This window comes from Panthera tigris, chromosome D2, assembly GCF_018350195.1.
Source record: "Panthera tigris isolate Pti1 chromosome D2, P.tigris_Pti1_mat1.1, whole genome shotgun sequence".
NCBI lineage: Eukaryota > Metazoa > Chordata > Mammalia > Carnivora > Felidae > Panthera > Panthera tigris.
The window spans coordinates 69,519,878-69,591,414 of NC_056670.1; the positions used below are offsets into that span (position 1 = coordinate 69,519,878).

The 71,537-nt window shown below is 47.2% G+C and overlaps 2 long non-coding RNA genes and 1 other non-coding gene across 4 annotated transcripts; 1 reads left to right on the forward strand and 2 right to left on the reverse strand.

Annotated features, from left to right (window-relative positions):
• Positions 1 to 18,229: 18,229 nt before the first annotated feature.
• LOC122231802 lies at positions 18,230 to 44,725 on the reverse strand. Its single transcript, XR_006209050.1, has 3 exons — positions 44,593 to 44,725; positions 19,410 to 19,554; positions 18,230 to 18,424 (listed from the first exon to the last, which is right to left on the reverse strand). It is a non-coding gene; the product is annotated as an uncharacterized LOC122231802 (long non-coding RNA).
• Positions 20,474 to 20,558, reverse strand: TRNAR-CCG. The gene has a single exon. It is a non-coding gene; the product is annotated as a tRNA-Arg (tRNA).
• LOC122231801 lies at positions 24,964 to 27,381 on the forward strand. 2 transcript variants are annotated; one of them, XR_006209048.1, is made up of 3 exons: positions 24,964 to 25,202; positions 25,440 to 25,527; positions 26,719 to 27,381. It is a non-coding gene; the product is annotated as an uncharacterized LOC122231801 (long non-coding RNA). The 2 variants fall into 2 exon arrangements; XR_006209049.1 differs by having other exon boundaries at positions 26,804 to 27,381.
• Positions 44,726 to 71,537: the final 26,812 nt, after the last annotated feature.

Genomic DNA, 71,537 nt, shown 5'->3' on the forward strand with positions numbered 1-71,537 from the left:
ACTTAACCGGGGAGCTACAGCTGGCATTGCGGGTATTACAATCCACGCGAGAGTCCTTAACGAGGAATATCTGATTATACGAGGAAACTAGAATCTGTTTGTTTTCTGTTCATTTAATTTGATATTTTAATGATGCTGCTAGTTATTTGAAATATTCTATTTCAATATACCCTTTATTTATTGTACTTGTACCCTGAGGCGCGCTGGCAAAGAGTGACATGTTTCAAAGTCTGCCCTCAAATAATAAATTTCCCTTGGAAACCAGAAGCAGAGAAGTTTTATATTGGGAATGCTTTAGAATATTTTTAAAAAAATCAGTCCAAATTGGATTCCAGAGATAAGTACAGGGAGACTTAAAAAAAAAAAAAAACCCAAAAAACAACTAACTCAATTCTTAGGTGGTTTTTTTTTTGAAATACAGAAACCAATTCAAAATAGAGTAAAGTTGTGGGTCAGAGAAATGGAGATGCTGAGCTTGAATTCTAGCTGTTGGGAAGTAGAAAAATTAACCAGTAGTATCTTTGAAGGCAGCAGCATTACTAGGTTTCTCCCTCTCCTTCCCATTTTCATTTCAAGGCAACTAGGACTATTTGTATATTTGTTTGCCTGTTTATATTTGTTTGCCCCCTGTGGGTTGCAAGCTCTCTAAGCTCAAGAACATCATCTGTTCATCCTGTCCTATATCCTTAGCACCCAGACAGGGTCCGGCACATGGTAGTTGCCCAGTAAATGTTTGCTCATTGTGGTAGGCTGAATAACGGGCCCCGAAATTAGGTCCAAGTCCTAATCCCCAGGATCTGTGGTTATGTTATGCTCCATGACCGCAAGGACTTGAAGTTCCAGATGGAATCACGTTTGCTAATCTGGCTGATGTTAAAGGAGATTATCCTGAGTTATCTGGGTGGACCCAATGTAATCAGAAATGCTGTTAAAAGTAGAAGAGGAAGGCAGAGAAGGTCCTCTCCTCCAACGTGGTCTGAGAAGAACTCAATCCTTCTTTGTTGGTTTTGAAGACGGAGGAAGAGGGTCAAGGCCAAGGACTGTGAGCAGCCTCTAGAAGCTGAAAAGGCAAGGAAATGGATTCTTCCCTAGAGCTTCCAGAGAATTCAGTGCTGCCAACATCTTGACTTTTAGCTCCATGAAACCCATGCTGAACTTCTTTTTAAAAATTGTTTTAATTAAAGTTTATTTATTTTTGAGAGAGAGAGAGAGAGACAGAGACAGGGTGTGAGCGGGGAAGGGGCAGACAGAGAGAGAGACAGAATCCAAAGCAGGCTCCAGGCTCCGAGCTGTTGGCACAGAGCCTGATGCGGGCCTCAAACCCATGAGATCATGACCTGAGCCGAAGTCGGACGCATAACTAACTGAGCTACTCAGTTGCCCCAGCCTGTGTTGAACTTCTAATCTCCAGAACTGTAAGATAATACATGTGTGTTGTTTTAAGCAATTAAGTTTGTGGTAAACTGTTACGACAGCAATGGCAATGAGCGCACCCAGTGAGTGAACCCCAGTCCCGTTTATCCACCTATATGTGATAAGGATTTATTGGAAGACCTACCATTCATCTCCAGGTTCTATGGCAGACGCTGTGATTATCAGCGCCTCTTCCCACCGCAGGGCCTTTGCTCATGCCATTCCCTCTGCCTGGAGCTCTTATTTCATCTCCTTAGTTAGCCGTCTCCCCCAGACTCAGGAAAGCCTTTCTTAAACCCTTTCAGTGCCTGAAACTTCTCCTTAGAAGCATTTATATCAATTATGGTATTTTAAAATGTATGCAGTGAAGTATGTTAAAACTTTTTTTCCTGTGAAGTCTAACAGATAACAGAAAACTACATTAAAAAGTGTGGCTTCATGGCTTATTATAAAGCAAGTAACATTGACACCACTCTTCAGCTCGAGAAATAGAATTTTGCCAATAGGCCCTGAAGCTGTCCAGAGGGTGCCCCCCTCCAAAAGTCGCCACTCTCCTGGCATTTATGTTCATCTCTACTTTGTTTTATGAGCTTCCTCCTTTGTTTTAATACCGGAGCGTGCATCCCCAGAACCTCCTTTTTGTCTCGTTTTGATATGTCTTTTAAGTTTTTGTTTATCAACAGCTTCGTCCTCTGTGTCTTTTTCCTCCTTGTCGTTTATTTGTGAACAAACTGAGTTCTGTGAGTTTCCCACAGTCTAGATTTTGCTGACTGCATCCCCTTGGTGCCGTTGAACATGTTCCTCTGTCCCCTGAATCTCCTGTAACTGAGAGTTGGCTTTTAAGGCTTGATTGGATTAAGGGTCAATTTTTTTCCCCCCAGGGTGAGGGGACCGGCAAGACTATATAAGAGGTGATATCTTCTTCCATCAGGAGGCATATAATGTCTGGTTGTCTCTGTCTTTTGTGTTGGTTCTTTGATGCTCAACATCTAGCTCTATTCATTTATTGCAAGGTTGGTGAAATGGTGACACTCTGTTTTTCTTTCTTCATTTACTAGTGAGAATATTTCTAAAATGGGAGACTTGCCTTCAACTTCTGTTTAGTTACTCCAAGGCACAGTTTGTATTGGAAAGGGAGGATAAATGCTGGATGCATTTGTCAGGTTTCAAATGAATAGCTAGGCTAACATTTTTGTAAGTAATTGCTTAATGTTTTTCTCTCCTCTAACATGTATCCCCAACCCTTATGAGGGCAAAGCCTGGACCATTTTTTGTTACCACGAACCCCCTGGGTCAAATATGGCCCCGTGATGTCATCGACACTTGTTAGGTATTCATTGAAAGGACAGATGAACGAATAGAATGACCTCTTTTCTTTTCTGCCTCTTCCATTTCACTGCCCCTGCAATTTGTCTTCAATCCTCCTTTAGCTGCATGTAGTTACACTGTGGGTCAAAATTACTTGGATCAAAAACATAAAATTAGCGAGGAAGTACCTGCAGAGGCATCAAAAGGGGCTGCAATACCGTGGCTCGAAACAAAAATATTAATTTAGGGCATTTAATGTGAATACCTTGTAAGAGAGCCAAATGGGTTTTTAAACAACGTCGACTTGATTTTTTTGCTTATCTTCTAAGTGATGTCCCCTTAGGGGGCTTTCTAATGAGGTCCCGAAGAAGACATAGCATTATTATGGCTGAGAATTAACTAAGTGTCTGCCTTTTGAATGGTTCAAAGTGATTCCATATTGAATATTAAATCTGTCCTTGAAAATACCCTGTGAGGGGCCCACCCTATGAGATATGGAGGGATGAGGATTATCATTCTCTATTTAAAATAGGCCCAGGGCCGTAAAAAGAGTCACCAGTGTCTCATGGCAGGGGTGGGGTTACAATTAGGGCTGGATTAGGTTCTAAGTAGCTGGTAGAGTTTGGACTGGACCGGACCTTAGGAAGCCTCTAGCAGCGCCATCTTTTAGGCATGTATTGTCACAATAATGCTGAATGACAAATAGTTAGGACCTTTAGCAGCACACAGTACCGAGCATTTACCGCTCTCACGTCTGGGCTCTGCAGCACTGCCGATCTTGGCTGGACTTACCACACGTCTAAGGGTTGGCTGGTAGTTGACTAGGGAGCCCACGGGGACTTGGCCTTGCTCCATGTGTCTCTCGTCCCCCAAGATGCTGGGTTAGAGAGCACAAGGAAACCCCAGAGCCTCCCAAGGCTCCACTTGGAGCTGGCGCGTTGTCACTTCTGGGGCATTCTACCGGTTAGGCGAGTCATAAGACTGGCCCAGATTCAGGGAGCGGGGACACGGACTCTGGTCTCTTTGGTGAAAGAAATTGCAAAGTCACTTGGCAAAGAAGACGGATTCGGGGTGATGGTGGTGAGGAATTGGGGCCCTTAGTGCAAACAGTCAACCTCCGTGCCATCTCCCCTAACAGAGGAGCATACCACATGTCACGGGAGGAACAGAGACGTGCCCAAGGTCACTCAGCAGAAAGCACACTACAGCCTAAGACTCGTGCCTCCCACTCTTGTGGCCTTTCCTTTGATCCCGTGGGCTCCAACTGAAAGCCACGAGATGTGATAGGAACCGGCATTCATTCGGCGGGCAATTCAGCAAGGAAGGAGTGTGCCGCACGTTAAGCATTTAGGGCTCGCTAAGGGCTGGAGCGAGTGCTGGGGCCACCTCCCGATCTCCAAGGCTGGGCCTCACTCAAGTTCGCCTTCATGCAGCATCTGGAGCCAACGGGATGACCCGATGCCCCGGGGGCAGATCTTCTGTGCCGAGCCATTGCTTCGCCCTGTGCCAAGTGAGAGCCCTTGCTCCCTGGCAAGACCAGGACCAGCGAAAACGGGACAAGAAGGGACAAGAAGGCTCCTCTTCGGTTCTTCCTCTTCCTACTCTTTTTCCTTCTGCTGTTCTGCTTCCTCTCCCACCCCCTGAGTTGTTCAAAACAACTCTTAAGACCGGCTGGGAGACTGGTCAGTCACTTGTACCTGAGTGTGAATTTTAGTCAAAGGATCACTTCACCCGTTTACTCAAAGGTTGGCTTCTGGGTGGTGGAATCCCAGGTTCCCCACCTGTCCTTCCTTGGCATCCTAGAAGTCATGCCTACAGGAGGCCGCTCACTCCCCTGAGACAGGAGACTGCCTCTGGCCTGTAGAATAGAATCCCAACATTTTCCTGCTTTGGATGGAAAGGTCACCTCAGCATCCCCAGGATGATACCCCTTCCCTTATCAGCCAACAGGTGGTTTCAGCAAAAATGGGTTTTTGTACCAGAGTTTCCCTCGGACTCAAGGGGAACATAACGCAGTCATTTTGGGGGTCTGTTTAGTCTCAAAGGGAAACAACTTACTAATTAGGCTAAGAGTCTTTACAAAAATATGTTTTCGATTCCACTGATGGTCAGTTACAAGCGATAACACTGTTAAATGTAGTGCCTAATAAATCTGGAAAAACTACCCAATAAATGTAAGTAATAACAATGATTAACAATAAATTAAATGCAGAGAACCAGGAATGTACCACATTATTTTTTAACTAGTTTGGGCCATCGGGTTCTGATTATTCAGTTTGTCCTGTGCACCTGGAGTTTATTAGCATGTAATACAAACTAAAGGGTCCCTCAGAGAGGCCACTGAAAGGACTTTAGTATAAAACAATATACAAGTTTAATAGTGCTAACTGACCTTGCTTTCTTTTACAAAAACATATCTTTGTAACTCGAGCCCCAAGGAAATGTAATGCTTTTTACCTAATCCTGATTGTTAATTTTCCTTTTATTTAATTTAGAAGGTTTCATTTGTTTCGTGAGATAGGAAGATACAATTTATAGTCAGTAATTCTTCCTGCTCTGGAAAGAAATTCAAAATGGCTAAATATTTCGTTCCCTCGTCCGTGTCTATAACAAGGAGAGGGAGAAACAGACAAGCGGTGTATTTGCTATTAATGGCAGCTGGTTAAAAACCCACATTTTAAAATAGCCAAATGAAACGGGGACATGTGTTTATAATCAAGGTGCATTTCACTAATTTTCCCTAAATCTTTAAATATTACTTCTTCTCAAATGCCAGAAAATTGGGCTCCTTCTCAGTTGAGGACAGGAAGGCAATGCCAGGCTCTCTGATGGAGGAACTTTTCTATAATTTCCCTGAATGTTTATCTTGCAGGTGCTGTCTAGAGGGACTGCTACATTTCAGTGACAGCATCTGCCAGTACTAGAAAGTCTCTGTTTGCAGATGTCTCTCCCCTTTTTGAAGGTTTTCTAAGATGTTCTCAACGTCTTCTAGAAGAAGGATGTGTTCAGTGCCCCTCTCTTGGGGGCTGCTCCGTTCTCCTATCCCACACCTTCGTCCCCCAACTGAAGGTGTTTGCAAGAAACAGAATCTTAACTAGGGTCAACTCCTATAAATGTCTGAAACTTGAGGTGCCCCCAGCAAACATGACGTCTGGCAAATAGTCCATAAAACTCTGCTTTAAAATAATTAAATGAAACGGTCGCCAGGGAGGGCAGGAATGGCATTGCCCAGGGGCATCAACAGAGCGTGACACTCTATTTTCTTTAGCCCTGCTAATCAGTATGGTGGCCTCAGACCTCCTGTACCCTTTCGGTGGAGCCTCAAATCCCACATCTCACTGGCTAACAGCCTTCATTTTTTAATCAAAACCATTTTTTGTTCAGAAGCTAGTCTTATTTCAGAAAGACTGAGTGAGTTCCACTTAGGTTTAGAAGAGGAATCTTTGCTCCAGAAGGAGGATGGCTTGACTTTCTAATCAGAAGGCTTGGGTCAAGCAAAAGGTGGATTGATTTCTCTACCTGGGCTCTGAAGGAGTAACCCAGCCCGGCTCCCTGCACTTGGCTGTGTGGGAATGGGGAGAAGGAGGGAGAGAGGGAAGAGAGATGGCATTTCTAGAGGCTGCAGGCAGGAATCTCCTTGGAAGAACGTGACTATTCTTCCAGGATGAAGAATATTCATATATAACTTCCAAGATGAAGTTATTCCGGGATGGAACTGAGAAGTGAGTACAGTCCCTCATGAACACTTCTATCCTCTATGACTTAACTGCTGTGTGACCTTGGCAAGTTCCTTAACCTCTCTGAGCTTTAGTTTCTTGTAAAGACTAAAGTTCTCGTAAAGACTAAGTGAGGTATTTAATGCAAAGCACTTAGCTCATAGCCTAGCAGATATAAGTGCTGAATAAATGGTAACTATTTCTTGTGGTTAGGGGGCTATTACATTATTGTCTAACCAGCACCTCTGGGGGGGGGGGGATCAAAGATAGGAGTCCAGATCAGGATTTCCACTACTTTTATAGTTTAATTTCTCTCTAAAAAATAAAAAAAATCAGAGAGCTTGCTTCCTAAATGGGATGGTGTTAAGGATTTCCGTACTTAGAGTCAAAATTTCTTCCTTGGGATTTGGGGGCTTGGGGTGGGGGCTGAGCCTCTCCATTTATGTCCTGAGGAAATCTTAGCAGTTGCTTGAATGCAATCTTCGGTTTTGTTGCTGTGCGATCCTCTCAAAGAGACACTGTAGAGGAGGGAAGGCTCTCCAGCCTTTCTAGCTTGCTTCTGGGAACAGCTGGAAAGATCTCTGTGGTCCTCCAAAGAAGACAAAAACAACACTCCCAGTCTCTCCCCCCGCTTGGTGTTTGGAGATGAAAGTCAGGTTCCTTACAAAAAGGAATGTTTATTAAAGAGAGACACTTTCCTTCACCAGATTTTGAGTGTGTGCGTGGGGGGGTGGGGGGGTGGGGTGGGTGGGGATTGCATGAATTCCTTTCGAAATTTGCTCAGTGTCCCAGGCAAAGAGGGCGTGCGCTTGCTCCTAAGACAGAGGACATTTTCGAGACTTGGCCGTTCCCCCCTGTTTTGTTAGTCACAGTACAGTTTCATGTTGTAACCATTTTTCATGCACCTTGCCGCCAAGAAAATAATTGTGGTGAGATGATTGGGTCTCGGTCCTTAAGTCAGGTAAGCCTCCGTGCCGTCAGTGATGTAGGGAAACGCACTCCGGGTTGAATTGTGAGCGACACTGGATGGGAACCTGGTCCTGGGCTTGTGCTGGAATTGTCCAGCTGTTCTTTTATCCTGCATCCAGAAAGCCGGTCACAAGTTTCCTCGGTTCATCTGCGCATTCCTGATGCTGCCTCTAACATTTTATTTCTAATTCCCCTGATGGCCGCAGTGAAAGTTCCCGGCAGAGATTGATTGCAGGGCATGACCCAAATTTGTAACTGGCCACAAAACGCTGTAAAACAAAGTTCACCGAATACCTTCCAGCTGATTGTAAGTGATTTTCAAAAAAAAAAAAAAAAAAAAAAAAAAGATCTGGATATGTTTTTCTCCTTCTTTTTTTTTTTTTTCTTTTTCCACATAAAATATCGGAAAAGAAGGACTTTTCGCCAAGCGCTGATTTCTGTAGCCTCATCTGTAAAGCATGCTACGTGACAAAACGGGCCGCGTGGACTTGCTCGCTGGGAACAGACCGTGAGGGCAGAGAGGAGGTGTGGTGGCAAGGGAGGTGAGGGACCTGGGTTCTAGGACACCTTGGAAGATTGCTTATTCTCCCTCGTGTGTGCAAAATGCGGGAGAGCATTTGCTAAGCCACATCTTTGCCAAACCCTGCAGCTCTTTCCTGAAAATGGCACAGGGGATGGCTTTTCCAGATTTGCAAAGTATCATGACGTTATTTGAAAGAAGCTTCTCAACCTCAAGCTTCTGCCCACACATCTGTCTCATACCTTTAACACCTGCTTACCCGCTACAAATGGGCAAGCATCAAAAATGCTTGCAACACTGAAGTGTGGCCTGGAAGAAAGGATTTACTTTCCCAGGGTGTCCTGAAGGCATGTCGTTTAGTCATATTATTGTCAGCGAAATCGCTCCTGGAACTAGCTCCTCCTACTTTCCTCACACCGTGGAATGGAATACATCAGAATGTATTTGCTCTAAGATTCAGGCACATCTGGGCTTGTGGAAGAGGCTGTGCACTGTTCCCCCCATGATCTGTTTTCTGAGGAATCCGGGAGCAGCCTGGTTACAATGTGTCCCAAGAAAGAGAGAGTGCGAGCCGGGAGCAAGGGCCGATGGGCCAGCTCTGGGGAAGGCATGGGAGTCTCATTTAGTCTTATCACTCCACTTCCAAAATCTTGTCCTGAAGTTCCCAGGCACACGGGCTCTGGAGAAGCTGGAGAAGGCACCAAACAGCCAAGGCCTTGGTGTCTTTGTGCTGAGGGTGTTAGCAACCTCAGGAGAATGAGTCATTGAACTCACCTCCATCAGGACAGTAGGTGCAGACTCGGGCTATTTTCAGTGGCACTGAGACCTTCAAGTCAGTTGCCATCAGGATCTACAATACCATCTCAGGACCCTGACCATCAGAAGCCACACTGATGATGTCCCTGCAGAGGAAATGAGCTGACCCACCATGATGTGGCCTGGGCTGGGGGCACAGAAATGCAGTTAGTTTATCCTGCGGGCAAGAGGGAGCCATTGAGAGCTTTGGAAGGAGGGACTCTTGGTCGAGATTGGTCTTCTGGATGATGTTCTGGCCCATTATGGACAGGTCAAATGGAGGGTGAGAGGAGGCTGGAGGCAGGGAGACAAATCGGGTTTTGTTGTTGTTTTGCTATAGTGTATTTTAGAGATTCATACTGAAGGCCCAAGCTAGGCTGAGGAGTAGAGGGGCCCATGTGAAAACTTGAGCAGACACCATGTCCCGCTGAAGGGATGTCTCATCTGATCTCCAAAGGGCATCTTTATACCAAGTGAGTCACAGGGCTCATGCTGTCAGAGTTTGGGGCAGTAATCCAGTGAGATAAACCAGAAGCGACTAGACAGTCATCAAGGAACTAAGCAAACTGCTCCAAACCCAGGCCTTTCCCCTGACCTATGTGCCAAACTGCCTGCCCTCCGGGACTTCTCCAGATTAGGAGTGAAAGATGGGGCAGAAATGGCCTGTGATGAAGGACCTTGGTGCGGTGTGGTCTCCTGGGAAATCACTGGGGCCTTCTTTGGGGTAGAAGGTGTCAGAACCGGTATGGCATCCAGGGATCTGGCTCCCATGTAAATGTTGTCTTCTTTTCAACTGGGTTCACCCACTAGACGGAGGTGAGCACAGGATCGACTTCATCTGAGCTGACTTTCCTGGAGCGAGGAGCTTAACACCCCAGTTGCGAGCACTGCTACAATCCCAGCTATCTCACTTCTCTTTATCTCTTACTTTTGGGACAAAAGATTATTTTTTAAAGGCAGGTAAGTATAAAAGTGAAGTTACATGGGCAAAAATGGAGGCCTAGAGTTTAGTAGAAAGAGCCCCAGGCAGGCAGGAAGCCAGGATCCTTGAATTCTTTCCTGGCCCTCGCACTGACTGGCCACACTGACTTGGGCCCCAGTTTGCTCCTCTGTACAATGGGAAGCTTCTACCTGGCGACCGAGAAGGCCTCTCCCAGTATGCACTCTCTTCAGTTTTAACTCCAAGACAGGCACTTTCCCTGCTCATGGTTACAGAGAAACGAATTGACCCTTTCAGGTCTTTTCAGCGAGAAAATATGCGTGGGGGTTAAGAGCCCAGGCGCTGGGTTTAGGACTTCACTGCGTAACAAACTGTGGCCTTGGGCAAGTTCCTTAGCCTTTCTGAGCTCCGTTGTCCTCTTCTGTGAAATAGGGGCCAGATGTGTACTTCGGGGTTTGAGGTCCTTCTCTGAGCACAGGGTGTGGCACACGTGGGGACCTCGAGCGATGATGGTGCCTGGCATTGGGGATGCTGGTGTGGAATGGGACCCTTTCAGTGTGGAGCGAGCTGTGCTGATGTCCGATCCCGGATCTGGAAGGAATCGGCAGTACCTCTGCCATCCCGCCCCAGCCCCGTGGAGTTGGCTCGTCTTCCGTGGAGTTGGCTCGTCATCATCTCTTTGTCCTCTGCAAGGGGAGGTTCACCAAGAACTGGACCGTAGGGCTCCCAAGCAAGAAAAATTAGATACCGTTTTGATGTTAATATTAAAGAACCAGGCCATGTGTACTGTATAAAATTGGAAATTACACATAAAAACAAAGAGATGAAGAAGTCACCCCCTGTGATAAGCCAAACAGTTCTTTCCTCTTCCCCAAAGATATCTACGTCCTGTTCCCCGGAAGCTGTGGGTGTGTTGCCTTCCACAGTAAGAGGGACTTGGCAATTACAGTTAAGTTTAAGATCTTGAGATGGGACGTTATCCTGGATCATCTGGTGGAGTAGATATCGTCACGAGGGTCACTTTAAGAGGGACGCAGAATGGCCAGAATCAGAGAGGGCACTGTGACAAGGAAGCAGAGGCTGGAGCGATGTGGGGCCAAGAACCAAGGAATGCGGGCCACCCTTCGAAGCTGGAAAAAGCAAGACGATGGATTCTTCCCCAGAACTTCCAGAAGGAGACTTTGATTTTAGCCCAGTAAGACTGTTTTCACACTATTTTTTTTCCTTAGAGTTTATTTATTTAGAGAGAGAGAGCATGAGTGGGGAGGGGCAGAGAGAGAGAAGGAGAGAAAGAATCCCAAGCAAGCTCTGCACTGTCAGAGTAGAGCCCGATGTGGGGCTCGAACTCACGAACTGTGAGATCATGACCTAAGGCAAAATCAGGAGTCGGACGTTTAACCCACCTAACCACCTGTCTTCACCCTCTGGCTTCTTGTTTTCACACACCTGTTTTCACACTTCTGACTTCCAGAACTATAATACATTTGTGTTGTTTTAAGCCACTAAGTTTGTGGTAATTTGTTATAGCAGTGACAGAAAACTAATACACACACACCCCCAAAGTCACCAGTGTAATTTAGTATATGTGTGCATATCCTTCCAGATCTTTATGCACGCACACACATGCACGCCTGCACACACACACACATACATTTTTATTTTTATTTTTAAAATTTTAACCAACATGAGATCATACTGCACATCCTCTTTTGTAACTTACTTTTTTGGTCAACTCTACCCTTCCACTTTAGTAAAATCTTATCTCTCCTAAAAGCCAGACCATATTTAATTTCCCCCAACTGGAGCCAGAATATCCATTACAGGTGCCTGTCCAAACTGCAGTATAAACCAGTACTCCACGTTGCATGCACTTGCGATGGCCTTCGGATCTCTTCTCTATGCCACCGACTTGGTGGAAAGGTCAGGCCAGAGGCTCTGGGACATGCCCTGCTGTCTCAGTTTGTCTGGTTGTTTCCTTGGAGTGGTGTTTCCGTTGCTGCTGTACCGCCCCTATTTCTGATAAGCTGGATCCACTATCTAAAACCTGATGGGCTCTTGGGGCGCCTGGGTGGCTCAGTCGGTTGAGCGTTCAACTTCGGCTCAGGTCATGATCTCACACTCGTTGAGTTCGAGCCCCGCGCCGGGCTCTGTGCTGACAGCTCAGAGCCCGGAGCCTGTTTCGGATTCCGTGTCTCTCTCTCTCTCTCTCTCTCTCTCTCTCTGCCCCTCCCCCATTCACACTCTCTCTCAAAAATAAATAAACATTAAAAAAAAAAAACCTGATGGGCTCAATTACACACTTTGGGCTAAGATACAACATAAATGATGCTACGTTTTTGATGTTACCTCACGTGATTTCCAGCCCATCTACCAACCCACGCACTGCTCTAGACCCTTTCTAGAACCAGAACCCCCAGGGCCGTGTGAGGTGGCAGAGGAATGAGTGATTCACTCTGATTTTGGGGACTAATTGTGTGTAAGCAACTCCACTCCCAGGAACTACTTAAATTCAAGGCAACTCATTTGCCAGCCTAATGGAGCAGAGCCCCAACTCAACTCCAAAGGAGGGCAAACCAGAGGAAACACAAACTTGCAGACCACATTCAAACTCATAAATTACTGGGAACAAACTTGAAGAAAACAAGCAGGTTCAATTTCAACAGACCTTTCCCAGCTAGGTGTACTAACATCTGACTGTTTAGACATCATTAAAATACATTGCACCCAATATGTTTACCCACCGTCATCTATATTACCCGGACAGGCCATTCATCAGCTTGTCAATTTAAATGGATTTCTATATATAAGTGATTGTAATGTGCAGAGGACTTTAAGGAGAAATTTGTTGTGCCCACATATTAAAAAAATGCAAACTGCCCAACAAAGCCTTGTTCAAGGGGACCGTCTCGGCAAATGAGGAACAACACTATTTTTTGCCTGAACTCTAATTCTATTTCAAACCATTATTATTATTACCAACAACAGTAATGAAAGCGTTATAAAGGATTTTTTAAATGTTTATTTATTTTTGAGAGAGAGAAAGGGAGCATGAGCAGGGAAGGGGCAGAGAGAGTCAGGGACAGAGGATCCAAAGCGGGCTCTGTGCCGACAGCAGTGAGCCCAATGCGGGGCTAGAACTCACAAACCGTAGGGTCGTGACCTGAGCCGAAGTTAGACACTCAACCGACTGAGCTTCCCAGGCACCCCAACGTTATAAAAGATTTGGAGACAAGACTTTTTTAGGTGACGATTCTGAAATTGGCATTAATCCGTTGGCCCACGGTTGAACTATTGCATCTTGCGTACGTGTGTGTGCACTTGTGTGTGTATGTTTTCCATGATGCTATCCAAACGTTTCTCTCACATAATTAAATGTATTGGTGACATCACAGGAACCAAGCAAACCTTTGGATTTATATCACTTTTAGGAGATTATAAACTCAAATTGGAGCTTTCTAAAGTCTTACCAAATCTTAGGCGGTCTCAGCAGGAGTATAGTATTTCGAGGGTCATTGTAATGCGTAATGAGAAACTCTGTGTGCCTTCTGCTTGCTAGCTCTCCCTCTTTCCTCAGCCCTAAAGCCTAAAATTTCAATGCGTTCTAGTGAGAAACTTACAGCATAAAAAAGCATGCTTTCGGCAGAAATCAGAAAATAATAATGCTCCGTATTTTGTCATTTGGGAAAAGAGATTTAAAGGGGAAACCTTGAAAATTAAAGATATGAGCAGAATGAAACTAACCAAAGAATGCTAGATAGATTTTTTTAAAAAAGAAGCTTCCCCAAAGACATAGGAAGGCAGCATATTCTTTAAATTTCTGCACTGCTCTTTAGCATGAATTAAAGATGGAGCCAGTCTATGAATGGACATCACTTGCTTAATGGGAACACCAGATGCTGACATTTAGGAAATATAAAGAAAGCTAAACCCTTGTAAAATTTTATATATTATCCCTTTCACCAAAATATGAAAAACAGATTAGACGGGGGGAAGGAAAAGTTCTTCTATAAATAAATTTGAAGAAACACTGGACCAAAAGGAGACACTTGTTTAAATACAATGTCCAAGGAAGAAAAATTGTCAAATAAACAAGAATCCCCACTTTCGACTGAGCAGCAAAACATTCTGGGTCTCCAGGCTCTGAAGCATAATTGTCTCCGCCCTGCCCTTGGAGGATGCCTTTCTGAACCTAGGCTTCTTCGGCAGTCACATTTGTTAGGAATAATAAATAAGAGGAGCTTCGGATCTGGAACTTTCTTTCAAAGACATGTAGACATTGTAAAGACATTTTTTCTCAAGCGTCTGTTGAGATTTATAGGTTTATGTTTAGCCTAGATCCTTGAATTACTTGTTGCTTTTCTTAGCCTTCTTTTCCCCTAACTCCTTCTTCTTCTTTTTTTTTTTTTTTAATGTTTTTAATGTTTATTTTTGAGAGAGAGAGTACGAGTAGGGGAGGGGCAGAGAGAGAGGGAGACACAGAATCCGAATCAGGCTCCAGGATCTGAGCTGTCAGTGCAGAGCCTGAAGCGGGACTTGAACCTATGAACTGTGAGATCATGACCTGAGCCGAAGTTGGGTGCGTAACCGACTGAGCCCCCCAGGTGCTCCACCCCTAACTTCTTTCAATGCGTCTTGGATCCTTACTGCTCTAATGTCATGAACAATTTGCCATTTGCAGGGTTGTCATTGTCATTGAACTGTGTGAGGGAGACGTAGGCGAGAGCTCCCATCAGAGGCCTGGCTGCATAGCTGAGTCGGCAGAACAGGTGCCCACTGCATCTAGCAACAAGGAATCTAACTGCAGGGAGGGAGAAAACACCCTTAATTCTTGCTTGATGGTTTAAAAAAAAATCACTCTTCTCTGTTCTTGGAAAAGACAAAACAACACAACAGAGACCAGCTCGTTTCCCTTAGTACTGATGGTGTTCAGAAGGGCCACCGAAGGATTGAAACTGAGACATTGAGTAGGAAAGTTGGCAGAGTGAAGCAGAGGGAAAAGCCCTAGGCTGGGCATAGGGCATTTTGGATATAGTCATTTCCAAATTGTATTGTCTTGGGCAAGCCCTTGGCCCACCTGGAGCTTCTGTCTCCTCATCAGTAGATGGTAATGGTACGCCTATCCCTTTAAGCCAGCCCTTGAGTGGAGTGCTGTCTGAGACCTGAGGAATCTTCCAGAACGCTTTACTTCTACCCCTTGCTTGCTCTTCACCGGCTTCTGAGTTGGTCCCATCTAAACCCAATGTGGAACTCTTCACGTTGTGATCCGGCCTTGGTTGTGTGCAGGCCGTTTGGAAGGGTGCTCACGGGGGATCCCCTGGGCGCCTGTACCTAGGCCCTTGGCTTCTTCCTTCTACTCAGCTTGGCTTACATCTCACCTCAGCCTCTCTGAATCGGTCAAGTTGGAGCTCCACACACAGCTGGCACTAGCACGCCCTTCTCCCCCCGCTCTGCCACTTGGCAAATTCCAGTCCTCGGGGAAGGTAGCTTAGTAATGTTAGCTAACATTTACTGGGCCCTTACCAAGCACTTAATTAATCTCCTAAGGCCCTGGGAAACAGACACAATATTATCTCCACTTTTTGAAAATGATCTCCATTTTGCAATAGAGAAAACTGGTCGCAGAGCTGGTAATGGGCAGAGCTGGGATTTGAACCCAGGTCAGGGATTAGCCCACTTCTGTAGAGGGTCAGAAAGCCAGTATTTTGGGGGTTGGCGGGCTGACCAGTCTCTGTGAACAGCTGCTCAACACTGCCGGTGTCGTACAAAAGCAATGACAGACAACATAGAAACGTACGAGCAGGGCTGTGTTCCAATAAAACTTTACTGCTCAACATTTACATTGGAATTTTATTTAATGTTCATGGGTCGCAGCGTATCATTACTCTTTTGGTTTTTTGACGCGTTTAAAATGATAAACATCACTCTGCCACACAAAATGATACGGGGGGCTGGATTTGGCTCATGTGCTGTAGTTCGCTGATCCGTGACCTAGGCTGTTATTCCTGGAGCCCCTGCTCGTCACCACCGCGGGATGCTGCCTCCCATTTGTACCCTTATCATCCCCTTCTACAGATGAAGAAGCTGAGGTCATACAGAGCTGGCAGGGAGGGGGCCGTGGAGCCCAGAAGTCCAAGTCCAGTGCCTGGACTTTACCTTTAAGTCATGTCAAGGGGCTGAGGGAAGTCGGAGCGACTGTGTGTGCTTCGTGGCATGAATACAAACATTAAATTAGATCGTGCGCCTGGCATACAGAAGAGATGCTCCCTGGAGTTTTATTTTTTTTGAATGCGTGGAAGCTCTTAGAAGCTATACGGTACAAGCGATTAGGCTAACTTCAGAAAACAAATTGCCTAGTGAAAATGTGTTACTGCCTTTTACCGGTATTTACCTACTGCCTCATCTGTGCCAGGTCTATAGGGCACTGGTATGCGACGGTGAAGATAACGGGCAGCTTAGTTTGGTGGCAAAGACAGACATGCCCATTAAGTGATTAGCACCCACAGGATTAATTGCTACCACGAATGGGGTGCAGGGGATAGAACCACAGCCACGTCCCAGGGATGCAAACCATGCATGCTGGAGGTGAAGGGACAAGAGACTTGCAGGCTGAGGGAACAGTATGTGCAGAGTCACTGATGTATGGAGGCTTGGGGTGCCTTTAGTGGGAGGGAGTTGGGGGGTGAGTGGTAGAAATGAGGCAGAGGAGGGAGGACCAGCTCTACAAGAACCTGTTAGTCTACGCCAAGCTCTGGACTTGATCCCCTGGGACCTAGCTCCTGAAACTAGGGGGCACACTAGGAAGTGCACAAAGTTGCAGGCTAAAGATGAGGTAGCTTTCCTGGGCATTGATTGCACTCGAAGAAGTTTAGAGAAATACTCCGTTTCTAAATGAAAACAAAACCAAACAAACAGCTAAGAATATATTGAGTAGAGTAAAAAATCCACATTAAAGTTTAAGATGAAGCTCGGTATCTCACAGAAGTTTGGACTCCACCCCACACCGCCATAACTTTCCTGTTAGAGGGGATAAAATGGAAAGTTTGGAGAGACAAGCAGTGGGGCAGGGGAGACATGTAACATTGTTAAGTCGTGCGGTCAGACACCAGATTTGGTCTGGAGAACTCTAAGGCTGGTGGTAGCCAGGAGGAGAGATGGGGAGGAGACATCAGAGGTGTGGGGATGAGTCAGGGCCACAGCGGTAACTGTGCCGGAGAAGGTGGAATAGAAGCGACTAGTACAGAGGAAGTTCGATTCTGTCATGAAATGTACATCCCCCTCCACCTAGAGGCAACAGAAAGAGAAATGGCCACTTGCTCTGGAGTCCAGAGACCAAGATTTGAACCCCGCGGTTGACTGACTGTGTGACCTTGGGCAAAGCACTCCGTCTCTCCGGAATTTCACTTTTCTTCCTTCTTGTGAATGAGGGGAACTCTGCCTGTGTTGCCTTCCTCTAAGTCTTTGGATCATCGAAGATACCATCCGTGAGCGCTCTTTGCAAAGGGTCCAGACACCACTTGTGGGTTTCAAGGGAACAAAAGGCCAGAGCCCTTTCTGCTTGGTGGCCTCTCCAAGAAAAAGGCAATTGCTATTTTCCCCCCGTCTTCGGCTGTTGGAGCTGCGGATCAATTGCGACGAGGCTAAACAAAAAAAGGTAGTCATACGTGATCAGCAAAATGGTCCAAATGATGTCATCCATCAAGATGGACACTGCAATTTGCCAACTATTTTCTCATAAATCAAACCGTGGTCCCTCAAGGAAGAGGGGCAGGGCTGGAGGAGCCAGCATGGCAGTGCTTATCGGGAGACCAGACGCAGGGAAGCCAGGGAAGCGCTCCCTTAAGGATACAGTAATTATTTTCACTCGATGGGAAATCAAGAGGGGCACGATGGGAGGGAGAGCTGGAGAGTGTCTGCCTCACTTCATTACTACTCCCCAGGCAAGGGACACAACATATGCTTTTCATTGGGAAGCCAATAATTTTGAATCGTGGGACAGGTGAAAACTTAAATGACATTTGCAAACCTTGATTTATTTCTCTGCTTAACTCCGGAACATGCTTTAGACTCCGCTCTATAAGTTTCCATAGATTAGTGGTCAATGTCAAGAGTTTTCAATGACATATTCAAGCGTTTCCTGTCCCTATCAGTTAATTAAATATTTTCAGTACTAATCTCTTCTTATTGAAATGGTTTCCCTTCTTTCGGTTACGGGTTGGGAAAACAACGATATGAAGTATGTGCTTTATTGAAAACAAAATAACAAAAATAAAAAAGAATACTTTTTCCCCCACGTGCTATTTGACTTGCTGGAAATCTCATTAAAAGTTATTTATGAGCTGTTAGGGATCCCATAAGGATTACACCTAATTCAGTCTGTAAAGCTTTTGAGTTTCTTTTACATGAAGGACCTCCTTCCCCATTATTCTACTTTGGTTTGCACCCAAATAAATACTGGAGATCAACTTCTTGGCAGAAGAGGGCTCCTCGGTCCCTAACCTGACCGTCACTCACGTGACCCAGGCAAAGTTTGTACCTTCCTCCCCTTTCTGCTGGACGCGATCTGCTGGGACCCGTGTAATCAAATTGAGGGCAAACTTGTGGAAATGACGAAAGATCATTTGTGCTATTCTATGCATTCTGGTGAAGACAGCACTACCCCAGGCATCATTTCCATCTCTGGGATTTGTACCTTCTGCAACTAACCACGCAGCCAGTCCTCACGGACTATACCATTTTCCTCTCCTCCTCCTCCCGCAATTGCCTCTGAAACAAGAAAAAAGGAATTGGATCAGAATGAGTAATTTCCCAGTCCTTTCATAGGCCTACACGCCCGTTATTTTGCTGTTTCTTGCAACTTGTGCTCAGGCGTCTGGCCCTCAGTTCACCAAAGACTGACACACCCATTTGGGCATCTTTTGTCCTGCTAGACTCTTCAATGACCTGTGCCAAATAAAGATGACTTCAACTTCCAAAGAATCTTCCTTGTGTTCGTATTTCTAAGACACAGGGAAGAAGGTAGACATTCGAGTAGCCGGATATTCAAAACGGAATTTTGGCCGTTAGAAAATCGGCCTGAAAAGTTAACGATACAGGCGTTCGTACTATAACCATCAGGGGCAAATGTACTCATATCAGTGTTAGCTATTAGTAGTGATATTATTATCACTATCAGTGCTCTTGCTATCTTTTCTACCAAAAGCCTGGCCAGCAAATTGTTCATTTTTCTCCAGCTGTCTGCATACCCTCATACACCAGCTCGTTTCTCCAGTGGAAAGGCCAGGCACCGATTCTACCACGTCCCTGGTGAACCAGCCAGCCAGATCGAGTATTAATCTGGAATATCATTCCGGCCACCACGGGAGTAGCCAACAATGGTGTCTTCACTTACAAAACCTTTCCCTCCTGGATCTCAAAGTACTTACTGTGTGCGACTAAAAACTTAGCCTACACTTCTCCCCTTGGGCAGGAGTCAGTACCATCAGAACTAGTCTAACAATAAGGCAATGGCTGCCTGTTTCAAAGGAGAGTCTTTCCTCCTTAATGTCAACCATCTGGAGAAGTTTAACGTTCTATATTCTTCATAAAATTCTACGTAAGAGGTCAGTTTAATTTTTTAAGAGTCATTTAAACATCCTGAGTACATTGTCAGCCCCCAAGCAAGAAATGCCTCTCAGGCTGGACCAGGGAAAAACCACATGGGTTGCTCGTATGTTTAGTCTAGTACAGAGGTTCCCAGCCCTGGCTGTACCTAAAACGATGATGCTTGAAGACAGATCGACTCTGTCTTCCCCCACCTCCGGAAGTGGTAGTTTTGTCTTGTTTTATTTGTCTTGTCCTTAGGATTCCCAGGTAATTCTATTGAGGCAGGCAGGGTGAGAACCACCAGCCTGAGTCTGAGGAGAAATACAGGTTCAGGTGTTACTATGGTGAGACCCGCTCAGACTTCTCAGCACCCTGCCCTTGCTATAATTAGGTGCGGAATAAACCCATGCGGCCCTGACTTATCCTCTGACTTCAAACATACCCTCAGAGCTGTTAACCTCGCTGTGCTATAGGTTGAGTTGTGTCTACCCAAAGATGTTGAGGTCCTGACCCCCCCAGCACTTGTGAATGTGACCTTATTTGGAAAGAGGGTCTTTATAGATTGTCAAGTTAAGATGAAGTCATTAGGTAAAATAAATTTAAACGACTTTTTTTTTTAAAATGGGAGCCTGGGGTGCTGAGTTGGTTAAACGTCTGACTCTTGATTTCGGCTCAGGTCGTGATCACGTGGTCCATGAGATCGAGCCCCGTGTCGGGCTCTGCGCTGACAATGCAGAGCCTGCTTGGGATTCTGTCTCTCCCTCTCTCTCTCTGTCTCTGTCTCTCTCTCTCTCTGTGTGCCCCTATCCTGTTCATGCGTGCAGTCTTTCTCTCTCAAAATAAAATAAACATTTAAAAAAATGAAGTCATTAGGGTGGGCCCTAAACCAATATAACGTGTCCTTATAAAAAGAGCAAATTTGGACATGGAGACAGACACGCACAGGGAGAACGCCATGTGAGGATGAAGGCAGAAATCAGGGTGATGCTCCACAAATCAAGGAACGCCAAAGATTGGCAACAGAGCATCTGAAGCTAGCGGCAAAGCCGGAAACAGATTTTCTCGGAGCCCTGAAGGAGCCCACCCGGCTGAGACCTTGATCTCGGACTTCAAACCTCCAGGACTGTGAGGCAATAAATAAATGTTTATTTATTTTTGGGAGAGAGACAGAGCATGAGCAGGCAAGAGGCAGAGAGAGAGGGAGACACAGAATCCGAGCTGTCAGCCCAGAGCCTGACGCGGGGCTCGAACCCGCGAACCGTGAGATCACGACCTGAGCCGGAGTCGGACGCTCAACCGACTGAGCCACCCAGGCGCCCCTCCATTTTTTCAACGGGTAGGGCGATGGCTCACACCCATGAACCGCGAGATCGTGACCTGAGCTGAATTCGGACGCTTAACCAACAGAGCCACCCGGGTGCCCCAAGTGTAACATACTTCGAAACTCCAGGCAGGTGAAGTTTATCCAGCCCATGCGTCACCCTTGGCCGCACCCTGCCCATAAGGGCGACCAGGCTGTTCAACTAGTTCTAATAGTCTGCAAAGTGAGGACAGTGAGCACAGGGCAAATCATTGGTACTTCTTGGGACTACTAGTGCAGGCTTCTAGGAGGAGGCGACGACTTTGGATCTGAGCTTTGGAAGAGGAGTATTTGCTTCGATAAGAGTGAAGGGAAGCAAAAAATGTGGCAACTTAGGTACTCCAAAGTGAGGGGCTGCCTCAAAGTGAGAGGCTGCAGGTGAGGGATCCTGACAGGAGGAGGAAGGAACAGCCCTGGGGGCGAGGGGGGGTGTGTGGGCACGTGTGCATGTTTGGCGTGGGGAGTTGAGCCAAACGGACAGTAATAAAAGCAACAGGAAATATTCAAAGAAAGCATGCTCTAAATGGAGTACCGCACGAAGCCGTATTCAATCCCAGGATTGCCCTAACGCATCTCACAGGCTATTATTGTCCCCATTTTACAGATAAGAGAAACGAAGCTCCAAGAGCTGAGTCAGGCCCTCACAGTTTACCACTGTACTAACACTGCTCGCTAGTTTATACTTGGGAGCTACTCCCGGGAAGGGGGGTGGGGTGGCGTGGATGGAGATAGAGAGATAAACGTGGTCTAGAAGCAAATGCCCATCTTTGCTTGACCAGGGACTGAAGCAACCCCAAAGCCTCCATCCACGTGTGGGTCCCAGGCTGCCCCCCCTTGGCCATTTCCAGTTGCAGTCCCTCTTCCGGAGGTTACAGACGGGCCAGGGAGATCCATACAGAGCGGGGCGTGCTCTCGGATTGAAATCCGGCTTTGTTCTTCAACTCCAGTGTCATAGGGGAAAGCAGAGAGGGGAAGAGAAGGAAACAAAAAGTTTCAGCCTGTGAGTAGTATTTGCAATGTGATCTATGCGTTCTGAGCCAAGTTACTATACATGCTCTGGGGAGAATTACAAATAAATGACGAAACATTTTGAAACATGGCTTATACCTAATTAATCATGGAACTTGAAGAACAAAGAAAACATTTCTTCAAAGTTTCTAGCATTTTGCCTATTAAGTGGAGAGGGTGGGGGGGGGGGAGGGAGGAGAAATCTCCATGCCCTGTAATGGATACACTGTGCACTTCATTTGGGGAAAGAAGCTCTTAATCTCCCTTGGCCGCCTGCAACCTCGGAATCCTTACATCTTTAATACTTTATGTCGAGCATTTTCATATTAAAGGGACTAAGAGTTTCCAGATCATGAAATCTTCCTTGGCTTTTTGTCCCTTGATCGCTCAGTCCAAACAATACTGGTTTTGAGATTAGGAGATCGTCAGGAATTTCTTAAGTCCCCGTGCTGTCGCACCCTGAGATTCCGGTGTCCTTCTTACCCCCTGCCACTACTCAGCGACATCTGTGGGCATGTGCCGCTTTGAAGCCAAAGCTCTGAGGCCCAGGTTTTGTGCCATGTCTGTGTTATTCCGCATGCTCTTAGCCTCTGAACCTTGATTTCCTGATCTGTCAAATAAGGATAATAATAAATACCTTGCTGATGTATTTTGACCGTTAAGTAGAATAATGCCACAAAAGCACTTAGCCTAATGCCTAGAACATAACTGCTCAAAATGGAATATATAACTGAATCTTCCAGTTTTTTGAGGGTACTTTTGGCATCCTCTTCTTATCCGTAGACTTGGCCAAGGTGCCATTTTGCTTCTCCAGCTGAGGCACTTCTGTAAAACTCTGTCTCACCGGCGACGGGTTCGGAAGTCAAAAGTGACTTTGCACTTGGTAGCCAGCGTTTGCAGCTCTAGTGGGGACCCATCGTCCCACACTTTCCTCTGGAATTTTTCCATAGTCACTCCACGTGCGCTAGTGTGGACGCAACAGGAATCAGAGATGTGTGGGTTTTCCTTCCAAACATTGTCACTTTTTCTTTATGTGGCTTTGGACAAGCTGAAGGGGTTACAAAAAATATACTATATTAAAGTGGTTGTGAGGAAAACCTGGAACCTGAACGCCGCTCTCCCCGAGCTCTGTGTAGCGAACAAGAATGAAGAGAATACTTGGTCAAGGATTTTCCGGAGCTATGGTGAACATCTTCCAAGTTTCTAAGTCTATTTTCTCCTTCTGACTTCTAACAGCTTAGGCATGGCCATGTTGGGGTTGGCCATTCAAAGATGCTGCCAGGGACTTTGAATCTGGAAGGGACAAAGCAGAGGCTCATAGAGAAGTCTGGAGTCGGGTGGTGGCACCAAATGGCCGGTGGTCATGGTGCCGAGGATAGCATTGTAACCAAACAACGCCCAAGGCATGACCTCAACTGTGTTCGCTGCTCTGCAGCTCTCTTGGTTCGGGGTCATTTTCCATCTCAGCTCTCCAGGCTTCCTGTAGACCCTGTAAGCCATGTGACATCTTCCTTTTAAATTCCTTTTCTGCTTCAGTTAGCCATTGGGCTACTTTGCTCACAAATGAGAATCCAGACTGAGACAAAATCAAGATATGCTCACCGCCCACTACATGCCAAATCCCGTATAGATGAGGAGACTGAGACCCAGAGAGTGGCAGTCATTTGTCAAGGTCACCAGGCTGGTCAGAGGTGGTGCAGTGGTTTGAAACCCTGTCCGCCTTTCCACTGAATTCTTTCAGCGAACAGAGCTAAAAGGTAAATGTAGAACCCATGACCGTCTACATTTGCACTGAATTAGCTTTGAAGATGGGGTTTTTTTTTTTTTGCAGGTTTACAGTTGTGACCTGGCCTCTACATTTCCTTCCTCCACCCCCCTTCTTACCCCACTCCCTGCCCTACAGTAGTGACTAGCAGTCTGTAAATTGAGTCAAAAGTGAAGTATCTTTTAGTGCCTAGAATCAGTCCCGGTCTGTGCCTATGAATCAGACAGCCACTTGTTCCAAAACAGTGGAACGACTTGGCTTCGTGTCCCTCATCGAACTTGGTGTTGGTTGTGTGTGCTGCTAATTACCCTTCTTGGTTCACGTCCCCTCGGTTGATGCCTTAAGAAATTAAATGCACGTGCCTTGTACGGGGTGGAGTGAGGGCTTGGCTCATTTGGTTTCCATTTTACCCATCGCCCTACACCTGCTGTTGTACCAACAGATGGCATGGTCCACACACTCTGGCATCGAAGGATGGGACGTTGGATGTTGCCATCTGCCTCTGGACCTGCCGGATTAGTGTACTTTTCTGCGGGGGTGGAGTAGCTTTGCCAAAGAATGGCCAAAGAAGCAACTGGAGTGGATATCCACATGCACACTCCCATCATCTTCTCTGTCTTGAACCCAAGGAGAGAGTTAGCAGCTCTCTAAGCACCTAACTTACATACCACAGCTTTCCTGGAAACAGACGCACATAAAACCACTTTATTCTTGACCTCACTCCAGTGTATCTGCAGAACATCAGTCTGGCCAGGACTTGGTCATCTTACTTCTTTTTCACTGTTTTTTTTTTCTTTTTTTTTTTTTTAGAAGTCAATTATTGAAGATATTGGGTAGTAAAAGCATTTTAAACTTTATTACTCTCTTTTCAGTATTAGATACAGAAGGTCTCGGTCAGCGATACAGTGTATAAAATATAGAAGCAGTGAATTAAATGCAACTTGATGGTACATGTTGTACCTTAATGAAAACAAAGGCTCAGGAACACTATTTGTGAACGTGTTACCCAATAAAGTGTTAGCAAAGGAGCCCATAAAGCTGCCAGAGGGATTTAACCATTGCTAGAACGAGAGGGAAACACTATTCAGTTGGGCTGGACACAGAGTGAGGTCTGCTGACTTTATCACAAATGCCAGAGGTTTTTTATTATTATTATTATTTATTTAAAACACATGGAAGAAAAGACAGTTGGGTTTGGCACCAGAAGGTCTTGTGGTAAAGAAAAAAAAAAAGGAATATCCAAAAGTGCTCAAAATAATCTAAGGGGGAGAAACAGATGTGAAGAAACGAAGGCAGGATGTCATGGGGTGCCGCGCTGGTCCATTTAAAGCGACGGCAAAAGGCGAGAGCACTTCTCCATGGCGGGTGATAGACACGAGCAATTGAACAGTTCATACCCTCTCTGTTGTCCCTGTCACGAGATTTGTAGGTCGCTCTCAGCCAGCCACTGGGGCTAAAGGGCACAGGTCATGACCTGCTGATTTACCAAAGTATGATCAACTCACACAAATTATGGGCGTAAGAGAGTCCTGACAACTTCAATATGATGTGCAAGGAGCACAATTATTTGTGACATGTGAAGCCAGTGTGAGACCATAATTCTGTCGCTGCGTGACAAGGCATTATTAGGCAGGGCAGGCAGCGGCTTGAACCAGGAGCAGCTGGAGGAGAGGCGGAGAGAGAGAGAGAGAGAGAGAGAGAGAGAGAGCGAGCGCGCTCCATCGGGAAGGCCTGTGATGGGCTTTCTCTCCCAGAGTGCCAAACAGCAAGGCCCCCTTTGTGGAATGTGGGGCCGCTCCGAGGACGAGGCGCCCTCCTGCTATCAGGTCCTGGGAGGATAAAGAGGAGGGTGGGGGGAAGGGGGGGGGATGAGGCACAGCCCACGGGCCTGTGGGGGGTGCACAACCAAGGTGTTGTCTTTGAAACTGAACTTGGTGTTTTTGAGGAGGCCCGCTGCACCGCAGCACGGTTTCCAGGGACAGATGAGGTGGGGTGGGGGGTGCTGGGCAGAAACCTCCCCTCCATCACCTTCCTTCCCGACGAGTCCTCTCTGGAACTTTCAGTGTGGCTGCTGGGTGAAGGAGGAGACGGTCTAGGGGGCCCTCTGTACTTCAGCAGTTTCTGCAGGGGATCAGTTCAAGGGAGGTGTAGGTAAGAGTTTTCCTCCTGGGAATGGGGACCGGGGCTGTCCCCAGCATCCGGGCCCCAGTAACGCAGGGCTTCCTCAGGCTGCGTGTGGGGGTCACGCGACAGGCGAGGGGCCCACAGGCTTATCTGCGAAGCGAGGAGCCGGACTGTGTTGTGGGTGACTCCTGCAGAGGGTGGCTGCTGTGTTTGGGGGCCGCTTCTTAGCTCGGTGACTTTTGCCCCACTGTTGGGCAGTGTGTGGTCAGGACCTGAATTCACGCAGTTTCCAAGAATGCTCCCTGGACACCTGCTGGGTGCCAGCCACTGCCCCAACCGCAGAGAACCGGAGTGAGAAACACCTCTGGGTGCCCCCGAGAGCTTGCGGTGGGTGAGGGTAGGCAGATGACAAGCGATTAAAATCCACGGAGGGGTGGGTGCTGTAGGGATCGTGGGCGAACCACGAGGGCGTGGCTCACTTCCTCACGTCATTCGGACAGCTGTCGGTGCAGGCCTCCCACCCCACCGTGCGATACAGGTCTTCTGCCTCTCGGGCTCTGCCTCCTCCCCTGCTTCAAGGCCATCTGACGTCTGGAGGCCTGACCCGAGGGTCACCCGGCCAGAGGGTCATCAGCGGCAGGCACAGACAGTTGCTACAGGCAACTCTGTAGAGTAGCAATCAGCACTGGGATCGTTTTGTTGTTGCCTTTTACTGTTCCTCCTCCTACAATGTGAGCTCCGAGAGGGCGGGGCTCTGTCTGGCTCTCCTCAGTATCCCAGTTGCCTAGGACAGTGTTGGCACAAAGTCCTTGCCCGGGAAATGCATGAATGCCAAGCACTGTTCTTCGTGTTCTTGCCCTTAAATGCACGAGCCCAGGGGCACCTGGGTGGCTCAGTCAGTTGAGCGTCTGACCTTTGACTTCGACTCAGGTCACGATCTCATGGTTCATGAGTTCTGACGGTGCAGGACCTGCTTGGGGTTCTCCCTCTCTCCCTCGTTCTGTGCTCCTCCCCTGCCCTCTCTCTCTCTCTCAAAATAAATAAACTTTAAAAAAATAAATATATGAGCCCATTTAATCCCCCCAACCCCCCAGTGAAATAAGCATGTTAGGTATCTGTTGCTGCATAAGTTATCAGCTTGCAGGGTCATGGCTTAAGATGACAATATTCATTATCTCTCACGGTTTTGTGCCTGGGCTGAGCCGATTTTTCTTCCAGTCTTGCTTAGAGCTTTTCACGAGGCTGCATGTCCCTGGGAGCTTGGTCAGGGCTTGAACATTCAAGATGTCTGCTCATCCTCCAGGCCCCCTAATTGTGTGCCAGTCGAGCCTCGACTTCCTTACAGCATGGGGTCTGGGCCCCCAGAGGGAAGCAGCAGAAGCTTACGGGCCTGGGCTCAGAAGTTCCACAACATCACTTCCTTCCCATCCCGTCGGCCCCAACAAGTGCTGAGGCCAGCCGGTATTCGAGGAGAGGCGAATGGACCCTCCCTCTTGACGCCAGGAGTGGCATTTGCCTCTGCAGATGACGGGATCGTATCCGGAGGCTCTCTGTTACAGTATTATCAGCCTGCTTCACAGCCGTGGACACTGAGGCTTGGTGAGATGAAAAGATGCATCTAAAAGTACGTGGGAAGAAAACGGCAGAACCAGGGTAGCAGCCTGGGATAGTCTAACCTCACGTTCGGTGTTTGTTGCTCACTGATGACTCTTCGTAATAGCCCCTCCTGAATCTCGTGTGACAGAGCTGGTCTCTTCGGTGGCTCTCCCTCTGCTGTTTACTTTCTCATCACAGTGGCCAGGGTTTAGGAAGGCTGGGCTCCTTAGACCCAGAACCTCATCCAGCCTCTACAGCTCATAAACCGTGTGACCTTGAACAAGTGTCTGGACCACTCTGAGTGTCTTTTCTCTATCTGTGAAGTTGGACGGTACCCTAGGGGGTAGCGGCCAGACAGGATTGTGGGTGGTTATAATAAGGCCGTACATGTAAAGCACTCCACACAATACGTGGCACCTAGCAATCACTCAAAGGGTGACCGTTTTAAGGTGACAAGGATGTCTTTAGCTGGCCCGGAGATAAGCCCTCACAGACGTGTTTCATAATTATATTTAAAGTGTAAGGATTCCCAGGTCATTGAGCAACACGCTCGTGTTTAATGGTAATCCGAAGATACGTTCTAAAATCAGCAAGAGTATTTTTAGGGACTCGCTTGTTTAGGATGTATTCATCATACTCTTCCCTGCAAGCATCTGACTAGGCATCCTGCCATCCTGTTTCTATAGGGAACTTTCCATCAAAAAAAGAAGAAAAAAAAGATGAGCAGAATGATATGCTGGGATTGCAGATAGACCTAAATCTAAGTTACTAAGAGAAAACTAAGGCCAAACAAACAAATAAACAAACATCCCCTGAGGGCCCCTTGTGTCTCATCCTTGATTCACTGGATTATTCGAGACTCTTGGGTATTAGAAGTAGCATGGCAGTCCTGATTCCAGCCAGCCTCCGCGAGCGAGAGGGGAATTTAGGGTCAGGCTTTGGGAACTTACGTAGCGTCGTCATCAGAAATCACCGTTCCCACCGCCTAGCTCTGCTTTTCCCATGGCCTCCTTTCCCTCTTCTTCTTGGGCAGCCTCTGCTTTGCTTCCAGTTCCATGACTCAAAGAGGGGGAGGCCCCTTCTTCTCCTGTTTTTTTTTTTTTTTTTTTTAATTTAAAAAAAAAAACGCCACAGATTATAATCAGCTCAGGTTGAGCCCATGTGTGATGTAACCAGTCACAGAGTTTCAGGGAGTAGAATCTGATTGTCTAGCCTGCGTCAGGGCCAGCTTCTATAGCCCGGGGGTAGGAATTCTGGGATTACTGGTCCTGTGGATTGAGGGACAATTGTGCAAGGGAAATGGGAACCTTTAACAGATTCTCCTCAAGGACGGTTACAATATGGCAGAGCTCTAGATTTACCGAAAGCTCCGGGAAAGAATTCTTGTCAAGATGAACACAGCCCCTGTGTTGCTTGTGGCTTGGGTGGGGACCATTTTTCTATTGATTACCCCTTTGTGCCCTACTGGCTGTGTTTATTTGTGGATGTTTATTTTCTTATGGGCATAAGGAAATGCTCAAAATAAGAATATAACCTTCACTCAAAGTCCCAGCTTCTAATTTAACTTCCCTAACATCACCACATTTATTCCACAGCCCCTAGATTAGCCAGCATTCGCTCAGTAAGCCAAATTTTGTGAAAAATATTTTATTTCTTTTATTTGTCCCCAAATGTTTCCATTGTATACAAAAATGAGACAGTGTTCCTTTCGGGGAGAAGGAGTTTCTACTTTGGGTTTAAACCAAACAAAATAATATTTAAGGAAACATTAAATAAATTATTTATCATGTTGGTCAGCGTTTGGGGGGAATATAGCTTAGATAAACAGATTTTTAAGGTCAGCCACTCTAAGGGCTGAGTTTTTTATAAAAAACAGCCTCTGAGGTGCTTTAATAAATCTTTAAAAAGAAAAAAAAAAATCAGGCCCCTGTTTTCATTACTGAATCATTTGCTATTGCTGAATAATGGTCATTCAAGAGGTAAGCTTAACCAGCAGGCCCCAATAGCCACGCTGGGAAACTCACAAGTTATGAAAAATCTGTGTTGATAATGAACACTGCTGGTCATGCTTGGATTTCTGTGAAAGCAGCCCAGTCCTTTGGTTGCGTTTTAAATCAGATAAATGGACAGAACTGGCTGATTTGGGTCATAAAATTGTCAAATGAAGATAAATTCATTCCTACTCGATGGGAAACTTCAGAGGAGAATTAGAATAGATGTAAGTAAAAAAAAAATAATGTGCTGCTTTCCCCTCAAAATAAACGGGTACCAGATTCATCAAGTGGCTGTAATTCACCTCCTGGGTCGTCCGTCTTCTCAAAGTGCAGCTGAAGGCATCTTTTGGGCTCGTTTCTACTGCTAAATGGCATTCCTCAGCCAAAGAAGGGTATGGAGAGGAGACGAAAGGATGTTTGGATCCTAAGAAATGGAAGTGGAAGGGGTGGGAAGCAAGGGCATGGACGAGGCCGGAGGAGAAGAAGTGAGAAATGGAGAAAATCTGACGTTGTAGAGACTGGCCAGAGAGCAGCGCTGGAGGCACGGCTCACTGTGGCTCCGGTTTCATTTCTTTCTGGCTCATAATTTGTCCGAAACGTGAAAGCCTCTCGTGACCACCTCTTATCTATGCACTGAGGCAACATCCCCGGATGTGGCCCTGAACTCCCCCCTTGGTCTTGAGAGGAGGCCTGGGCTGGGAATGAGCCCAGAGGTTCCGAGCCTCGTCTCTTTCAAGGGTGGAACCTGCAGCAGAATTTCATGGCTTCCAAAAAGAGGATATTTTTTGTTTATAAGCAGGAAGGAATGTCACTAAGGAGTTGGGGGTGGGGGTGGGCGGGGGTTGAGGCTGCCTGACCATAAAGTGCCTCAGGGTTTGAAAGTTCAGGAGAAGAGAGCTTGACTAACCGCATCTGGGACTTGAGGTTTTATTGAACCGGTAATGAAAATAATCTTTGCAAAATATCTTGAAAACATTTGACAAACACAGACTGAAGCTGCCACCTAAACACACGGAAAGAAGATAGCCTCACATTCAGATTCGCAACCTGTTAACAGCAGGTACCATGTTAGGTGCAAAGCACAATGGTCAGGAATGCAGTCTTCAGAGCAATGCAGAACCAAGCACAAGTCCCCCCTCTGTTCGTGGTAGAACCGTGACCCTGCTGCTTTACCTCCCTGTGCCTCAGTGGCTTCATCCATCGAATGGAAATGGATGCTCCCTCGGTGAGCCACCACGAGGACCTGACTGGGTAAGTCGCGTGGAAACGCTACGATGAAAGAGTGTCAGAGTGGCCACAAAGCCTTCCCCTCTCTGCATCCACTCTTGTGGTGTTGCAGGCATCCCATTAAGAGGTAGAGTCTCTTTGGCCACCCCTTGAGTTTTGGTTGGCTGTGTGGCTTGGGACATTGGCAAATGTGAACGAAGCAAGCGGAGACTTGAAAATTGTCCACCAGGGTTTTCTTTCTCTCGCCGGGCTTGGATCCCAGGGACTGCTTTGCAGCTGAATCCAGACCAGCCTGTTGGACCGTGAGGCCACATGGAGAATCACAGTGACCCGGCGGACAGCTTGTAGACTGTCGGACATGTAAGGGAAGCCAGTCTGGATCGTCTCAACCACTAGCTGACCTATCATGATACAGGGGAGTGCCCAGCAGCCGGGAGCAGAAGACCACCCAGCCAACCCATAGAATTGGAACCCAAATAGAACGTGGTTGTTGATGTGAGCCGCCAGTCGTGGGTGGCTTGTTCTACAGCAAAAGCTAATCGATACAGGTGGCATCCATCCTATTATTTGCCTTGTTGATTAGATCAACCAGTTTTTCAATTTGAGTTTTTAACGCCTTTTTGTTCAGAAGATTTTCTTTCTGTGGAGATGGACTGGGGAATAGCAACATCTCCGGCAGCTCTTGTGAACAGTTTAGTAGTTTAAGATAACTGCAAAAGCCGAGATACAAAACTTCAATGAGATCTTTTTCTGAAGACGTGTTAAAGGTTTTCCTTCCACCGTATTTCTAAAGTTTGCCATCAACATTCTCAAAGCCAGAATAACGTGCAAAAGAAAATACCAAACACTGAAGCTCACTGAAGTTCAGTGGCAAGATGAGTCAAAACAGAAAGTCGCTCTTAAACAGTTCTGAAACCCTGAACCCAGGACCCTACCGGAACTAAGAGACAAAACCGGGTAAGAGGTAGGTAGGTCAGTGCTTTGGAAGCCATCCACAGTCTCTGGGGGGTAGTGACAAGCTTTGCCAACTATCCAGGTGTAAAGGAGAGAAAAGCGTTTCTGGACCAAAGCAAAAGGAAGAATCTTCCAGATAATTTAGACCAACTGAACACTCTTGGCCAAATTAATCAGAGACTTGTAGCCCAAGTGCGTCTGATGGCTTCCATTATCTGGACAGCTGTCTCATTCTTCTACTTTCCTTGGAATATGTATGTTCTTTGGCATTCCACCTTCCTTTTAGTGCCTACATTCTTCATCCAGGTTGCCGTTTTCTGAGGTTTTGAGAGTCAGACGCTCGGTAAATTCTGGACGCAGATTTTTGCCTTGAAGAGTCCAAAGCGTTCATTCACTTAACAGATATTTATTATTCAATTATGAGGTGCTAGACACGGTGCTAAGCGCTGAAGATGCAACAGTGGCCAAAGAGACCAGATGGCTTATCTTGCAGTGTATGTCTAGTGAGGGAAAGAGGTTCATAACCGGACAATATCATGCCACGTGAGAAGTGTTGTGGTTGCGGAAGGTCAGGGCGCCGTTGGGAGAATCTTGGATGAGCACCCAATTCAGACCTGGGCTCAGTGGTCAGGAAGCATGTCCCAGAGGCAGTGGCATCTAAAGGTGAAAGATAAAGAGCATGAAGAAACGTGACTCGGTAGAAGAGTGTGGCGGGCCCAGAAAACAGTATCGTATGGCCCGGCCTGAGAGAATCTCAGGGAACTGAAATTTTCAGCAGGGCCAAATGCTTGCATCAGCAGCAGGTGCCAGCGGGACCTCAGTGCCGCTGAGGGGCATGATGGCGAACGCGGCCACAATCTGTCTTCCCAGTTTTACCCAAGAGCCATGGTTAATTTCAGGCGGTAATACTCATCAGTGCTCTTAGCAGTTGTATCTGTGCGGCCAGAGAGCATACAAGTGGGGACATACCAGCTGGCCAGCTGGTGTTCTGAAGGGACGTTGACCCGTGACAGGTGTATACCCCTCAAGGTTAAGCCAGACTCCGTAGCACTTTCGTTATTCTCCTGAACCAGCGGTGAGGGTGAGGGTGAGGCCCAGAACGCAATGAAATTATGCCTGTCATAAGAAAGGACTCTAATTAGAGTTTTGAACTTTAGAAATCCTCGTGGGGCGCCTGGGTGGCTCAGTCGGTTGAGCGTCCGACTTCGGCTCAGGTCATGATCTCGTGGTTCGTGAGTTCGAGCCCCGCATTGAGCTCTGTGCTGACAGCTCAGAGCCTGGAGCCTGCTTCGGATTCTGTGTCTCCCTCTCTGTGCCCCTCCCCTGCTCATGTTCTGTCTCTCTCTCTGTCAAAAATAAATAAACATTAAAAAAATTTTTTTTAATGGCTGTTTCAATTCTCTAACACTGCACAACGAACAACCTCAAAACCCAGCAGCCTTAAACAGCAAACATTTATCACCTTACAATTTCTGTGGGTCAGGAATCTCAGTGCAGCTGAGCTAGAAGCCCCTGAATTATGATCTGTCACGAAGTTGGAAGCCAAGCTGTCACCCAGGACTGCACTCTCCCCCGAAGGCCTGAGGATCAGGGGAGGATCCACTTCTAACCTCATTTGTGTGGACTTGACTGTGTTCGGTTTCTCATGGGCTGTTGGGCTGAGAGTCTGGATTCCCTGCGGACTGCAGAAGCCCCTCTCAGTTTTTTACCATGCAGATCTTTCCGCAGGACGCTTTCCAGTCTGGCGGCTGACTCCTCTTAGAGCTAGCAGTGTGGACATGGGAGAGGGCATATGCAAGAGCCTTTTTATAACCTAATGTTGGCAGGGGCTTCTCATCGTTCCCGCTATACTCCATTTGCTAGAGATAAGTCAGTAAATCCAGTCCACGCTCAAGGGATTCTCTCTGTGACAAGCAGGAATAATATTTACCCTGCAAAGTTTTTAAAGGATAAAACGAAGTGATATCTGGAAAGTGCTGGACACATGTTAGCTCACGTTAAACGGTGTGGATTCCATAAGGAAATTGCTTTGTTTATGCTTAATATATCCATGAGCTGTTGTCATACATCATCTTCCCCTTACGCTTTTTGGACGAGTCACCTCGCAGGAAAAGCCGACACAACAACTCTTCTCGTACAACTAGTAAGAGGTCTAGAACAAGAACGAAGGTAAGTAGGGGACAGGAGGGAACAACAGATAAACAGGATGTGGTGCTGGTGGGTCTCATCAGAGGACGGGACCCCTGTCCATCCTCTGTTTCGGCTTTCTCTCAGGAATCAAGTTTTGCACCTTGGAGCTGTGAGATCAGGTGTTGTCCTAAGCATTTCACATATATCATTTGGTCCTTAAACCATCCTTTGCAGTAGGTGCCATCATCAACCCCATTGTAAAGTGGAGGATGGAGGGACGTGCCAGAGCTGATGCAGTAGGTAGGAGATGCGGGTACCAGTGACGCCAGAAAAGGCAGCTATCCCCAACTCTATACCACAGCGGTGTCGCATGGGGCACAATGCCTGTGGCTCATTTCAGGGAACTCGCATGGGGTTGGCACAATTTTCTCGCCTCGGTGGGAGACCGGTGTGCCACCCCTGGACTCTGAGGACGCGTAGCCCCTAGGCTCCCCTGAGAACTCGACTCCTGTTGACAGGCCAGTTTGGTCCAATCAGTACGTTGGTTTTCCTCCAATCTGCCGAACAGCTTCCGAAGCTCCTCCCTTCAGACTGTGGTTCTTCCTGATAGCATCCTGGGCTCTCAGGTAGAACCAAGAAAAAGAAATTCATCTGGGGGAAGGCAGTCATGTACTCTGACCTCCTTCATGCAGGCTCCTTCTAAAGTCACCCGTGTGCTCCCCCAGCAGAGGAGAAGTGGACCCTCTCCTCCCATCTCCACTGGAGTCCATTTTTCTGCCCGGTACCCCCTTGGACCATGCCAAGCACCCCAATCTCTTTCTTTGTCTAGACCCTACCTGACCGGTTCCCTGAGCCCCAGGGTGTATACCCCCACCCCCACCCCACTTATAAGGGAATAATAATCAGACAGTGATCTCCATCTAAAGGGGATGAGCCCGCTGGGGGGGCCTCACGGCGACACATGGCATCCCCTCCTCTTTTACAACACAAAATTAATTATTTTTCACTTTTCAGGCCAAGAGAACTTTTAAATTCAATAGATTTAGGGCCTAATTACTCATCTTTGCCCACTGGCCTTCACAAAACCTGCTTTATAACTGCTGCAACCAGAAGGGTGGGCCAGAGTTGGGAGCAAGATGAGATTTTACAATCTGGAAGGAGTTCCAACATGTTTAGCAACGACTGACAGAGAACAACTGTTTCTACCCAGGACGTTCGAATCTATGCCAGGGAAGCAGAGTAGTGGAGTCGTGGAAATATGGAAGGGAATGTGTGATAAAAACAAGGAGGGTTGCAATTAACATCCAAATAAAGGTTGGAAGAAACCCACTGAATATGTTGGCATCTGGTAGATTTCAAGCTCAAGGATTAAAACCTCCAAGTTAAGGGAGCAATTTTTGGTTTTCCAGCAAGTACCTCTAGGGGCAATAATTTTCAGGGAAAGGTAGCTCATAACCCTGAATGTAGTATGAACATTGCAGGCTGCTTGCCCAAACTTATTTTATTTTCATTTGCATTATTGGTTTGAAAACTCCCCTGGGTTCTTGATCCATATCACGCTGGCACATGTCCTCGCAAAAACTGAAATGCTGAGCCAGCGTTTAACTCTGACTGTTTTACTTGACTTGGGAGAGGCCCAGAGAAACTTACGTTGCTACAGGAAGAGTGATAAAACTCTCAGCCCTACTCCTGAACGGATCATGTCACCAGGGAGATATTTAGAGGGCTGGATTCTTTTCAGATGAAACCCAAGAATGTCAGGGGTTGTGCAAAAGTCTCCATGACATATGCATGTGTGTCTGTATGTGCGAGTATATAGGCATGCATATACACGCATTATTTTTGCAAGCGAATTGCAGGGAGAGGTTGGCTACGACCACACACAAATTTGGATCGTTGTTCATGGGGTGCCTCTGATAGTGATAGCCAGATCGATTGCCATGCTGTGTTTTCAGCCACATTTACAGCTGTGACTTGTTTCTCTCCTTGCCAACTGATGAATCAGGTGAGGGATTTGGCATTGCCTATTTTACACTGGAGGAAACTGAGAGATTTGCCTTAAGCCACAGAACCGGAGGGTGAAAGACAAGACTAGGAGTCTGCACTCTGCGACCTTTGCTTCTGCATTCAATTCTGCTTCCCTCTTACTCTGAATATCCTATACTGAGAAAGAAAAAGCCATCTGTGTGATCTCCCAAGGAAAGATCCCAATCAGTATAAGCCATTCACATCTATTGCCCGCAGCAAGACTGGAAACTTACAAGAAAAACCTGCTTCCCAGCTCCACTCCAGCCCTGAAGGGGGCCTCAGAGCCTCCTGCAATGCAGCCATCGTGCCTGGCTTCTTAGTGAGATGTGGCCAGGAAGTGGTTTCACTGGCCCCCTGAAGCCCTCTGGTCAGACCTAACCTCTGGCTCGTTCCCCACTGCAGGAGACATTTGCTTTCTGGTTGCCTACAGCACCTTGAGTTTCTTATGGGGAATTACCCCCTTTCTCCATCTGCCATTATGTGAAATCTAGGCAAAGGTAAAAGTCCAGGTGCCCACTTGTCATGTGGAAGCTGAGGGCATGGGCTCCTCCCTCTAGATGCCTCTTTGTCCAAGCAGGGCCAGGTAGAGGGCGATCAGATTTTCTCTCCTGGCACTTTGAATGGAGGCTTTCCCAGCATGTGTCTCCTACTGTGTCTCCAGCTTCCTGCTTCCTAGGCCTCTGCAAGTGGGAGATGGCCCGGGAAGCAGAGACCTCTTCCTGTTTCACCCTCGCTCCCAGTCTGCTCAGAAAAAGAGCCAAGATCGTGTTTCCTAGAGGCCTTTTGTTTCCTGGGGGCTATCTGCCTGGCTTCATGGGAGAGGCAGGTGGTGTTGGAACTTGGAAGCCATGGAAAGCTTTCTGGATGGCCTGAACAAAGGTGTGGAGGTGGAAAGCAATGAATCTAGTTTTCAGTACAGTGCGTGTATAGGACAGGGGTAGGAGGTAAGGCTGACGCATCAGGTTGGCATCAGTCTTTGAAAGGTCCTGAATGGAAAGTCAGGGAGTTCGGAAAGCAGGCACGGAGGGGATAAACCGTCAGCCCATCTGTACTGTCAGCCCGTCTGGACCCTGCTCCCCTCCTTCCTCTCCCTGACGCCCTCCTGGCTTGCTTTACTCCCTAGCTGAGGTCTGAAAACCAGGTTGGGGTTCTATGGATGACCACTGCATCTGTGGAAGAAAGAATGGACTAGACCTTCCCATTTCCATGATGGGAGGAGAGGAAAAGCCTTGTCATTACTGCTGAATATGGTCACTGTATGAGCTTTCTCTGTTTATACTCTTTTGTCTGCCCACCCCCAGAAGCTGACGACCAGGTTCTGCAATTCTACCCTCCAAATGTCTCTCATAATTGTCACCTCTCCCTCTCTAAGCCCTGAGGCAGCGCATGAGGCATCTAACTGACCTTCTGGCCACAGTTGTACTGCCTCTCCCACAATATGCTTTACCACAATAGAGTGCAGTCTTATGATGCATCACAGATCATTTTTGTCTGACCAACTGCCTTTGGATAGATCCAGTTTCATAAATTTGGCACGGAAAGCTTGTTGTGATGTCCTGGCCTGAGATCCCTAAGATCTGTCTGCTTCCCCCACTGTTTCCACCAGCCTCTCCCACAGCCTGGCTCCCTGCTTTTGCTGTCTCACACCTCCACGTTTTTACACCCATTCTTCCTACCTGCAACGCTTCCTTCCACACTTCGGTTCCACTGTAGAACTCTTGCTTCTCTTTCCAGACTCTGCTTAAATGTCACAGTGGACACAACGCCTCATATAACAGTCACCCATTGAATATTGAAGTCGGGTCTCAGCAAAACCTTTCTGCCTTTCCTCTGGCCCCAGCTACTCCTTCCTTTGGCCTCCCAGCGTTCCTTGAATGTAGAGACCTCTACTGTAGCACTCCCTACCTTGCATTATAATCTCCTATCCCCTCATTGAATAGTAAGTAGTCTTCCTGAATCCATAGGTATAGTGTGTGTGTGTGTGTGTGTGTGTGTGTGTGTGTGCGCGCGTGCGTGCTCCCCCCTAGCCTGCACTCATTCCTCCTTCACAACAACATTGTCTTCTAAGAATTCTCACTCCGCAGAGTCCTCTGTAGGCATTTTCTCTCATTGCCCAATACAGCCAAGTAGAGGTTGTATGACCTAAGTTTGGCTAAGCTGGCCCCGTCACCTCTGAATTTTGTCTGGATGGCAAGGATGAAAGAAAAGGCTAGCACTCCTGCACGGTGCCAATCCCCACGTGAGATGATCCAGGGGCTCCCTCCACAGAGGCCTAATACCTAGTTCCTGTCCGTCCCTGGCTGGATGCTGTGGCTTTCCTTTCCACCCCCAGTGTCTCAAATCTTTCCAGTAGATTCAGTCTTTTGTCGTTAAGTTCATCGGTGTGAGTTTCTGTTGCTTGCCACCAAAATAACCCTTGGCTGCTGTAAGGAGATGAGGAGAAAGCTGAGAGAGATTCTCGAAGACACCATGTCTCTGTAGTTGCAGTGCTGGAAGAACGGGAGGGTCCTTTCTTTCTTGGACAGGAAACAACAACTCACTCAAAGCAGCTCAAGGAAATGGGGCGGGTCGTTGAAAAGATATGGCCCTTGTGGGAATCTAGGAAAGGTGGAACGGCCACGTCTCAAGTGGAAAGGAACTGAGGCAAGTCGGGGAGGTAAGTGCTCTTGCTCTGGCTCACTCTCGCTGCACCTGTTCTGTTCTACTGCTGACCCATCTGTCTGCCTCACTGTCGTTGCTTCAGCTCGCACGGAGGCCCGTGCAGTGACGCCACCTGCCCCGCATGAATGCCCTCGGCGCCCCTCACCTCTGGGCACAGCAGGACACGTCTTCACCGCCAGCACCTACAACCCTTTGTTGTAGGGCAGATCAACGGTACTAGGGAGTCCACGCCCCTGGGAGCAGGGAGCCGTTCTCCACCAATGACCAGGAGTCGGCTCCCTCTCCTCTTGGCCAAGATGACTCCGAGGCACACAGCTGAGTTCCCCAGCAAGATGGAACTCCAATTGCCCCCTCTGGAAATGTGTTTGACTGGCTTGCTCCCTCCCCTTCTCTTCCCCGTTGCCTGACCAGTGCTTGTTGGGATTGCCTCTCGAGTAAACTCAAGGGTCTACCTCTGCGGGAATACCTTAAAACAGCCCATAATGGCCCTACCCCAGGGCTTACATGACCATGCAGTTTGAGGACCCCCAGCCCACTGGCTCCTTCATTCTGTCTCACCTCGTGCAAATTCCAACGAGAGAGATTGACCCCCTTTTTTAGTGAGAGTTAAGCTCATCCTTTTAAGTCAGGCTGCATTGAGAGATGGCCGGGACGCCATGGATAGCCACCCCCGTCGGCTAACACCCCCGATCCTGTCATCTCTAGCAGGAGGGGAGAGTCACAAGGTCGGTTGCTCCGTCCGCAGCTCACACTGTGCAGAACGTACCTTGAGTCTCATCTGGGGCCATTTGGCTTTCAGGTAGCTATCACCCAGGTGGTTGCATGGGAAAATCAACAGGAAAGGCTGTTTATTGGACATCAAATAATTATTTTCAAACAGTGCTTTGATAGGTTAAGCACAAAAGAATCGGAAACATATGGATTAAATCTCCATTGAAATGCACATTTGGGTTTGAAAATTAACAGAATGTGTGCTTGGGAAGGGATTCCCCCCACTTTTCTTTTCTTTTCTTTTCTTTTCTTTTCTTTCTTCTTCTTCTTTTTTTTTTTTTTTGCTAAGCCAGATTATTTGGAAAATAAGTCAGGAATTTTTCACAGCTCAAGCACCCTCCCTTGTACGCCCTGCCTCCCTTCCCTTTAGCTTTTCCCTCACAGAGTTAATTAATAAAAGCAACATTTATCAAATATGACAAGTCAGTCTATGTACGTGTCACGTGGGGTTGGGGGGAGGTGATAATCTGCAGGATGGATGCATTTCAGGGAGACTGGAGGTCATCAGTGCTGCGATGACTCATACCCATTGTACATACCCCATGCGTCAAGCACACTGTGCTAAGCGCTTAATATGACCATTTAGCCCCAGGAGACCCCAGCACGTAGGCGCTCTGTCCCCATTCCTCATTTACAGATTAGAAAGTGAGATTTAGGGTTAGTGGTATATTTCCCAGGTGCCAATAGCTAGTAAGTAGCAGAGCCAACATTTGAACTCTCTCCTTCTATCTTCAGAAACCACTGGGTTTCTGATCCCACTTTCTCTGTGAGTGGAGACTCCTACAACCTCTGAGTCGGAACAGGGTTCTAATACCAACCGTTCGTTTCACAAAAGAGGAAACTGAGGCCCAGAGAGGTGAGAGATCAAGCTAGATGGGTATGTTTGGGAGGCTTGTTTAGACAGACAAGCTATTAATCAGTAGCGTTCATCTGGTAGCTTTTCCAAGTGTTAGAAATTGGAAATACGCAAAGGAGAAAACCCTTGGTTATGGCTGTAATGCCTAGTATTCCAGTTCCTGTCCCTTGCTCTTTGGATGGGAATTGTTTATATGAGATACAGTCAGAAGGGTGAGATTTGTTTACCACCAGGCTTGTGATAATATTGGGAGTTCCCAGGTCTGGTCTTCTACCTAAGCCAAATGGATAACATTACATCTAGTGGAGATCTGAAGGCCAGCGGATGGCCCACAAGTCCTAAAATGTGTTTCCCAACCCCTGCCTTGCTACCCGATATTTCCAACAATGGTCCTTCCTTTTACAGTGTGGTGTCTCCAGGTCGTCCAAGGTCTAATGAAAATGTGTTGCAAAGGAAGGAGAACAGTTTAGACTCTAAAAGTGAATCAACTTAATGGGTTTCTGGTCCCAGAGGTCACAGTTCTTAGGGAGAGGGATGTGCTTTGTCCCTGTCCAGGAAGCCAGAGGGAGGGGACCATTCAGCTGACTGGTGTCCCCTGGTCAGACCCACAGCCACATAGAGACATTGTCATTGTCAAGGTTGTTCTGGCTGCAAGGGAGAGAAACCCGCTCAAACTACACCAAGCCCTAAGTGGAGGGCTTCAATAAAGACATGGGAGTTTCTTATGCAACCCCAGAGAAGGCAAGGCAGCTGAGCCCCAGAACCAGAAAGACATCAGGTATCAGGGACACTACTCTTTCAGACTTTCTCTGGTCCAGGCTTGCATGGTATCTTGTCTCTGCTTCTCTCTGAGGTTCTGCAGACCAGTTCTCTGCTTCTGGACAAACTTGGCAGAGGATAACCACACCAGATGGTACCACAAGGAGTCCAGTTTGAAAGACTAATGACAATTGCTGCGTCCTAATTGCCATTTCCTGAGAGAGAACATATAATTTATCCAGCTTCAGTTTCCTATAAACTCTTGGTCCCATCCCCTGCCGCCAGGCAATCTGGATCCCCACTACGACCACAGCTGCATGGGTCAACTCCTGCGGGTGGAAGGGAGCGGGGTGGCCTGGAAAGAAATCCCGAAAGCTGTGATACCTTGGAGAATGTTGCAGAGACTGCTGGCTGCTCCCCAGTCTTTCTGTTCCCTTTTTTCGACAGCAGTAGAGCCCTTTGATGCTTCCTGGGGGATATGCTCTTCCAGAATAAAGACCCTATTTCCCAGCTTCCCTTGTGACTTCCCAGCTAGGCCCATGTGACTCAGCTCCAGCCAATGGGATATAAACAGAGGCGGTGTGTACGAATTCCAGGGAGGGGTCTTTACCAGGAGGAGCGATGCTATCTCCCTCCCTTTCATGGCAGATTGGACATGATGTTTAGAGATGAAATAACCATCCTGAACCAGTACAAACCACACGTTCATGATGGCAGAGCAGAGGTTATGATGGAGTCTGAGACTCTGCTGACTGTAGGCAGCTGTGCCAGCCAGGACTGCTCAGGGACTTCCTTGAGGCAGAGAGACAAACATCTGTCTTGTTTGGGTTTCCTATCACTCTCAGCCAAACCTGGTCCTTTAAACTAGAGGGCATACAAGGTAGCAAACTTGGGAATACGCTGCCTTTCCGTATTTTATAGTTCCAGTGCACATGCGTGCTCATGTACACACACACACACACACACACACACACACACACACACAGTCACCATAGAGCAAAGGTGGAGAGAGCCTTTCTTTGGCTTGCATCATCTCTAAACTACATCTTCTTTCTTACATCTGCTGCAAGGCCTGTGGCTTCTGTATCTTCCTCCTTGCAGGCATTTGAAGTCCACTGAGGGATTATCTGGGGAGATATTCAAGACTTCTAGGACGATTTCTTGCTAATGGACAGATTCTTTCTCCTCCTAATGATGGGTGAGCTTCTGGAGACCACAGAAGCCCTTTGTTCTCTGTTCTCAAGGAGACAAACTGTTATTTTTTTTTTCCCCTCTGAAGAAGCTTCTTATCCGATGGGTGCAATATCACAAATAATTATGCCAAATAGCAATGCAAGTCCCACTAGAAATAATGCATCCATTATTTCATTTTATCCTTGTCGTTAGAGCTTCTGCTTAATTTAAGTTAGTATAAAGATAGCTGTGGGTATTCCCTGCCGGAGAACTCTAATCATGCTCTTTATTGAATATTTACCATTTCCTATCTGAATCTTCCTCTCTTGATCCATTGTTTCACAATTAAGAAGTTCTGCTGCTATTTTGATCTCACATAAAACCTCTGTAGTTCCACAGATGCCTGTTCCTGGGCGTCCCTTATGTCTTGGGGAGACATCTGAGAGTAGGGTTGAAAGGCTAATGTGTTCTGGTAACTTGGTGGTTTTAGTCGTGTTAATGAAAGAAAGGCTTCGTACAGAGTCACCCGGTGGTCTGAGAAAGTTAAGGAAGTCACTCAGATACCTGAGACAGAGGGCAGGAATGAAGACCATCTGTACGAGTGTCTCTTTCCATAACCAGAAGGTGGGTTGGAGGGACGTGGGGGATCTGGCCAGCAACTGGTCCCCCTCCCCCAACAAATATCTGCTAAAGGGTTGACGTGTGTGGGATATTAAAATAAACAGTATCCACTAGAGACAACATGTTGGTAAAATGCTAGGGAAGGCAATAACATCAAAGGTATAGAATATCTAGTTTATGCTTCCATTCTGTGTTGTTGCTTCTAAGGAAATCCTCATAATGCCATCAGCCAACAAAGGAGTGATAGGTGAAAACCCAGTATGTCCGACATTTGCCAGACGTCATGAATCAGATCGTAAGAAAAGATGCATTTTCTGACCCCCTGAAGGGACCTTCGAATTCAGTCTCAAGGAGGGAGTGATATAACCACGATAGACTGATACATTTATAAATAGTAAGAATGACTCAATCAGTCGGGATATCTATCACCACATGATGGGGACCAGCTAAAAATAATTTCAGGGGCCAAGATGAAAGGCATGGCCGAGGGCTCCTTAAAGGCATTAGATCTCTCGGCAGATCATATGGGTAGATTCCAAATGAGTATCAGAGATGAGATTATAACATGATACGATATATGATGCATAACGTAATATAATACAACACAGTACAATATAATACAATACGATATAATACAATGTTGGTAGTGCTCTGGAGTCAGACAGACCAGGGATCAAATCCCATCTTCACACAGTAGCTGTGCCTGCAACCTTGACCAAATTACTGAACTTCTCTTTGAAGCCCCAGCTTCCTCACATGGAAAACAGGACCGATAATAACAACGGGACCTATATTACAGGATTTTGTGAGGATTAGATGAGATAACACACATAAAATGGTTGACTTATAGTAATGCCCATAGATCTTAGTTATTGTATATGGGTAGTGATAATAGGCCTAGGGTTAAAGGCTGGAGCAGATACATATTTAGTTACTCATTTACAACTGTTTACTGAGTATCCACTTTGGGCCCGCCCTGGGGATGCATTGACGAGTGGAAAAGAATGAAGGTTCTGCTCTCTCTGGGCTTCTAGCATAAAAGGAGAGATATATATCAATCAACAGTGACACTGTGGATCCGTGAGCATAAATGGAGAGACATACTTTCAAAGGAGGGATCACAGTTCGGTGAGAGCAAAGCAAAGGAAGCTGACCCAAACTGGGCATCCAGGAAGGCTTCCCAGGGGATGTGCAGACCGAGCTGAAGGCTAAGGATTGGGTGGAAGCTTGTGAGGGAAGGGGAGAGGAGAGAACGTGTCGCAAAGACAAAAGAGAAGGGCAGGAGAGAAGGCAAGTTGCCGGCCCGGGGAGGGGTGGGTAGCAGGTGGTCGGCTGAAGCTGGAGATGGGGGTGAGGGCCTCTGAGTCATGGCCAGGGTAGGGGTCGGCAACAGGAAGGTTGAAGATGGAGAGAGGAACGGCAGGACGGAGACGTCCAGACTATGGTGGCCCCGGAACCCACATTAAGGATGTTGATCTTTACTCCTCCAGCAGGGGGTGCTACATCTGATTTGAGTTTCAAGAAGGTCCTATGGAGGCAGGCCTCAAATGTCGTTCTGCCTCCTCCTCTCAGTTCATCCTCCTAACCACTCACAGCCAGACTACAGTGAATTATGTGGAAGCCACTTCCATTGCTTCTGTCTGATCTTCCCGCAGAGATCACAGACCCTCCAAGGGCCAGAGATGTGTGCTCCGTGCACTACCCACAGTGACGCACAGTCTTGAAAACAGTAGGCGCTTTGAGGGAGCACATACCTGACTATAATAAGGCAAAGCCAAGTGGAAGGCAATGTCTCACTTTCCACAGAGAAAGCCTACTTGAATATAGGCCCTTTTATGAAATAGTACAACGTTTACTTCCATTCTGAATGGATCAATTTACTTGCATCTTATATAAAGTAGTAATAGTTATATTTAGAAATATCATTCTCCCCAACCTTTTTTTTTTTTTTTTTTAAAGTTCAGGTCATAAAATAATTGCATTCAGACTCTTCCCAGGCACCTTTATCATTTGCCTTTGTCATCACTAAGGCCGTTTTTGAATAATCTAACACTGCGTATCACCCCCACTTCTAAATTGTTCAAGACACAGCACTTTGAATCCAGGTAAGATGCTGTAACTGAAAATTTTATTCCAAGCCTCAAGAGGTTTTTACGTTTGTCTTGTGGGTGGGTATTTATGATCTCCACAAGGTCACCACTGGCAATGTGCTTTTTTTTTAAAAGTGAATTTTAAAAGGCTTGCTTAAAATATCTTCAATATTTTTAATGATGAAGTCATATCTTCAGAAATAACAACAAAATCTGTGTTAAATATTTTTACCTCTCTTTTCCCCCTGTTGTTATCAGGTGACATCTGTAGGCCTCCAGTCTTCTCTCCCTCACCAACCAGCACCAGCTGAGGTCACTTCAGGCTGATGTCTTCCTCCAAATGCTTCCTTGATGTTCAAAAAAAAGTAATTGAGAAAGTGTCAAGAATGAGGGAACTTTGCAAGAGCTTCTGTTCTATGGAACAGTTGTCAGGGAAGCACGTTGCCTTATAATGAGACTTGTATGGTAGTTGCTTGTCAAATGAATATACTTAGCTTAGCTCACCTTGTGATCATGGCTCAAGGGACACAGGGAAATGTGGAAGCTTTTCCTGGGAAAAGTATTGCATAATTTTTAAGAACATATTTCATTTATCTTAAGCCATGGTTCTCAAATAGGGGCAATTTTGCCCCCCCCCCAGGGGACATTTGGCAGTCCCTGGAGACATTTTTGGTTGTCACATCTGGGAGAAGGGTACCCCTGGCATCCGGTGGGTAGAAGCCAGGGGTGTTGTTAAGCATTGCATTACACGGGAGACCTCCGTAGCAAAGAGTTATCAGTCCCCAAATGTCTATAGTGTCAAGACTGAGAACCCTGGCTTAAACTGAGTTGATGACAATTGGCTTAACCAGAATCCAGGACAATGATTGGCAAAACAAGGAATGTCTGCTTCCTAAGCATCCTCAGCCCCACCCCTTCTCGTCTTCAGGTTCTGTGTTTCCTCTTCTTCTGGAAGCTGGGCTGTGAAAATCAACTCTTCTCTTCTGCTCTCCTCTTTTCTTCCTTCTCTCATATCTGCCCCCCCCCCCCAGTCTCTCTGTACATGAGTAAATGAGGGAATCCAGAATGCTTGTTTACTCAGAGAGGGTTGGTTTTCAAAAGGCAGGAGTGGTTCTTGGTCCTTCCTACTTTTCTCTCCCAAGTCTGAGCCATAAGATCCAGATGGTTCTAGAAATGGAGCAAGTGTCAAACCAAAGCATGTTGAATTAAAATAGCATCTGTAAGAACATGAGCCCTGGAGCGAGGGGCTGAATCAGCTGTCTGTCACTCACTAGCTGGGTGTCTCAGTCAGCTCAGGCTGCTATAACAAAATACCACAGACTGGGTGGCTTAAACAACAAACATACTTCTCACAGTTCTGGAGGCGGAGAGTTTGAGGTTAAGGTGCATGAAGATTCAGGTTCTGGTGAGAGCTTGGCTTGCAGGGGGCTGCCATTTTGCTGTGTCCTCACGTAATCTTTTGTGTGTGTGTGTGTGTGTGTGTGTGTGTGTGTGTGTGTGTAGAGTGGGGGGGAGGGAGGGAGGGAGATCTTCCTCTTTTTATGAAGGCACTAATCCTGTCATGAGCACCTCCCTCAAGACCTCATTTAAACCTAATTACCTTCCAAAGACTCCGTCTCCAAAATATCATCACACTGGGGCTCGGGTTTCAGTATACGAACTTTGGGGATCTGGGGACACAAACATTCAGTCTAAAACACTGGGTAACCAAGGGCAAGGGGTTTAATGTCTCTGGACTTCTGTTTCCTCCTCCATCTACAAAATGAAGATGGTACCTCAAGGGGGGTGGTGAGGACTTCACGAGATACTGTAAGTGAAGTGTTTGGGACAGTCATGCACACGCGTGCCGAATTTCGCAATTTTTGTGAATCCCAACCGCCACAGAACTCACAATATCCACGAGTCGTTCTGGTGTACTCCGATTATTGGGATTTTCCTTTCTCTGAAGACTTTCAGAGCCTCTCGATAATGCCACACGAGGTACTCCTCAGTTCTGCTGTCTCGTATTACTCATGAAGAGATTGTGCTGATACGTCCGATGCATTGGCCTTCACAACCAGACCATAACCCCCTTGGAGACAGGGCTGCCCTTAATGCTTCTTCATCATCTGTGGTAGTGATGGGACGGAGTATCGGGCTGCAGTTAGACCCACCTGTGGGAGACTTCTGGGTCTCATCCCTGAAAGTACGTGGGAATATGTGTCTCTTCAGTCGATGTTGCTGTCCAGCCAGTTTAGCGAACCTTTTTTGTTACAGGAAGTAATTACCAAACACTTCTTGGTTGTGATTAAGAGAAGACACGAGCATAAGCTGAGGGCCTCCTAGACACCAGGCACTGTGTCGAGTGCTTTCTACGCATGGGTTCCCGAAAGCCTGACAGTCTGCTGGAGTAAATATTATCACCCTACTTTTTGTGCACGAGGAAACTGAGGTGCAGAGAGGTTGAGGTCTGCCAGTCACAGAACTGATGGAGAGTTCAAGCCGTCCCCTCCAGAGCTCATGCCCTCAAAGCCACCCCACGCTGCCTGCATGTTGGTGGATTACTGGATCATTTGATGGCTTCCCAGTAGCTGCCCTATTGGTGGGACCATTGCATCAAGCTATATGCCCCATCGCTCACAACCCCTCACAAATTTTTGGTTCTTAAAGTTTTGAATTCCTCTGATCAGAATTTTGCCTGACTGCAGGGCTTAGGGTATGTTGTGGAAAAAAAGAAAAAGAAAAGGAAAAAGAGAGGGCCTTTGGGGAAGAAGGTTCACGATCACACGACCAGCCTCCTCTGAAAGGCGAGCCAAGGAGACCACCCTACATATCCCTTTGCAGGGATCATTTCACCGTTTGCTATTTTGGTTGCTCTTAACTGACTTCCCAGAGTCCTGAGAAACATATCCTCATGCCATTAAAAAATATGTAGTGCTGAACCCCTAGTCCCTCCCTCGCCCCCCATGTCATGGATAAATGCACAACCTGCAGCCGTGACGTGGGGAACCCTTCCCCCCTACGTGAAGCTGCTTCCAAGCAGCTCGCGTTAGCTTCCGGCCGGTGTGTCCCCGACGCAGAACAGTAGGGAAGCAGGAAGGTCAATCCATCATCAGTCACGAGTTAACCCCCTTTTTATTTTAACACGGGACTCAGACGATTTGAACATGCTTTTAGGAAAAATTGCTCTCCCTTTCCCAAGTGATCCTGATGGATACTGATGTTTTTATGATTATTAATAAAATCTCTGAGACAGAATTTTATGGGCGCACAGAGACTCTAAAAAGTCATTCTTTGCCTTGGAAAATTGTGTATAGTAAGGGTGATAGAGGAAATTTTTAATAAGTGTGTTCAAGTGGAAAATCAGGGCGCAAAAGACGGAATTTTAAGAATCTGCTCTGGCTCCTTTGGACATTGAACTCGCTTCCTGCGAAGGCCTTCCGGGATGTGTTTCCCGAAGATAGTTCACCCCCAGGAAACAGTTTCAGTTTAGGTGGACAGAAGTCTTTTGGGGAAAAATGCATTGTTAACTATTCGTTGGCTCGTGTATTTTTTTGTTCGTTTGTTTATTTGTTTGTTTTTATCATCTGTCTTGCCTTCTCCCTTCTTCCTCTTTCCTTCCTTCCTCACGTCAGTTCTGTCAACCTTCTCTTCGGGATTCCATGGATCTGTTCGCTGAAACGGTGTAAAATCAAAGTGACTAACAAAGAAACCCCCGTTCCTTTTTAGCCTCCAAATGAGATGGGTTGGAAAAGGAGACAAACACCACGGGCCTGATGACTTAAACATCGATGCGCCCTGAGCAAACAGGAGGGAAAGAGTGGCCGACTCCTGCTTGGTAATCAGCTTTGTCATTCATGCAGATATTGTGAGGACAATACCTTGCCGAAGCCTGGAAAATCTTAGCTTTGTTCGGTGCAAGGTAACAGACAGGCCCTGTTTCCAGGCGCAGCTCTTGCTTCAGCAATCAAGAGTGGCCACGAGTAACTCTGGACCTACCTACCTGTGGATCTCCTTGACCTTCGCCAACACTTCTGCCTCCTCCCCTGCCTCTTCTTCCCCCAGTGTTGGGACTCCTGTCAAATCCTGTATTTAAAACGAGAATCCTGGAAAAGTTGGTCATTGCCAGCACGTAATGACAGGTTGGCTAATTGATAGTGTGCCTTCAAAAACGGGAGTAGGACAAACAAGGCAGCTAATTTTGATAATGAACAGATTCGAGGCAAACAGGCGACAGCGTCCTTTGCATATGGTTCCACACCAGCCGTGTGTTTGTTTGGATTCTATGTTAATTTTAGAAACTGTAAAACACCACATGCCAAATTGGTTGATTGAAATAATGCTACTTCCCAGAGGCTGACAATCTGTTGTTTCTTGCAGGAGGCAAGAGGTTACCCGATGAGTGTTGACTTAGTTGCAGGCAAGAGTCTCATGGAGAATAGAGACAGTTGTCCGGGTAATTCACTGCCTCGGTGAACTGGATGCTTGGAGTATTTTGATGCTGCTTTATGTCCGTCTGTGTATCCCTCGATTCATGCATCTATTTATTGTGTAATTGGTTCGATTCCCTTTGCCAGTATAGACCTTCACTCTATTTTGATCTGGAACATTGCCTTTTTTTTTTTTTTAATGTTTATTTATTTTTGAGAGAGAGAGACAGAGACAGAGCTCAAACAGCGAAGGGGCAGAGATCGAGGGAGACACAGAAACCAAAGCAGGCTCCAGGATCTGAGCTGTCAGCACAGAGCCTGATGCGGGACCCGAACCCGTGAACCGTGAGATCATGACCTGAGCTGAAGTAGGACGCTTAACCAACTGAGCCACCCAGGTGCCCCTGGAACATTGCCTTTTTAGTCAAAGTTATACAGAGTATTTTTCCTAAAGGCATGTCAAGGAAGTTGGTCATCCTAAATAATCTATAAATATTTATTCCTGAAAGGGAATTGATTTTTTGGACTTTTAAAACCCAACAACATATAAGTTGCTGTGTTTTAAAATGAATGTATGTAAGGGAGAAAGAAAGGAAGAGAGGTGGTTTGGTTTGTGATTTTAAATTTAGACAAACTGAAGAAACATACTCTTTCTTTAAATAAATAAATACTGTCTGCTAAATTACATTGTTGAATTTTAAATCCTGTGATAAAGTGGTACTTAACAGGACTATAAACAATAAAGATAAACATTTCTGCTCTTGTGGGACTTCTATTTAAAAGTAGGAAAGATAATTTTAACAGAGCATCATATAATGGCGAGCATGGTAGCCAGCTGATTATAAAATTATAAATGTTAATTTTTGAATCACATTTTGCAGACGTGGACGCCGGGCACGGTTATATATGTCAGTTTCTGTCGTCAGTCTCACCCAAAGAAACCATTCACTAGTGAAAGACTCAACACTGAGCATTATTTAATGGGAATAAAACAAGACCATTCAGGGCAGGTTTTGCTTGAGAGAAGTCCCCTCAGAATATCAGGGAGATACTTCAGATAAACATTCAGAATTACCTCCTGGCTAAGCAAGCAAGCGGGGAAAAAAGAAAAAAGAAAAAAGGAAAGAACAAGAAAAAAAGAAAAAAAAATCTCACCCAAGACCCCCGTGGCAAGTGGAAAGGATTTGGAAGAGCTCATAATTTGGGCTTTCAGCTGTTTTGCTGGGTTGTTAGTATTTGGTTTTATCCAAGAGCAATTCTGGATTTTAAGGCATCCTTCCTTGTTGCAAAGATAAATAAATAGAAATTCAGACTTTCAGGGAGAATTGGACTTTTATTTCCTTCTTCCTCATTAGAACGTATTTAGACCCCTATCCCCACCTTTTTCAAGCCTTTCTGTTTCATGTTAACTCTTTAAAGAAAAGAAAGAGGCACAAAACAAACAGCAAGAGAACCTTGGGTGGGGGTTCCTGTGAATGTTTTTCGAAATAAAACACAACTCTTCCTTTTTGCCTTAACGAGCATTTAGGAGGCCCTGCGATCAGGCCATCGGTAATGAGAGAGAGGCATGGCTTTGCTTCACTATTGTAGTTTAAATAGATTTGGAATCCAGTGAAATGGTTTTGTTCTAATTCTATCCTTTTTTTCTCAGTTCACTGACTTCTCAAAGAAAGACTTTCCAAAGTAGCTGGCAGTTTCCAGTACGATAAGGCGAGGGAGGGGGACATTTTTGTTGCTGTTTGCTCTGTCCTGCCTTTTCCCCACTTCAGGGATCTGAGGCCCCATGGAAACCCTTGGAGTACTCATGGCCAGTATGGACTGTTATAAATAAAATACAAATCAAAAGCATCATTCCACTGGCTTCTTTAGGTTCTTAAGCAGAAGAATGTTCTGATCACTGAAGCCATTTCAGGGCCCGAAATTAGAAAGTAATAAAAAATATCACACTCTCCCTGGTGGGTAGTACATTTAATTGGTTCCCCAGCAGGAGTCCAGCCTGAAGTCAGAAAGGCTCACTCTCTAGATCTCTGCTTCCAAAGGACCGCATGCAAACATGACCAAGTCAGTAAGACACTGAGTGAAGGGAAACCGGAAAACCAGAGACAAATGCAGAAAAGAGACAGCTCAGGGCTATGAAGAATAAAGAACAAAAAATGCATTAACCCCAAATTTCTTTAGCCAACACACCAACATATGCACAGACCAGGCAGTAAATTGTTGCGTTTAGAGCGGCCTGGATCAACATGCCTGTTTAGGGCAGAAGTGACTCTTTGGAGTCAGCTCTGGTTGCAGGACGTTCTTCGGAAGAAAACGGACTGTCCTCGCAGACTCCTGACTGTTTGGGATTTGTCTTAGAAGACCGGCCAGAGCCCTGATTCGAAGCTCACTCCCGGCCTCCGGACGCGTGGCCGTGCTGGCCCCGTGAAACACGCTCTCCAGAGTTTGGATGCGGAGTAGTTGGGACTTCACGGCAGTCGCCGGGACCACTCAGCCCCACAGAGCCTGATACTCTGCTGCCACCTTCTGTCCCAGCCTTGACGCCGAGAGGCTGTTCAACTCTGGGCTGTCCAGAAAACTCGGTGACTGTCCCCTCTGCCTTTGAGGGTCAGGCCCTGGGTGACCTGTGCCCTCCCGAGGCATTCGTGCCTCTCTCTTCACGTCCGCCTGGAGGCCTGTCCGCTTTGGGTTTGGCCCTTTGAAATGGCTTCTTCCAGAACCAATCTCAGCTTGTTTGCTTTCCTCCCTCCTCCCAGATCTCGAAGTTTCCATAGGGAGAGGGGTCTGGAAAAAATGCAACTGAAGGCAAAGACAGGGCTTTTTGTTTTCAAACCATCAGCACACTTCTCGTCTAAATCATTGCCAAAGACAAATGGGATGAAGTGGAGGAAAGGAAAAGTGAGGTTGAATAGCAGGAAAAAAGTCCTGACAGCAAGATCTATTGCCCTGTGGAGAGGCGTCCCCCGGGGGCGAGCTATTGGAGAGATATTTAAAACTTGAGTGGACAAAACATTAGACCCTTCACCGCAGGGAACAATTCTGCAGCAGCTCCTGGGACCTGGCCCCCGTGAGCACAGAGGTCCTGTCCAACTCCAATTTTTTTATGATTTCTCAATTGACTTCCCGTTCTATAAAAAGTGTTCAGTTGCCGCTGAGGAATCCAACTGCTTTAACATCCAGTTTGAGGTCAGGATGGTTTCAGTATACTTTCATTTTAGTGCCACATTAAAAAATGTCCCCACGCCTACTCTCTTTGAGCCAAAGGAAAGCAAATTCACATAATTAAGCCTCTAAATACGTATTTTAGGCCAGAGGATGGAGTAGTTGGTCCTTGCCAACTGGCCGCGACGTGACTCTCAGAGCAACGACGGCTTTGCAGTACGGCCTTCGAGAAATGCTTTGCCCCTCCCGATTCTCCAGTTCGGGTTTGTTGGTCTCGTTGGTCAGGATGATGATACCCGATGCCAGTTGTGAACATTTTGGATGGGCTGAGAGGTGGGAGAAGTGGCTTCGCTCTGCATCTCATTGCTAATGGCTCCTTCTTTGTATGGATTTCACACTTAGCAACCTGCTGGCCCCGACCGGGGGAGACCAAGAGAGCAGGAGAGAGGTAGGATGTGCGGTCATGTTCTTCGCCTGAAGATTGCTGCTCCTTAGGGTGTCTGGGTTCAGCCATCCAACCGGTAATTATCAGGCTCCCCTTAAGTGCTGGGCACTGAGCAGGGAGCTGGGGTGTCAAAGTGGAATTGGGCGAAGACAGACAAGAAAACCAATGGGGTCCCTGGGATAAATCTCTCAGTGGCTTTTTGGCTATTCTTAGGGTACAGTTGAAAATCCCATATTCTGCAAAGCATCCTGTGATCCGGCCCCTGCCTGCTTCTTTGATCTCGTCTCCATCCTTCCTCCGGTCTCTGAGGCATGAGCGAGCTTGGATCTACTCTCATCTCCCTGGTGGGCTCTGTTCCTTCTCATATCAATGCCCTTCCGGGCGCTCAGCCCAAAGCCCACTGGTCTTCCTCAACTCCTTCACCTAGTTAATGCTTCTTCCTATCTCTCAGCTTCCAGCTGAAAGGTCACGAGCACAGAGAAAGCCTCCCGGGCCTCTGGGCCTACATCAGGTCTCTCGAGAGTGTCCTCTCTCCATCAGAGCCCTGCAGACAGCTAATGAGTCCAGGGCTGGGGGGGTTCCTGTCCCTCACCCCTTCCAGAACGTGCTCCATGTAAACAGGTACCTCCCCTGTCTGGTTGGCCTTTGCCTCCCAGAGCCTCCCTCAGGGCCTTGTCCATAGTGCATGTGCCGAGTGGATGAACAAATGGAAGACTGAATTAAGGAAGTCCTGCAACACGGGTACGTGTAGACGCGGTTGAGTCAACAAAGAGACAATGGATTCCACTGGAAGTGTTTTCTAGCAGAAGTGGTCATGTAGCTGGATTTTAAGGAAAAAGCCAGAGTTTCCCTATTGAGATGGGCCCGGGGGGAGTTTCTACAAGGTGCACCCCCTCGCCAGCCTTGGTAGGGCGCCATCTTGTAATTTCTGTTTACATATCTGTGGTAAGAAGTTCAAACAATGCTGAAATGCCCAAGCACTACAGGTTACCAGCCTTACTCCCACCCTGTAGGCATAAACCCTGGTCACGGAGAGTGTCCCCTGGTAGAGTTTTTGTATACCTTTCCCCCAGGGATTAAATTCTTTTAAGTAATGTTTTATTCCACCCAAAAACATATATCTACATTGCCCCAAGGAAGAGGCCGACTCCTTCATTCACTTCAGTGGGAACCTTGGGCAGGTCTGAAGGAGTTCATAGGCCATTGTTTACTTCCCAAGAAACCCAGAAGATGCATTAGAAGAGATTTTTTTTACTTTGTCGCAATAAAACAGGTCTGGCCACAACTTCTAAGCCCTGGGAAATGGGTTTTAGTCTGGAGAGAACTTTCCATTGGTGTGGTGACTGTTGGGTTATGAAGATGGTTGGAAGACAAGACATACCAGGAAATGTCAATAGAATGGAAAACATAATGTGAAGGCGTTGATTCTCACCGATTCCCAAGTTCAGGTAGCTGCTATATGTTGCATGACTCGCACGGAGCTAAGTGCTTTACATGTGTTGTCCATTCAGTCTCCATGGCAACCTTGCAAAGTGGGTCCTACTGTTATCACCTCCATTTTACAGATGAGAAAACTGAGAGTCGGAGAAGTGAAATATCTCACTCCCAGGTCAGCAAAGCAAGTGAGTGTGGGAGCTGGGACTTGGACCCAGACAGCTGGCACCCGCACCTGCCGGCCTCATCACTCGGTTCTTCTGGCCTCTGGCCAAGTCTAAGAAGGGGAGATGTGGACTCAGGACTCCCGGCTCCTCCCCTCTCAGCTTTGGGAACAGGAAACACTTGAATTTCTCAGTTTCAACCCTTATAAAGGGGGATAATAATTGTCATCCCACAGGGTTGTTGTGGTGACTAAATGGAACTGTACATGGAACTGTCTGGTCAACTCTAGCGCGTTCTAGCATTTTCACAAGTGCCTCTTACTTAGCTAATTTCACAGCATCATAAAGATGGCCATGCTTGGCTGGGTCGTCTGAGAAGAATCATGCCAAATGAGAGGAGTCATTCCCATCAGAGTTGGGGGTGGGTGGGGGATGGTGGCGGTTCTTCCCACCAAGCTACCTACGCCGGCTCTCATCCGCATGCCCCATCTCGAGCTGCGTTAGCAGTGTGGCTCTGTGCCCATGGCCGTCCTTATGATGGCTCCTTTTTTAACCATTATGTTATTTGCCTTTGCTAAGTTATTCATGCTTATTGTGAAAAGTCAAATAACACAAGAAAGTAAAATTGCCCATATTTTTTAACACTCACCTCTGGTTTTCAAAGTCAGTCACTTTTTGGTCCTTTGCATGTGGGGTTTAGACTCCAAATCACCCCAAACAGATTCTTGTTAAAACCTACGAATATCATCCTGCCCTTGAGTCTTGTCGTGAGATGATAGCAGGCAGAGTGAATAAGGAAAGTGAATCTCCTGAATGAATCAGGTGGGTAGTCCAAATCCCAGCAGGTCAGAAGCAGGTTTTTCTCCTGCTTCGGATTGTTTCTTCAATACCACGCAGGGGGAGAGCTGACCTTGGTTTATAACATTCCCTGTGAAATGTCTATTTTTTTTTTCTCTAAAAGTCTAAACACTCGCAGAGAACGTAAATATACCTCCTCTCCTGCTCCGTGGCCTCTGTCCCCCAGCAAACATGTGTGAAATCTCACACGTATTCGTGCACAGAGGCCGGCTGTCTGATTCAAGATGACAGGGCTGTTCCCCATGTGTCTGTCAGAGGCACCGAGCCCCCAAAGCCAAACGAGACCAGATGGGAAACCACAAGGCCAGTCCCCTGTCCTCTGCAGTGTGTTGTCACCTCGTTTGGGTGTGCATCGAGTGAGAAGCCCAGTGAGGTCAACTCCGTTTCTGAGCTGGGCTTAACTAACACAATGGCTTTCCACACTTAGCTTGTCGTGAGTCTCTAGCCCGGTTTGTCCTTAGCCTGACCACCTACGAGCCACTGGTTCACCAGCTTAACCTTCCCCGATACAGGACAGATGCTGGAAAAGAACTCAGGTACACGGTGGGGAAACAGAACAGGTTGGAAACAACTGTTTATCATGGGCTCATGAGCTGCTTTCCTGGTTTGGGCCGAGTGAGGAGAGCAGAGATCATGGTGCTCCTCACAGCTTTGGCTGTTTCAACATCTGGGTGGATTCACTGTCCCAGTGGACAAAGGGACGTACTAATAGTAACACACAGAACATCTTCAGACCTTTACAATTTGCCAAGACCTTGCACGTTAGTGACCTCCTCTTAACCTCTTATCTGCTGTAAGGAGAGCAAGGATACCACTCGTATTTCACAAAAGAGGATCTTGGGACTCGGGAAGGTTGAGTGGTTTGCTCACGTTGGATGGAGCTAGCCTTCCTTCGCTCTACTCTCTCCCCCAGACATGTCCAGAGAGCTCCCAATAATCTGACGTTAATGGGGCAGAGCCTGGTCTTGGACGAATGACTGCCAGATGCTGGGCTCCTGACTCCTTCCTGTCCCCTCTTCCCTTTGGGCCCCGTTTTCAGTCCCCTCTTGGGATGTGTGCGGGAAGGATGTGCTAGTCACATGGTCTTCATCTCCTCCCCACTCAGACACTTGTCACGGTCTAAGCAGAAAGTTGACAGTGATTGGCGGCTGACGTGTCTTCTTTGTGGACTACTGGGGAGCAGGCAGGCAGGCGTTCTTTTTCAGGCTGTCCCAGGTGATATTTTTCAAACTTGTTTTTGAAAACCCGAAAAATCAAATCTGGTTAGTGTCTCGCTCTTCCGGAAGGGGTGGCTGTGGGTAGCATCAGACGAGGTGATCCTGAATTGCCCCAGGGTAGAAACAATCGCTGAGAGAGAAACATGGTTTTTGACCTGCAGGAATTTGAAGGAGTGACACACAGGAGATGCGTTGGCCCTTGGTTCCCGCACTCAGGGCCGATCAAAGACCCCAGTGTTAGCCGTGACCTTGGCCACTCGTTCCCATTCGGATGTGCTGGTGACCACACTCAGGGGCACAAACCTACAAAGGCCAGCTACTTGGTTGTAATTTGCATAAAATTCCACCAACTGAGATCTGCCTTATTTAAGCAATCTTCAGTCTTAAATTCTAGAATTATCTTGCCCTCTGTTCGTGCAGCAGGCTTTTCTCCTGATCCTTCCCAGTCACGACTGTCTGTTTATATCATGAGTGGCAGGATCAGGACCGGAAGGGTAGCTGGGCTAGGGCAGCAGTAAGCCCGTCAGTATTTTTATTGGCTGAAGTGGAACAGAATGTTCCTTTTATATTAATGATAATAACGACTCAAGCACTATGCCAACAGCTTTGAAACATGATCTCATTTAATCTTAAAACTAATCAGTTAGGTTAAAGTATGTTACTTGCCCCATTTTACAGATGAGAAAGCTGAGGCTCACGGAAGTTCATTAATTTGCCTCAAAATATACATCAGCGGGGAGAGGTGACAGCCACACCCAGAACTCTCATTTCAGAACCTTGTACTTTGAGCTGCCACCCAGTGTAGACCAGTGATTCTCAAACTCCAGGTGTGAATTGGAAGCAAAATTTGTACTTTGGTATCATCTATACTTCTGCAAGTAAAATGTTACTAACGAGTAAGTGCCCTCGGTGACAAAGCCTGGAAGGTAGGGCCTTTCTCCCAGTTGAATCTGGGATGAGTCTATTCTGCAGTCAGTAATTCAGTCACATGGTGGGTTCAGCCTGGATTCTGTGAAGGCTCCATGATGCTAACATTACAGGAAATCAAAGTCCTCAGGTACAAAAACTCTTATTTCTTGAACCAGAGATTGCCTGATAAAATACAGATACCCAGTTAAATCTGTATTTTGGATAAATAATGAATACAATTTTAAGATGAATATGCCCCATGATATGTTTGGGATATACTTATCCTTCAAAAACAATTCATTGTTTATCTGAAATGCGAATTTAATTAGGCATCCCGTACTTTTGTTTATGAAATCTGACAATCCTTTTGGAACTCAAAACAAACGTATCTGAACAAGCAAACAAACAAAAATGTGATGTGACTCTGGCATCCAAGTGCCTCTCTGACACACAATTAATATGGTAATAATAATATTAGCTCAACACCGGAACACCAGTATTTCTGTGAAGCTTGAATGGTTTACGTAGGATCAACTGGACAGAGACTTGAATTAGAATTGGCCAAATTGTTGCTGTATATATAGGAGGTGGTTTTTGACTTCTGACTAGTGATTTCCAGTCCTTGGCGACACATAGGAATCATCTCTGTCTTGTAAGCTTTAAAAAATACCAACGGTTGGGGCGCCTGGGTGGCTCAGTTGGTTGAGCGTCCGACTTCAGCTCAGGCCATGGTCTCACTGCTCATGGGTTCGAGCCCTGCGTCAGGCTCTGTGCTGACAGCTCAGAGCCTGGAACCTGCTTCAGATTTTGTCTCCATCTCTCTGCCCTTCCCCTGCTCATGCTCCACCTCTGTCTGCCTCTCTCTCTCTCAAATACAAAATAAAACATTAAAAAAAATACCAATGGTTGGGCTCTACCTCAGAGATTCTGAAATCATTAGTCTGGGGTGTGGCCTAGGCATGGAGATAACATGCTGACAATGAAGATCTCTCACATTCCAAGCCTTCACAACTGGTGTATATGAAACAGTGGTATAGGTATTCAGAAGAGGGAATATTCTATGAGTGGAATGGCCCCAGTCAGTTCCCTGGATGAACAGGGAACCCAACAGGGTGAAGGTTTGGATAAAGAGAGAGGAGCAAGCAGAGTTTTCCAGGGGACGACAAATGGCTTGGAGCAAACGAGTAGAAAAAATGTGCAAGCCAGTGACAGAAAACAGAGCAGTCAGATTAAGGCAGCACTTCTGAGTAAAAGCAAAATTTTTTATTGAATTGTTTTCATTTATGTGTATCAAAATAATATATGAAATTGTGGGAGTTTTAGTAAGTACAATAAAGCAAGATAAAAAGCATTCAAAATCACTTTTAAATGTTGACTGCTTTTCATGCCTTTTGGACCGTTATTGAGAACATAACTTTATATCATAACCATTTCACCGCGTCACCAGAAATTCTTCATGAAAATTTATACAGGTTGCGGTTGTTGCCATGATAGTGTTATAAGTATCTCAAACTTCCTCCAAGAGTTGGATGTTCAGCTTCTGCCAAATTTTTCATGCATTTGGCGTTTGTTTTTAGATTCGTAAGAAGTGAATGGGAGAGTCCAAATACAGGGCTTTTCCTACTAGCCCATGGACTGAAAGCATGTGCAGACCCCACCCTCACACTGTGCTCTTGCAGGCCTTAGAGAAGAGCCTCAACATTCAAGCCAGACATCAAGTTCATCGCCAAAGTCAAGATGGCGCCCACCTTGGGGCACGCCAAGCAATGTGTCGGGCTTTCTCTCCTCGGCCCCGAATCACAAGTCCTAACAAATGGAGGTGCCACTTCTCTTCGTTACAGACTGCTGTCTGGCCAGAGGACTACTGTTGGGACCTAAGATGTTTTTCACACCCAATTAAACTGGTGTAATTGGATGGAATTGCAACTTCTTTGCCTCCAGCTGTGAACCATAATCTGTTTCACACCTGAGTGTTGTTTTACTTGAGTTTTAGGACTTTTCCCAGAGTTGTGGAGATGGAGTAGAAGGAGAGAGCCCGTGCCCACTTTCCAGTGTGTAGATGATTTTTCCTTTATTTGAAGGAGTCACTGGCAGTTGAACTGTCATTGTTAACTTCCCTTGGGCCAAGATTCTACTTTGACCTGGACGTCCCAGCATCTAACTCTCTCTAGGGCCTGCTGTTTAAAATGGCTGAGCAATACAGAAATAGTCCGATCAGGAAAAAACCGTTGGTCAAGCTTGAGACTCAGTTTATGTACCAGCTGTGAACAAAATGGAATCTCATTCAAGGCTCATCTGGCCTTGAATCTCAAAGCTGTGGAAGCGACAGGTAGATCACACTGCTTTGTTACATTATGATCAGTTTTTAAAGCCGTGAACCAGATGTACATTTTGTGGGTGGGATGATACATTTAATTGGAGGAGACCAAAGCAGTGTGAAGTGTATTTGATGTAATGATGTTTCATAAGAAGTCTACACTTGAAAAAGAGGGTACGTTGGGAGGGGTGTTGTCTGGATCTACAATCTGGACTTGTTTCCTCCCTTGGGACACCCTACCTCTCACGCTGAACTTGTGCTCATTCCTGACCTTGGTGGATAGCCACTGATTCTGTAGAAGACTTACATATTGGATCACTGGTTCTCATACGTGGTGTGCCAGAATCACCTGGAGGGCATGCCAAACTCCGGACGATTGGAGCCTGCTTCTGATGCAGTAGACAAGAATTTGTGGCCCAAGAATTTGGCCCTCTCTCAAGTTCCTAGGTGATACACTTGCTGTTGGTCAAGAGCTCAACTTTGGCAATGACGGCGTTAGGTTTTGAAGTTCCCTTAAGAAGCATCTAATCAAGATGGTAATTCCGGAGCCATGATCCGCCTCCTTCATTTCCTGGGCAGGCATCACTGATCAGTCATGCTTCTCTTTCCTCATGGGACCTGGCTAACCTCAAAAATCTTTCCAGTAGAGCGGCTTAGAACCTTGCTCCCCAAAGTGCTCCGTGGACCAGTAGCATTGGCCTCACCTGGGAATGTGACAGAAATTTGGAACCTCACGCCCCACCCCAGCATCTGAATTTAACAGAGATCCCTAGATGACCTGTATACAGAATAGTTTCAGAAACACAAGTCTAGGCAACTAGAATTACATTGGGGTTGAGGCCTGTGTGTTTGATATGGCCCAACCATATCATTTTTCAGATGAGAAAACGCAAGCCCACAGAAGTCAAATGACTGACCCTCCTAAAAGTACTAGATTTTCCTGGGCTTGCCCAAGTGGCAACTTACTTAGAGTGTTAGCTGATAGCCTTCAAAATGCATCACCAGTCCCAAACTCCACTATCCCTAGTAATATCACTGCATTTTTATATGTTTTTATTTTTTATTTTTGTTGTAGAGAGAGAGTGTGTGTGTGCATGCAAGTGAGGGAGAGGGACAGATGGAGAGAGAGAGAGTGTGAGAGTCCCAAGCAGGGTCCATGCTCGGCACCAGAGCCTCCGTCCCACGACCCTGGGATCATGACCTGAGCCAAAATCAAGAGTTGGACACTCACCTGACTGAGCCACCCGGGTGCCTCAATATCATTGCATTTTTAAATGCATCTTCGAAATGGGGAAGTGTGGACTTCAAGGGCAGATGTGTGAATGACTGAATATTAGTGGGGCTAATTAGTTCCTCCCAACCTCTCACCCCCAACACCTAATTCCTGGCTGGGATTCTGGGCTGCAAGGATCCAAGGCTCCACTCCACTCACTGCTGCTCTCCACAGAATGAAATAGTAGACTCTGGACTCACCAGCTTCATCATCCTAGAAAGATACCCATGTTTCTTTTCTCAAAAACATCCCACAGCATTGTAGGCAGGTGTGGAGAGAAGAGACTTGCTATTTTCTCATCTAACAAACGGGTTATTCAATGTTGGGAACTCTATTTAAGATGAGAAGGGAAAGGCCCAGCACTAGCTTGTACATGGAGCTGGATGGGCCCATGGTGATGAGTCAGTTGGTGGGTCCTCAGTCCTGGCCAGCAGAACCCCTAGAGGGGATGTCCAGGCCTAGGAGTAGGAGAGCATGATGCAGGTAACCCCAATTTATGGGTCAGGCAGGCTTGATTTGATCTGTCCCACCACCATCCTCAATTATTAAAGAAACAAAGAGAGAGGTTCTTAACTTTAAGTATGGCACCCTTAGAGAATCTGGTTGAAGCTACGGACTCTTTCTCATTAAACAGAAGTGTACATTTGGGTCATGCACATTTGTGAATACGATTTCAGGGGTTTTATAGCCCCTGAAGTCCGGCCATGGACCTCTAGGGGATTCAAAGACGCCCCCCCCCCGGGCAAAGAACTCTTGATCAATGCTCTCAGTAAGTGCTTGTTCAAAGCACACAGCTGGTTAGTGGCAGAAAGGGCACCAGGCCGCCCTAATTCTCTGCTCAGGGCTCATTAGAGGACCCCAAAGTCTACGATTCAGAGAAACTTAAGGTAATAGCTCAAATTTAGGAGCTTAACCTAGTTGAGCTCAAACCTCAAAATAATATCTTGCCTGTACATCTCTGAAAGTCAAATGAAAAGCAAAGGTCTCAATTGATGTGTTCAATCTATAAATATGGATTAAGCACCTACTATGTAAGAGACTGTGTTCTAAGCACCGACGAAGCAGCAAACCAGTCAGATACTGGCTCTGCCCTTGGGACATCTATGGTCCAGCCAGGAAGACAGAAAAGGAACAAGTACTAATTATTATAAGTTGCTGCTTAATGAGCATGATAAAGGTTATCTTGAACTCTTTTGGAGAAACTATACTAAATAAATGATTAACTTTAATACTATAAATAGTGTTAAACCCTCGTGTTTATGAATAATTAAAGGTGCTTCCATTATAGAAACACAAAGCTCAGGGCACCTCTGTTTAGCTGTGCCTTCTGTGAGCGGCTTTCCCAACCTGCAGCCTCAGCTTTCGCATGTTCCTGCGGGTTTTCACTCGACGTATGTGCCCTGGTGCCAGTCCTGCCTGTGGGAGAGAGTAAGGGTGAGCCATTTGGAGCCATGGCCAGACTCACCGATCTGAGCAGTCTGTAAATATTTACAGTATCTGGGGCATTCCTCACATCACATGCCGGGATAATCAGAAACACGAATGAACTCAAGCCGACCCCGTGTTATGCTATGGTAAATATTTAGACGGTGCGTTTTGGATAGATGGCTAGGGGGCTGTGGGGAAGTGGTTGTGGCCGCTTGGTTGTAAAGAAGAAAAAAGATCATCGTCATTCTATTTCCAAACGTCTAGAATGAAGCCAGGGGAGAATGAAACATCCCGTTTGGGGAAAGACTGGTGCTCAGGCCCTTTCTTACTTTGGCACTCGGAAGCTCACTTTTCGTGTGTGGGTACCGGACTTGTGGGGAGCTGGTGCTTCTCGGCACAGCTCTTGAGTCCATCAGAGATGGGAGATCTGGTCAATGGATCTATGTCTTTTAGCCTCTTAAAGTTTATTATAGATGCTGTTGGCTTTTTTTTTTTTTTTTTTAAGTTGCATGCGCATGAGAAGACGGCGAGGCGAATCCACTCCCTGGCTTGGTGACCAGCTCACGGTGGGAAGTGATAACTCGGTGGGCCAATGATAAACGTCTCAGTCCATTTGGGCTATTACAAGATACCACGGGCTGGGTGGCTTATAAACAACGGAAATTTATTTCTCACCTTCTGGAGGCTGGAAGTCTGAGACCAGGGTGCCAGGATGGTCAGGTGAGGGCCCTCTCCCAGACCGCAGACTTCTCACCGTGCAGGGAAGAGGCTGGGGGAACTCTCTGGAGCCTCTTTTATAAGGGCACTAATCCCATTCACGAGGCTCCGCCCTAATACCATACCCCTAATACCATCACCTTGGGGGTTAGGGTTTTGACATAATGAATTATAGGGACACAGAAACATTCAAACTACAGCTGTGAAGAGAGACCTGCAACCTGAGATATGAGCCACACTAGAAAGGGGTCCAAAGCGTCCAGAGAATTTTCTTGGTTTTAAAATATCCAGGTGAGGGGCCTCTGGGTGGCTCAGTCGGTTAAAGGTCCGACTTCGGTTCAGGTCATGATCTCGTGGCTTATGAGTTCGAGCCCTGCGTCCGGCTCTGTGCTGACAGCTCAGCCGGCTTCAGATTCTGTGTCTCCCCCTCCTCTGTCCCTCCCCTGCTCATGCTCTGTCTCTCTCCATCTCTCAATAATAAATAAATGTTAAAAAAATAAAATGAAAATAATAAAATAAAATAAAATATCCAGCTCAGAGAATATGGCTTCGCACCTCTCTCTCTGCCAAGCTGAGTCTCAGAGTACTCTAGCGATCACCATTCGGAGGTGTTGGGGCCTGGCAGGCCTTGCTCTTGGCTCACTGCTTGGCCTGCATTGGGCTTGGCTGTGCAGGGATGCTGGGCTATCTGGGGAAGCTGGGTGAGCTCTCTGTGACCCTCTTCTACCACCACTGAGGAGATCACTGATGTCAGCGTGCTTTCCGGATGGGGACCGGGTCTCCACTCACATCTGGTGTCTTACCGCACATGCAGGAAGGAAGGGCTGAACGAACTCAGAACAGACACATCTGGGAGGGAGCCCAAATACCATCTCCCAGAGCATTTCTTCTCAAGATTTTTTTTTTCCCCTAGAAAACGTGCCCCCAAACTATCAGAATCCAAACCGTAGGCAGTTCAAGATCGGGCCCAAATCAACACAGGTGGGGCAGGTACAGGGACAAGGGGAGGCACCCATGTTGTGACCTCAACCCAGTTCGAGACCCAGTTTGGATGATTCATATTTAAATTCATTCTTCCATCCCAAGAACAAGACCGTATTTCCCGCCATGTTTAAAAAAAATTCAGTCACGTCTCCGTTGTGATCCACTCGAATCTACACACGAGGGTGCTGCCCATGTGCATAAGTATACCCCCCACAGGTGTGGTTATTTCCTTGCGCAGATAATTAAGACATTAGAGAGGAAAGTGGTTGTGGCCGTTTTTAATGAAAAGTTGAAAATAAGTTTTGACTTTGGGGGCACTGAACCAACCCCACAAGATCAGTCAGAAGGATTGAACCAACTTAGAGAAAGAATCAGTGATTCTTGCCAAGCTCCAAGCATACCAGGCCACCAATCTTGGCACACCCACCTATCTATGGGGTGGGGGTGGAGGAAACGCCACTTGGCCAGATGCCTTCTATCCTATCATGCTTCCTGTGCTCTGTCTGTCTCCTCCAGGTATGTCTCTGCCATCCAGGAAAACCCATTTTCCTGCCAATCTCTTGGAGACTTTAAGCAAATGATCTGTCTCATTGTCACTGTGCATTTAGAGTTTACTCCCAGCTATTCTCTAGATGGCTCTAGGAAGTTCAGGCAAGAAAGCGCTGTGCTCAGCCAAGTAAAAGGAAGCCAAGATCATTTCATGGAGGTAGAAAAAAGAGTCGTGGCTTTGAGGAACATGGCTGAGTAGATTTTCGGACTTGAGCAATGACCTGGGCTGGACGTTTTTAGCAGCAGAAGCCAAAAAGGAAATGCCTGGGCGACACGGTGTCTGCCTCCTCATACATAGCATGGAGCCTACCCACTCATTAGTACCATCGGCCGAGTGGCTGCAGATGGAAATGGAGAAGCCCACAAGCACAGCAGAATTAGTAGGAACAGTCTTTAACTTGGTGGGCTGTGACATAATTTTCCATTATCACTCGAAAAGCCAGAGGATAATTCCATTCTACCTCGATCTCCTAAGCCTCTTTGACTCTCTATTGGACACCAAATTAGCACCTCTTTTTGGCCAAGCTGTGACCTTTGCTGAGGACTCGTTCCCAAGATTTTGTGATTCTGAGATCCCCAATACTGTCCACCCCCTGGGTCAGATCAGCCAAGGGTTGTGGTCTCCTGAGATGTGTCCCTAGCTGGGCCAGTGATACGTGATATTTCTAACAAGAGGGGGCAAGAGTAATCGATTCTTTGGTTTCTTCGTGTGTAATATGGGGATGATCTTTCTTGCCACTTGGAGCGGCTGTAAGCACACAGTGAGACGGTATGTGTGAATCACGAGGAGCAGTGTCGCTCCAGCAGAGAGCAGGTGCACAGGGATTTCAGCACCTTTCTCCTGTGGCGGGGCAGGACCCCACACACATATGACGGGGAGAGGGTGTTGGAAGAAGGTGGAGGGGCCCCATCCTCGGCTGCAGTCACCTGTAGATGGAAAGTGCTTCTTAACTCTTTCTTTGTGACATAACCCCTTTGAGAATCTATTGAGGGGCACCTGGGTGGCTCAGTCGGTTGAGGATCTGACTTCAGCTCAGGCCATGATCTCATGGTTCGTGAGTTCGAGCCCCGCATCAGGCTGTCTGCTGTCAGCACAGAGCCTGCTTTGGATCCTCTGTCCCCTTCTCTCTCTGCCCCTCCTCTTCTCTGTTTCTCTCAAAATAAAGAAATAAACTTAAAAAAAGAGAGTGAGAGAATCAAATGAAATCCATGGTTTCTCTCCATATTAAAAAAAAAAAAAAAAGAAAGAAAAAAGTAGGAATGCTGGCAACCTTTCCCGAGCACTTCTTATGTGCCAAGCACTATGCTAAGTGCCTCCATGGACTATCTGATCTCTGAACAACCCTAGAAGGCAGATACTACTTACTATTGCCAAGTGCAAATACTGAGGCACAGGAAGTTCAGTGAACTTGGCCACAGCTATACTTAGTGCATTAATTTCTTGCGCTGCCATAACAACATGTAACTGAGTGACGTAAAACAACAGAAATTTGTTCTCTCACGGCTCTGGAGGCTGGAAGTCTGAGATCAAAGCGTCCATGGCGGGGCCATGCTCTCTCAGAGGCTCTAAGGGAGAATCTGTTCCATGGCTTGCTCTTAGCTTCTGGTGTTGCTGGCAATTCTTGGCTTTTCTTGGTTCCCGGCTGAATTACTTCAGCTTCTGCCCCTGTTGTCACGTGGCATTCTTCTCTGTGTGTGTGTGTCATTCTGTGCGTCTCTTCCCCTACTTACAAGGATGCCAGTCATACTGGGCTAGGGCCCACGTAATGACATCATCTTAACTATTACAACTGCAAGGGCTCTGTTTCCAAATAAGGTCACATTTTGAGGTCCTGGGGTTAGGACTTCTACATGGTTTCTCCCCCCACCCCAAACGCAACCAACCCATCACATTTAGTGAGTAGTAAAGTCAGGATTTAGACAGGTGGTCTGGCTCCAAAGCTTGACCCCTCAACCACCATACTGAACTAGTTCCATAAAAACACACATACACACATGCACCAAAAAATTGTATGCAATGCCAAGGGTGTCTGGACCCCTTGAAGCCCACTATGAAATATTAGGTGGTAAGAGTGGCCTTCCCTTCCCATCCAGGGGGCATTGACTCAGAAATCCAGGGCTGTAGGGACAGTGAACCTGGACAGCTGTGAGCAGGAGGCCAGGGCAGGTGATGGAGGGCCGCAAGAGAAGAACTTTGCGAGAAGTGGACTCTAGCTAGAGGTGGAGCTCCGGAGCCCTTAGTCTGGGGAGCGGTCCTGAGGATGCTCCAGACACAGGGGCACTGTCCTCAGAGGACCCAGTAGAAACCAGACGGGATAGGACTTCTTTATTGCCATTATTTATAAGCACCTATTGTGTGTCTAGCCTGGTGCTAGGGTATAGGGATCCTAAGGTGGATCCCAAGCCATCTCAGCCCTCCAAGCTTTGGAGCCTGGTCGTATAACAGTCAAGAGATGCTGTGGCTCAGAATCTTGGTGCCTGGGCAACAGTCAAGCAAACAGGCACACTTGAATCTATGGAAGAGCCGGCTCCCTGTCCAAAAGAGATCCCAGCCAAGGGGACAGCATGGCCATGGGGCTGCGAGCCCTGAATGTACCAAAGTCAGGTCATGCCTGAAATCCAAGCCACTCTTCTCAGTTTTCAGTCCTACCCGGTCCTTTTTGTGCCCCTGTGCCATTGTACCTTCTTCTGCATGAAATGCTCTCCCCTCTGTGTCCGGTAAACTCCCTTCTACCCTCCACAGCTCCTAGAGCTTGGGTTTCAATGCTCTACTCTCAGCGAGCTGCTCCCTACTTGGCCCCATTTGGTCTACGGTCATTCGGGACCATCATTTGCCTGTTTCTGACCTGGGTCACCCGGTAGACATTGGGACCCCTGAAGGCAGAGCATCACCTTCTTCATCCATGGGTCTGTAAAGCATTGGATGGTGCCCGTCTCCTTGTTAGATAGTCAGCACGTGGTGATGTCTGTTGACTGAATACAGGAAGGCTTTGTGATAGGCCTGGGCTCACAGGTAAGAGCAGGCAACTGGCCTCACCGGGTAGAAAGGAGTGGCCAGTGAGAGATAGGAAATAGGCAGATATGTCTGCCTCTGATGCTCCTATGGAACTATGGGGTCTTCTAATCAATGCCTTCATGGGTAAGGGTGCAGCTTGCTGGCAGATGCCACAGGTTCAAAACCTAGCTCCTAAACTTCTGTGTCCTTGGGCAAATTACTTGACCTCCCTGATCCTCAGTTTTCTCACTTGTCAGGTGGTGATGTTAACTACACTGTCTAGCAGGTGGTTGGGAGTCTGCCAGTGCATGGGAGACAGAGAGGAAATTGTGTGACATACTTCATACCATTCCTGACACATAAATTAGCCCTCAATAAATAGTTATTATTATTTTTTAATTTCTTTAATGTTTATTTCTTTCTGAGACAGAGAGACAGAGTATGAGCGGGGGAGGGGCAGAGAGAGAGGGAGACACAGAATCTAAAGCAGGCTCCAGGCTCTGAGCCATCAGCACAGAGCCTGATGCGGGGCTCGAACTCGCAAACCGCGAGATCATGACCTGAGCCGAAGTCGGTCGCTCAACCGACTGAGCCACCCAGGCGCCCCGATAACTAGTTATTATTATGAATAATACCATTGTCATTGTGGTAATAATGACTCATGTTGAAGGCACCTATGCAGACCAGGGCTGGGATCTTAGGGTTAGCTTAATAAGGAGCATTTAACCCAGCCCCTTTCACTGGACACGGCTCTCAACGACAGGTACCAAAATCCTTTCAAAGATTGGCAAGAATGTTCTTTCAAATGATGCAGCCTCTTGACACAAAGTGTATTTTCAAGATACAAATGATTCTTTAAAAATTACATTTCAGGGGTCTCTATTACCCTTTCAGCAATGGTCCACGCATCCTGAAAGTGAGGTGTCTGATCCTTCTCAGAAAGGATCGAGATGAGGAAATAAAATTCACTGTCAGAGTGGGCTGTGTGATCCCTGGGGAGCAGCGGGAGGAAGGCGCTCTGTGGGCGGGCGTGCTCCCCGATGTGCCATGAAAAACGAGTCTGGAAGGGACAGCTCACCCAAACTTCTCACCAAGAGACCCTTGGAACTTTCTTCCTGCACATTTTAAAGACCTCTTTTCCTTCCAAATCCAGGTCCGTATTTCCGAGCAGGAAGAGTCCAGAGGCCATTCTGAAGAGACTCAGCATGATGTCCTCATCCAGTCACCAGCTCTCTCTGTGTGTCTTTGGGCAGGTTACTTAACCTCTCTGAGCTTGGTGTCTTCGGCTACAACAGGGGCCTTGGGCTAAGTGATGGAGGCACTTTCCAGTTCTTGCCTCTATTGATGCTTATGTCAAGGAGGTAGCTATTCGCCCGACGAGCCTTGTGTCCACCTCGTGGTGTGAAACGCCTGTTCACAGGGAGGAGGCCGGTCAGAGGGGCATTCAGATCTCAAGGCAACCGCCTGGCCAGGTGAGGGGCTTGGGGCACGTCTCTCACTATCACCAAACCTCAGCTTTCTCTCCTGCAAAGTGAGAGAAACCTTCCCTGCCCTACTGGGGAACAGTAGGGGACACTTCAGTGTCCAGCCCAGCACTAGCCAGGCCTCGGGGAAGGTTGGTTTCTTTTTTTTACTAACGCTCGCCATCGCCAGCTTCTGTTCCCCATCCAGACGCTCCGCTCTTCCCTTCCCGTTCTGGCAGAGCCCAGACCAGGAAGGCGTGAGTCATGGGAAAGCATCCTTCTCCCCTGTTTCCCACCCCTTTTCCCAAAATTGCAGCAGCGAAGTGCCCTTTCCGGATTCACGCACATTCCTTTTCTGATGAGGAGGATGCGAACAGCATCCAGTGCTCGTGGCAGGCTTTGCCCTGTGTGCTTTAGGGGCGTTCTTCGAATCTTTTTGCTTCTTGCACAGCGAGGATGGTGTTCTACCCATTTAACAGATGAAGAAACTGACACTCGAGGAAGACTTGCGAACTCGCCCAGGCAGCAGTCTAACAGTCACCATTCTGGGCAAAAGGCCAGCTTCTTGATGGACGAGGTGCTCCTCCCCACTGCCCTGGTGACAGATTTCCTGCCTCACGTCACCTTGGGCACTTGGGTGGAGGTAAGTCAGAGCAGGAAGGAAACGGATGCGCGAGGACGCTGGGGCCGGGGAGGGTGGGCAGTCAGGGGCGGCGGTGGCTCTGGGCTGCAACCTGGTGACCCCCTTCCCCCAGCACCCCCCTCCCCACCTCGGCTGTGCGGCTGCCTCATGGAGAAGGGTGACCACCCAGTGGTGCCAGAGGTTGTGCTTCTGGGGGACCCCAGAAGGCTCCGCTTACACCCCCAGTGTTTCTGCCTGGGAATGGGGAGAAATCCGGCCTCCAGGGTGGGAGCTGGCACTCCTGTGTTTCTCTTTGCTCCCAGGTGCTCCCCGGCCTGTGGCGTGAGGGTGTCCGGGAGTGATCGTGGCTTCTCCCCGGCAGAGAACTGTGAGAAAGAGGAATCAGGGAGGGAGGTCCATGGACCCAGAGGCTGGAGAGGAAGCTGCCAGCTAGGAGTGAACAGAGCGGAGCTCACCAGGCCGTGCGTGAGGGTTTTTCTCCCCCCCGGCGTGTGTATGGGGCTGGGTCCCGCCGGGGGTTCGCGCTCTAAGCTTGGTCTGCTTGTCTCCTGAAGCCTGAGGCAGGATTGCTCCGTTCCAGACCCAGTTCTTCTCCAGAAGACAGTCCTGGGGTGGGAGTCGCACAGGGGCAGAATTTAGGGATTAAGAGTTCACGTTGTCCGGGTTTGAAGCCTGGTGCTGTGGGGCTGGCCGTGTGACCTGCGCAAATTGCCAAAATGCTTGGGCCTCAGTTTCCTCATCTGTAGAATGGGGATAAACACGAGGCCCTGCCTTTTAGGCTCGTTGTGTATGAAGAGGAGGAGCGTAAAGCATTCGGCAACAGCTGCGACCGGGGTTCATTAACTGTCGTTAAGCATTCAGAATTCTTACTGGTAACAGATCCTACTCAGGTGGATCTTTGGGTCATAACATTAGTCCAGCCTGGCAACTTTGGGCAAATCTGCTGACCCACGCTCCCAGATCCAACAGTGTGCCCTCCCAGACAAGCAGAGGTCTGCCAATGACGGTCACTAAACTTGATCCGACCCTTACTGACTTGTAGGGGCATCAACAACGGCATTTATTGTTGATGAGCTTATCTGGCCTTCACTCTAACCCGCTGAGTCAAGTCCTGTTCTATCTTTGTCATCCCCTGCGTTGGGGGATGGCGTCCTGTGCTGAAAGTCACGCTGCCAGAAGGAGGCGAAGCCAGCTCTGGAAAGCACAGCGTCCTGAGCCACTGGGGCTCTGCTGCCTCTTCAGTGGTAGCTATCCGTGCAAACTCGAGTCACTTCTCATCTCGTAAAGTAGAGGGCTGAAGAAGATTCCAGAAAGGTGGCGAGGGGGAATTTTGTCTCGAGTTACCTTCTGATCTTGGTAGCTGTCCTGAATCCCCGCGGAAGTGGCTTAACTTTTTCCTTGGCCTAGAAGACAGAATGCATGAGCTTAACATTCCTCGTGGTCACCTGCGAGCCAACATAAATGCCAAGTTAATCCCCAGTGCAACAGAATGGAAAGAAAACGTATGGTCTCTGGCGTGGATTGGGGATCCCCCCAAAAGATGCAGTACCACCCTGAAGGTCACCTTATTTGGAAGTAGGGTCTTTCCAGATACCATCAACATAAGATTAGGGTGACCCTGTTCCAATCACTGGTGTCCTCACAAGAAGAGGAAAATTTGGACCGACACGGACAGACAAGGGAAGAAGGATGTGTGAGGACAGAAGCAGAGGCTGGAGAGATGCATAAGCCAAGGAATGCCGAGGGTTCCCGCAATCACCAGAAGCTAGGAAGTGGCAAGCAAAGATTCTCCCCTGAAGCCTTCAGAGAAAGCATGGCCTTGCCCACACTTTGATTTTGGACTTGTGGTCTCCAGAATTGTGAGCAAATAACATTTCTGTTGTTTTTTAAAAACATTTTTTTTAATGTTTATTCATTTTTGAGAGAGAGAGAGACAGAGCATGAGTGGGGGAGGGGCAGAGAGAGAGGGAGACACAGAATCCGAAGCAGGCTCCAGGCTCTGAGCTGCCAGCACAGAGCCTGACAGGGGGCTTGAACTCATGAACCGTGAGTTCATGACCTGAGCCGAACTCCGACACTTAATCAGCTGAGCCACCCGGGCACCCCTCTGTTGTCTTAAACCACCCAATTTGTGATAATTTATTAGAAAAACCCTACAGATCGAATACGGTTTGCTAGAAGGGAAATTCTGGGGATACCTTGGAAACTTTCAT